Here is a 72,089-nt window from a genome sequence, read left to right as displayed (position 1 = left end):
GTTATTCCTGCAAGTAATTCTGGAGGAATTTCCGAAATAATTTCTGGAGAAATTGTTGAATAAATTTATGGAGGAAAACATATTAATTTTTCTGGAAGAACTCCCGGAGGCATTCCTGAATTTCTGGTGGATTTTTTTGAAGAATTTCTGAAAAAAATCTTGGAGGAATCTTTGGATACTTGGAATACTTGGAGCTATTCTTTGAGAAATGGAGCTATTTCTTTTATCAAACCAGGATCGAGATAATGTCTTCATATTGGAGTTTCGCATTGCCTTGAAAGCATCACCATCCGCACTGAGAACCTCAATATGTAGTACTTGGCGCTGTTAGCACCACAGTATGACGAAATCCTTTCTTGGGAATTCATATTGCATGTGATATCATGATTCTATTTTTCATCGTGATCATATCTTGCACCATCATTGCAGTGCCCCCCCTAAGCAAGATCCCTGCGCACGATAGTGATAGACCATGCGTTTCCATTTTTTAGTTTGATTCAGAGCAAACGTTTAGTGATCGTTGCCGCGTTATGCATCCATTCGCTACGGTTCTCCATATAAGCAGTTTCCTTTTACGTTATAAAGCCTTTATCCGCAATAATCGAGACACAGGAGCACGGCTGTAGCTCTGTAATGAATCGGTAAAATTAGCCAAATAATTGACTGAGAACTCTTTGGTGTATGTATATTATTTGTGCCAAAGTTCATGGAAACCGATGCATTACATTTAACTGTGGATGAAAAACAAGCAGACGTGGTTTTAAGCACTTTGTACAATTATGACCAATTTTCAATCGCATAATAGATGGTTCTTTCACGCTACACTTCAAAATTCTGTGATGATAATTATGAAATTTCGTTAGCAGTTATGATACTTTTAGAGGCATTTTCTTGCAAAATTTTATCAACTTTGATCAATTGGTTTGAAAGCTACTGGTGTTGATAGGGGTGAGTGTTAATGAATATTTTTCGTGTTTTTCATGTGTGATGTTTGCCTAATCATAACTTTTGAATTTCTCTGCCTGTTTTCATGAAATTTTCACAGAAGGTAGTTGATTATGTGTATATTATGCCTGCAAAATTTGATGAATATTGGTATTGTATTTTGGTGGTGTTAAAACCACGTTCAGTCCCAATACTTGTTTCGACTATAAAGTTGTTGATAGTGCATCGATTTTTTGCCTATGCAACAAATGTAGATTGAGAGTGTGTTTAATTTCAGCCATTTCCTTTGCCAAATTCAAAAGTTACAGCGCTGACAAGCAAAACTAGGGGCTGTACAAAACTCAATGGCTTTGTAGGAGCGGATCTGGTTGGATGGTTAGAACACTTGACTATCACGCTGAGGAACTGGGATCGAATCCCACTCCCGACAAACTCACAAAATGTAAGTTCTTCCTTCGGAAGGGAAGTAAAGCGTGGGTCCCAAGATGAACTAGCCCAAGGCTTAAAATCTCGTTAATACAGATAAAAAAAAAAATTAAAAAAAATAAAAAATAAAATTAAAAAAAATTCAATGGCGCACATTCTACTCTTTTATTGCTACAACAAAAAGTACTGCAGTGATTCACATGAAGTTTTGTAGGTAAAATGAACACATCTAAAAATGTTATTGGGTTATTAGGTCAAATTTGAGCAATTTTAGTGTATCTATTGCAGAGTTACAGCTGTATTTCTTTGTCCCGATTATTGCGAATACAGGCTTTACCGATGAACATCTCAAATTGCTGCATATATTTTCAAACTTCCAGTACATACAACTCTACGCTTCGGAACCATTTAAACCTTAAATCCACGCCACCGCAATCAATTAACGCTAACCGATCGGGAGATTCCATCACGCAGCACCACCCTTCAGGCCAAACCCGAGGAACCGCTCAACAACCGGTAATGGAATTATTAACCTATCCGGCTAATTAATTTTCGCCATCATTCTTCCCTGGGGGAGACTTTGATCATTGCTGGCTGGCTGCAGCCGTAAACATTCAACTCATCAGAGCCAGCTACCTACCAAACTGCTGCTAGCTGGTTCGGTGCTCTGCTTCTCGTTTGCCTTGATGATGGAAATGGTGGCCGTTCGGCCACCAGGGCAAATTATCAGACTGGACCTTCAGGTGAACTCTGAAATACGGAGAAGAATCATTCATGTTTACGACGATGCACGGCATCATCCTCGTCCGTCCGATGGTGCGTGGTGTGTGGATTTATCGGAATTCAAAGCATAAATCAATGTCGTTTGAAATGGAGCGAAGATATGGGTGCTTGCGGTTTTCAGACTGCCATCGGAATTCGAAGAATCAACTGATCCTACTATGCAAACAGATCAATTCAAATGATTCAGTTGCAATCCCTTCGAAACCGCAAGCGCCATCAACTTCAAGCCCACTGACTGCTGATCGTTCAATTTTGAGCAAAGTCCGCTCCCATGGTGAAAAACCGAAAAATGACCTTGTCACCTCTCGCTCGAAAAGCCAGCCAGCAGCATCCGGAGTTCGTTTACAGCATAGTCTGTAGCCTAGCATCAGGAAACGGGTAATTAAATCAATTTTATCATTCTGTTGCCGTCAGCAATTTTGCCACGATAAGTACCCTATTAAGTGCACTTTTCGGAGGAACGAACGGCGATGACGACGCGACGGATGCACTGTGCCATCCGTATAGCTGGCACATGGCGATGCCTATCTACTTCGGAATTGGCCTGGTCTGGTGATGTTCTCTGTTGGGCAAGGTTGCCAACTCAAGAAAAACAATTTGCTTTGGAAAGATCATTTTGATTTTGAACAAAGAATTGTCAATGAAATGAAATAATTCTCACGTTTGAGATATTTGACAAACTTTCTGCCAAAACAAAGTCGTACATGGGAATCTTGAAAAGGAATTTGGGGCGTACCAGGATTCTTGGAATGATTTCAAGCAGCATATGTAACCAAACGAACATCCGGCAAAACTTGTGTTCAAATAACTCTGCAAGAGTATCAATTTGAGATGAATTTTTGGGGAATTCCTTCTGTTATGCTATGGCTTGGAGGAATCATCTGAGGAACTTCTGGAAGAATTTCAGAAATGTTGCCATGAATAATCCCAGCAAGAATTCATAACGGAATCGCTCAAGAAAACTCTAGAAAAGCCCCTAGAAGAACTTATGAATGTATTATAGTAAAAAGATCTGGAGCACTTCTAGAAGGAATAGTAGAACAACAGTTGCAATTGCTTGAGGGATACCAGCTGGAATTTCTGGATTAAATCTCTGAAGCTTGTCTTGGATGATCCCTTCAAGAATTCTTGAGAAGTTCGTAGAATTGAAAGGTATCATATAAAGAATTTCTGGAGAAATCCTAGTAGGATTTTGCTGGACGAATCACTATAGGAATTATTAGAGAAACCCCATCAGGAATGCCGGAGGAATCCTACGAGAAGTTCCTTGAATAAATACCTGGAGGAATACCTACAGTTTTCCTCGGAAAAAATCGGTAGAGGTAGGACTCCATAGATATGTAGACTAGAGTCTCTTATGTAATCTCATGATGGAATCGCTGGATGAGAGTATTGCTGCAAGCAGGGCCCTATATTCGGATCACTTTGCGATCTTCGACAAAGTTGTTTGGAATATAGTCACCTACAATAGTACCAAAGGGTTTTATCATTTAACGCCTACAGTGCCACCTAACGGCAAAAATCGAAAAGGTTTTTCTATACAAACCTCAATCACTTTGAACGCCCCTTTGGACTAAATCGATTTTGCTTAAATTTTGAACGTGGCTTCTGGAAGTTCAAAACAATCGATTCAGAAGGTAAGATTTGGCATTTTTCAAAATTTTTATTTATCATTTAAGTATGGGCCACCCTACCCTACATTTTCAATTTCAACTGAAATTTTCAGATGAAGTGTGTAAGCAATGTTTTCAGTCGTCAATGGATACCGTCGTCGTCGCCCAGTCCGACTGTCAATCAGGAAATACCGCAGCTAGAATTTCTTGAGAGGTCTAAATAGGTATTGCTTGAGGACTAACACGGAAATAAACATTTAAAAAATTGCTGGGATACATCGAGGAGGACCAAGATGAGTTCCTGGAGAAATCCCGTGAGGAATTTCTGGAAAAACCCGCGGATGAGATCTCAGGAGGAGTCCTGGATAAATATTTGAAGAAATCATTGGAAGAATCAGCGATTGCCAGGAACAACCCAACAGGAATGCTTAAAGAAATTTCTAGATCAATCTCTAGTAGCATTTTTGAAAGAATCACAGTTAGAATTTCTGAAGGAGTTATAGGAGAAATTGCTGAAAAACCACAGCAATAGTTGCTCGAATTCCCAAAAGAACGGCCAATAGGAGGTCCTAAGAAAATCTCATGAGGAATTTCTCGATTTCTGCATAAAATCTCTGAAGGAATTCCTGGAAAAATCACCGGAAGAGCTGCTGGAAGAATCTCAGGAAAGTTGTCTTGAATAATCCCACTAGGACATCCTGAAGAAATCCCAATAACAATTTATAGAGAAATCCTAGGAGGGATTGCTGGAGTGATCTTAAGAAATCCCTGAAAGGTATTCCTAGAAAAATTCTTGCAGTATTCCCTGAATGCATCGCAGGAAAATATCAACCAGTAATGAACTTAAACTTCATATGAAACTGTTTTATTCATAAGAGAACATATCGTGAGGTCTATTTAGAAAAAGGTAAGTGCCCATCTATCGTTCTAACCCTGAGTTTGCCGTGAGAGTAGTTTCTAGCCGGGAATTGCATTGCTCAAGTAAGGTGAAGTTTAAAGGATTGTTACAAGCTGCCAACCTCCTAGTAAGTTGGCCTACGAATTCATTATCTTCGCTACAGCGATTCGATCCTAGCTTGGAGCTTTGATCAGGGATAAAGAATTATCCGTGGCTGCCCAAACACATTCAGCCTGTAGTGTTGTTTTTATATTGTCGTTGGAAAGTCTCTTTGGTAATCTAGTACTATTATATGAATGCATCCAATGTCCTTTGCTTTCAGTGTTTATGTCCTGTTAGAACAGATTTGAGCTCTTGAAAATTTGAAGTGGCCATCTTTTGGTTGTAACAACCGTGTCCTTAAATATAACACTTACTTTGTTTTGCGGATTTTTTCGACTGTGATTGGTGATTTTTGAAAGTTTTTAACACTTTCAGTATTTCAACGAATATTGCTTCGACATTCCGACAATATACGTTGAAATGTCGAAATCTTGAAGCATTAATCGTTTAAGCTTCTTAAAAGACTGAAAGAGCCGAAAACTTTCCAAAAATATACACATTTACAAACTATCAATCAATTTAACTTTAATCGTCTTTATTTTTATCGCTGATGAAGATCCAAACTGGGATCGAAACGTTGGAGTAATGAAAATAAATTCGTAGGCCAAACTGTAAAGACTGCAAGCCATACTAAAGTTAATCCAAAGTTATCTTCGCAGTCGACCTTCAGTGCTTACGGAATAGACGTGTGCGCCGAAGCAGCTTTCACCGGCGGCGGCGTTTATAGTAATGTAAGGCAGCGGCGGCGGCGGCGACATGAGGTTGTTTTTTTGTGAATTGCTCCTTGAAAACGTTAATATGTTCAGAATATTTGCTTTATGTACGCAAAGAACAATTTTCACTTACCTTGTGTTAAAGGTTTAAACGTATGAAAATCAGAGGGTTCAATAAAAACAATCCTCACAATAATTTTGCTATAGATTTTTGAGAGAATCCTAGAAGACGAGTTCCTGTAGATATAAATTCACAAAGTCGATCGTCTTTTCTAAGGGTATTCTTTTCTAAAACTTATTTTAGACCAGTGCTGCCATGGTAAAATCAGAGCTGGTTGCTCAAGGTTTCCAAATTCTATCGCATCATATACTAGTACACCCTAAGGAAATTGCTTTTTTACTCTGTATTAACGAGATTTTTAGGCCTGTGCTAGTTCATCTCGGGACCCACGCTTTACTAAGTAAAGTTTACTTCCCTTCCGAAGGAAGAACTCACACTTTGCGAGTTTGTCGGGAGTGAGATTCTATCCCAGGTCCTCGGCGTGATAGTCAAGTGTTCTAACCATCACACCAGGTCCGCTCCTCATATTGAACCTTATTCAAATTACATACATACATACATACATACATTTATTTGTTCAACATCATTAAGACAAGACATAATCAACAAAAGTACGCCACAATACTCGGTTTGTGGCTGCCGTTCTCCATCCTCGGTCGCGCCCAATGCTCGCCAAGTCACGCTCCACCTGGTCCGCCCATCGTGCTCTCTGCGCTCCACGCCTTCTTGTGCCAACCGGATCAGTTGCAAACACCAGCTTTGCAGGGTTGTTGTCCGGCATTCTTGCAACATGCCCTGCCAACGTATCCTTCCGGCTTTGGCCACCTTCTGGATGCTGGGTTCGCCGTAAAGTGCAGCGAGCTCGTGGTTCATCCTTCTCCGCCACACACCGTTCTCCTGCACACCGCCGAAGATCGTTCTTAGCACGCGTCGCTCGAAAACTCCGAGTGCTTGCAGGTCCTCCTCGAGCATGGTCCATGTCTCGTGCCCGTAGAGGATCACCGGTCTTATCAGCGTTTTGTACATGGTGCATTTGGTGCGTGGGTGAATCTTTTTCGACCGCAGTTTCTTCTGGAGCCCGTAGTAGGCCCGACTTCCGCTGATGATGCGCCTCCGAATTTCTCGGCTCACGTTGTTGTCAGCCGTCAGTAAGGATCCGAGGTAGACGAATTCCTCCACCACCTCGAAAGTATCCCCGTCTATCGTAACATTACTACCCAGACGAATCCGGTCGTTTTCGGTTCCGCCTACCAGCATGTACTTTGTTTTTGAGGCATTCACCACCAGTCCGACCTTTGCTGCTTCGCGTTTCAGGCGGGTGTACAGTTCTGCCACCGTTCCAAATGTTCTAGCGATAATGTCCATGTCGTCCGCAAAGCACACAAATTGACCGGATTTTGTGAAAATCGTTCCCCGGCTGTTGAGCCCGGCTCGTCGCATCACACCTTCCAGCGCGATGTTGAAGAGTAGACATGAGAGTCCGTCACCTTGTCGCCGGCGAGATACGAATGAACTGGATAGTTCACCCGAAACCCTTACGCAGTTTTGCACACCGTCCATCGTTGCTTTAATCAGTCTAGTCAGCTTCCCAGGAAAGCCGTTTTCGTCCATGATTCTCCATAGCTCTGCGCGGTCGATACTATCGTATGCCGCTTTGAAGTCGATGAACAGGTGGTGCGTTGGGACCTGGTATTCACGGCATTTCTGGAGGATTTGCCGTACGGTAAAGATCTGGTCCGTTGTCGACCGGCCGTCGATGAAGCCGGCTTGATAACTTCCCACGAACTCATTTGTTTTAGGTGAAAGACGACGGAAGATGATCTGGGATAGCACTTTGTAGGCAGCATTCAAAATAGTGATCGCCCTGAAGTTCTCACATTCCAAATGGTCGCCTTTCTTGTGAATGGGGCAGATTACCCCTTCCTTCCACTCCTCCGGTAGCTGTTCGGTTTCCCAGATCCTGACTATCAGCCGATGCAGACAGGTGGCCAACTTTTCTGGGCCCATCTTGATGAGTTCAGCTGCGATACCATCCTTACCAGCTGCTTTGTTGGTTTTGAGCTGGTGAATGGCATCCTTAACTTCCCTCAGCGTGGGAGTTGGTTCATTTCCGTCCTCCGCTGCACTGGCGTCGTCGTTCCTTCCGTTGCCGTGGGCTCCCGTGCCTACGTTCTCCACGCCGTTCAGGTGCTGATCGAAGTGCTGCTTCCACCTTTCGATCACCTCACGTCCGTCCGTCAAGAGGCCTCCGTCTTTATCCCTGCATATTTCGGCTCGCGGCACGAAGCCATTGCGGGATGCGTTGAGCTTCTGATAGAACTTCCGTGTTTCTTGGGAACGGCACAGCAGTTCCATTTCTTCACATTCCGCTTCTTCCAGGCGGCGCTTTTTCTCCCGAAAGAGGCGGGTCTGCTGTTTCCGCTTCTGTTTGTAACGTTCCACATTCTGTCGAGTCCCTTGCTGCAGCATTACCGCCCTCGCTGCGTTCTTCTCCTCCAAAACCGTTCTGCACTCTTCGTCGAACCATTCGTTACGTCGATTCCGTTCCACGTACCCGATGGTGCTCTCGGCTGCGTCGTTGATGGCTGCTTTCACTGTACTCCAGCAGTCCTCTAGAGGGGCCTCATCGAGCTCGCCCTCGTCTGGCAACGCGGCCTCGAGATTCTGCGCGTATGCTGAGGCGACATCCGGTTGCTTCAGTCGCTCTAGGTTGTACCGTGGCGGTCGCCGGTACCGTACATTGTTGATGACGGAGAGTTTTGGGCGCAGTTTGACCATCACCAGATAGTGGTCGGAGTCGATGTTGGCGCCACGATAGGTCCTGACGTCGATAATGTCGGAGAAGTGCCGTCCGTCAATCAGAACGTGGTCGATTTGAGATTCCGTCTGCTGTGGTGATCTCCAGGTGTAACGATAAGGGAGGCTGTGTTGGAAAAAGGTGCTACGTATGGTCATATTTTTGGAGGCGGCGAAATCAATGAGTCGTAGGCCGTTTTCGTTCGTCTGCTGGTGGGCGCTGAACTTACCAATCGTCGGTCTGAATTCCTCCTCCTGGCCTACCTGAGCGTTCAAATCACCTATGATGATCTTGACGTCGTGGCTTGGGCAGCGATCGTACTCGCGTTCGAGCTGCGCGTAAAATGCGTCCTTGTCATCATCAGTACTTCCGAAGTGTGGGCTGTGCACGTTTATTATGCTGAAGTTGAAGAATCGGCCTTTGATCCTCAACCTGCACATTCTTTCGTCGATCGGCCACCAACCGATCACGCGCCTCTGCATATCACCCATCACGATGAAAGCTGTTCCCAGCTCGCGTGTGTTGCCGCAGCTCTGGTAGATGGTATGATTACCTCTAAACGTTCGCACCATGGATCCGGTCCAACACACCTCCTGCAGCGCTACGATGCCGAACCCGCGGTCCTTCAGTAGATCGGCGAGTATGCGGGTGCTCCCAATGAAGTTGAGAGATCGGCAGTTCCACGTACCGAGTTTCCAATCGCAAGTCCTTTTTGTTCGCTGGGGTCGTTGCCGTTGGTCTCGGTTCGTATTATTCTGTTGCTGATTTTCCGTTACAATGGTTTTTTACGGCTGGCTCGTAGGGCCTGACACCAACCCCCTACTTTCCGGAGGACCATAGTGCACAGTTGAGCTTAGAGTCCTTCCCTGGCACTCGGACGTAGATCAGCCGCCCCTAACATGGGGATCAGACGCTGTTGTGAGCCGCTCCTCCTGGAGAACAGACGCTCAGGTTTGCCGAAGCAAACCCCCCCTTCCCTGTCAGCCTACGACCAAAGTTCCCACCGGGGTTGGTTACCCGATCTTCCCTAAGGTTGCTCATAGTTTCCGGCCGGTACCGCGTGGAGGTAGGGATAGGAGTTGCTGGGCAGAGGCTAGTGGATCACAATGGGATCTGAATTGCGCAGCATACCCAGCCTTTACCGTGCCATTCAAATTACATATTTGCATGATTTTTCCTAATCAGGGCGATAATTCTTTCGAATAGAATTTCTTCGATTCCTTGAGAAACTCAAATTTCGAAAATTGTTGGAGTTCCTCGAGAGGTTCCCTAATGCATTCCTCCAGGGATTCTCTCAGATTTTTTTTCAGGAATTCCTGCAAAAAAATTTCAAGAGATCTTTTGGAAGTTCCTCCAGGGGTGGGATCATATACTTCTCTTGGGATTAAAAGAAACCTTTCTCCATGTATTCTTTCAGAAACTTTTAGCGATTCTATCAGGAGCTCCTTCAGAAATAACTTCAGGATGTATTTCAAGGCATTTCTCCAGGAATCTTCCAGGAAATTCTTCTTAAAACTACTGCACAGCAGTATCCTTCAGAGATTACCCAAGGAACTCCTTCGCGAAGTCCTCCAGAAACTCCTTCGGCAATTCCTAAAAAAACCTCCGGGAAATCCTCCACAAATTCCTCCGGGAACTCCTTTAGAAATTCCTCCATTAAATCTTCCAGAAATTACTCAAGTTGTTCCTCCATAAATTCTTCTGGGAACTCATCCAGAATTTCCTCTGGGAATTCCTCCAGCTCAACAGTTTTCCAAAAATTGCTTCAGAGATTTCTTAAAACATTTTTTTGAAGAAATATATTTGGTGATTTTTTTGAATAATTTGCTCTGAAAATTTCTCAAGATTTTTATCCACTTATACCTTTCAGACATTGTACAAGCATTTTTTTCCAAGAATTCATCCAGAAGTATCTCCACAAGTTTTTCCAGGGTTTGTTTCAAATCGTCCTCTAGGAATCCTTCAAAAAAATTGTGAGGAGATTTATTCAAGAATTGCCCTAGTACATTTGTCTGCATTTTTTGTACGGACTCCCGTTGATTTTTTTTCAGAAACATTTTCGACATTTTATTTTGAAATACTTCAAGGGTATTCTTTGGAAATTCTTTCAATGAATTTCTCAGGAACTTCTTCAGGATTTTTTTCCTAAATTTTTCTCATAAATTTTCTCATATTTATTTTCTAAAAATTGCTCTCAATCCATCTTAAGGAGTTAAGTGTAGAATTAGCAAACTGTTAAAATACACATAAATAAAAAAAAGAAAAAAAAAGTCTTAAAAAATTCCTCCAGGCATTCCCAAGAAATTCCTCCAGGAACTACTCCAACGATTGTTTCTAAAACTGCTTAAACGAAATTTTTCTTCAGGAATTTTTAAACATTCCTTTGGACATTCGTTCAGGCTTCCCTTGAAGAACTACTTTAGTATTTTCTAAGTATTTTTATTAAACACTTCTGTTAAAATCTGAGAAGAAATATCTGAAAGAATTCCTAGAGGAATTTCTAAAGGTATCTCAGGAAATATTCCTGAAGGTATCGCAGGAAGAATTTTAAAAAGAAACCTTTTAGATATTTCTTCGGTAGCCCCTGGCGAAATTTTTCAAACGTTTCTGGAGGAAACCTTTAAAAGAATTTCCAATCGCTAAAATTTCTCTGAAAATTTCTCTGAATTAAAAAAAAAAGAAAAATATCTGAGGTTTGCTGACATTTATGAAGAATTCTTTACACTACTGAAGGAGTTTTAGTGATATTTCTAAAGGAATTTCTAAATAAGTTTAGAATGGAATGTCTGGAGGAATTTCTGAAAGAATCATTGAAAGAATTGTGGAATTAATTGTCTATCTAATTCCATCAGAAATCCCTGGATATATTCTCAAACGATTCCCGGAAAATATGTAAATGACTTCCAGGGAATCCCTGTAGGAATTCAAGAAAGAGCTAATAAAGAAATTTCTGGAAACTCTCCCTCAGAAACCGTTCGTGGAATACCTATAAAGATTTATCAATAAATATTTAGAAAAAAATCCTAGAGAAATCTTTTTTCAAAAACCATGGAGGATTTTCTGAAAGAAGTGCTGGAGGAATTCGTGAACGTATTTTTAAGGAATCTCTGAAAGAATATCTGGAGAAACTCTTGTACTTTTGTAAAGATTCCTTGGTAAATCTCAGAAAGTGTGATAACCCATACAAAAATTTCAGAGGAGGTTCCATACAACGTGTATGCGGCCTACCACGAAGCACAGACGGCCCTTTCGTAATTCCCTACTGAATTTGGGTTTAGCTTGTCGTTCCTCCGGCATACGAGCTACGTGCCCAGCCCACCGCAGACTGCCGTGTTTTTTCGCTGCACTATTTTCATCTATTCATATATTTGTTAAAATTTGTAGTTCATGCGACTCTGCCAGATGCCGTCCTAGTTTGCGCCAAATATAGTTCGCAGCACTTAACATTTAAAGACTTCAAAGGCTCTCTGATCAGCGAATGGTCATAATCAACAACGCAGTCAATACGAGATTTAGTCTCGATTTTCAAAAATCGGTATAAAATTTTAATACTGCATTTGCTAGGCACCAAATATCTTCAAGAGAGGATTCAACAACGAGTTAGTTCAGCTCGCGAAAATGTCAATTCAGCTTGCCTCAGCATTCTTGAGTTTATTTACTCTTTTTTTTTTTGAAAAATCATTGTGTTCCTCCTGCGTGATGGACCGTGATCGGTGGGCAGGAATTGTGCTGTGAGCAATTGCGAGAATTTCCGATCCTCCAGAAAAGCATCTGTGAATTACTCCAGAAAATTCTTCGGGAATCCCTCCAGAAATTCTTTCAGCAATTCTATTGGAAATTTCTCCAGAAGTTCCTCAGGGAATACCTCAAGAAATTCCTTCAGAATACCTCCAGAAATTTCTCTCGGAGTTCTACTAGAAATTCCTTTATAATTATATTTAGAAATTCCTTCAGAAATTCATCAAGAATGTACACCGGGGATTCTTCTAAACGTTCCTCAAGAAACTCCTCCGCGAAGTCCCTCAGAAACTGCTCCGAGCATTCCTTTTAAAATTCCTCCGTGAACTCCTTTAAAAATTCCTCTAGAAAATCTTCCAGAAGTTACTCGAGTAGTTCCTCGGGAATTTCTTTTGGGAACTCATCCAGGATTTCCTCTGTGAATTCCTAATTCTTCTGTGAACTCCTCCCGCAATTTCTTCGGAAATTCCTCCAAAACCTCTTCCCAAAATACATCCAGAAATTTCTCCGGAAATTCCTCCAGAAATTCCTCTGGGAGTTCCTCTAGAAGATCGTCCAAAGTTTCTCTGAAAATTGCTCTTGCAATTTTGCAGAAATTCCTCCGGGAATCGCTCTAGAAATTTCTTCAGGAATTCCTCTTGAATTTTCTTCGGGTATTTCTCCAGAAACTCCTCGAGAAATTTTTATGGGAATACATCTAGAAAATTTGTCGATATTACCTCCAGAGAGTCTTCTGGAAAGTCCCTTAGAAATTCCTCTTGGAATTCCTTTAGAAATTCCTCCGGGAATTCCTCCCTTTTTTTTCTCCACGAAGTCCTCAAGATTTTTTTCCAGGAATTAATTAAAAAAAATCCGCTTAAAATTCTTCAAGAAATTCCTCCGGAAATTTATCTTGAGATTCTTCTAGAAATTTCTTCAAAAAATTGGTTTAGAAATTCCTCGAGAAATACCTCCAGAAATTCCTACAGGAATTCGTCCAGAAAGTCCACAGGAAATTCCTCAAGAAATTCTTCAAAGAATTCTCCAGCGAAATTTATTCAGAGAAACCTCAAGAAATTCCTGCAGGGAATTCTCAATAATTTCCCTCAGGGATGACCCAATACATTGCCACACAAAATCCTCAAGAAATTTTCTCAGAGATCCCTTAATAAATTTTCCTAGAGAATTCTCAAGGAATTCCCACATAGATTACTCAAAGAATTTGCTCAGAAAATTCCCACCAAGTTTCTTTAGTGGATCCTCAAGATTGTTTTTTTCAGATAATCTTCGAAGAATTCCTCTACTGATGAAATCTGGACAGGGATGCTCTAAAAATTTTCTCAAAGAATCCTTAAGAAATGTCCACATGGATTACTTAAGGAATTCCCTCAGGGATTCTTCAAGAAATTACCTCAGATCATCTTTAAGGAATTCCTTCAGGGATTACCGTAAACCGGGGTCAAATTGATCAGCGGGGTGAAATTGATCATTTGGGTACTGCATTGTAATTGTATACCAGGAACTTCTAAGCGCCGCATTCATCTGAAACTTCTTACCTGACCCCGGATTACGGTACTCCAGAAATTTCGGCAGTGGTTACATAAGAAATTTCATCTGGGATTTCTTGAGAGTTTTCTCAGAGAGTTCTCAAGAAATTCCCTCAGGGATGGCTCCTGGAGGAATCTCCGAAAGAATCCTGAAGTATTAATGGAAAAAATTCTTGGAGATATCAATAAAGGATTTTATGTAGATATCCTCAATTTTCTTTCTAGAGAAGAATTTTGAAAATATGGAGTGAAGCTGAAAACGTATTTCTAATGGAAATTTGTTAAGCTTTCCATTCAAGAATGTCTAGTTGTCGCGGGTTTTTTGTTCGTTTCTGTATCGAATGCAGTGAAAGCATTGCGGAGGTTATTGAAAAGCTGAGTGGATCCAAGGTCACTGCAGAAGATCAAGGAATCGGCCAACGATCTAGAGAAGATCACGGACTGGAAGACGAATCTGCAAGCAGTAACGAAAACTATCGGAGACCTGAGGAAACAATCAAATGTGGCACTTTGGTGGAGAACAAACTGTCCTGCATTGACTAGGCCATCGAGGTAATGGTATCGCAGATCAATTAAACTGCTCAAGATTTGTCTGAAATTGATTGGTCTTCATCAAGATGATTGCCGTCGGAATAGAAAGAGAGGAATCTTCGAAGGAATTCCTGAAGGAATTCTCGGAGAAATCCCTGAAGGAATCCCTAGTGAAATCCCTGAAAGAAATCTTGGAAGAAACCTTGAAGCAATTCCTGAAGAAATCCCTGAAGGAGTTCCTGGAAGAATCCTCAAAGATATTTCTGAAGAAATCCTAGAAGGAATTCCTGCAAGACTCCCTGAAGGAATTCCTGGAAGAATACTCAAAGAAATTCCTTTAGAAATCCCTGAAGGAATTCCAGGAGAAATCCCTGAAGGAAGTCTTGGAAGAATCACTGAATGATTTTCTGGAAGGATCCCTGAAAGAATTATTGGAAGATTCCCTGAAGGAATTCCTGGAGGAATCCCCGAAAGAATTCCTGGAGAAAAGCCGAAGAAATTCCTGAAGAAACCCCTGAAGGAATTCGTGGAAGAATCCTCGATGAAATTCCCGAAGTAATCCTGAAGGAATTCCTGGAGAAATCCATGAAGGCACTCTTGGAAGAATCCCTGAAGGAATTCCTGAAAGAATCCTCGAAGGAATTCCTGGAGGAATCCCCGAAGGAATTCCGGGAGGAGTACCCGAAATCCGAAATGTATGTGGAGAAATCCCAGAAAAAAAAATATAGGAATTCTTAGAGACAGGTGGAATTCTTGAAGAAAATCCGAGAAAGAACTTCCGTAGGTCTTTCTGAAGAAAAAAAACTACGAAAAAATGGAGATTTCATAGTGGGAATTTTAAAAGGCATCATCGATGGAATTCCTGGTATAATCTCCAATGAAGTTTCTGGAGAAATTTATGAAAAAATTTCTGAATTTTCGAAGAAATGCCAGGAGGTACCCACGAAGTTATTGCTGGATGATTCTTGAAAGTGTTCTTGAAGGTTTCCTCGAAAGAATTAATGGAGGAATCTTCGAAGGGAGTACTAGAGGAAACCCTAAAAGAATGTACGACAAAATTTCTTAAGGAATCCGCGAAAGATTCCTTTGAAGTATCTCCGAATAAAAAAAATGGAGAAATGCTCGAAGCTTTGCCTGGAGATCTCCTTGGAAGTATTCTACGAAGAAATCTCGAAGAAATTCGCAGTTAAAAAAACGAAAACAAAACGCTGAGGTTGTTAATCCTTTGAAGCATCCACGAAGGAATTCCTGAAAAAAAAAAAATCCCGGAATAATAGTTACAGGAATCTGCCAAAGAATCCCGAAGAATTCCAATAAAAATCTTGGAGTATGTAATTCACAACGAAATTCCCGAAGGTGATATTGAAGAAAACCACGAGAAATTTTTTAGAGTTTCTGAGGGAATTCCTGGAAGAATCCTCGTAAAAACTCCTGCGGGAAGGCATTTCTGAAGACATTTCCGATACGAAGGAAATTTATAGAAATCCCAGGCATCTCCAAGAAAAATCTTTGATTGTTGGTTATTTTGTTACCAGACGAAGGTTTTGTCCCAGTGTGGACGTTACGCCAAATGCCTCTCCTTCGAGCCATGGATGGAGGTGTCCATGCTGATGTCCCTATTTTGCAGCCAAAAAGAATTTCTTGGTGATCCTCAAATAGAACCTCTCAAGTGAAAACTCGAAAGCTTCCCAAAGGGTTTCCCTAGGATCTGGAGCAGAATTTTCCAAAAAAAAAAAAAAAATCGAAGGGTATCACCAATAGAACTTCGAAGTAAATCTTCTAGGGTATTGTCAAGTTTTAAGGAAAGGAAATTTAAGAAACTTCCGGAGGGACTCTAAAGAAAACTTCAGAAGCGAATCCTCAAGATTATTCTGCGGCGAATCCTCAAAAGGTTTCGAAAGGGAGTTCTGAAAAAGCCTCAGTCGGTCAGAGTGCTATTTCTTATGGATCCAATGTTTAAAATTTATCCAGATACATGTGAGCTCCGCTTGCGAAAAGTTTATACATCTGGCAGCCCTGTTCCAATCGAGAGCTGACCTTTGATGTTGCAACACTTTGTTCTCCTCCACAGATAGATCTCGGTCGGTCGTTGCCGTATGCACTCTCGCCGATTCTCAAACATGTATTGGGAAGAGTTTGAAAATGACAATTACATTCGGTTTCTACTGACTCCTACTATTCAACTACCTTTTTTTTATGGAAAATACTAGTTACTGCAAATTACTCTAATGTATCGCTATCCAGGGCAAGCCCAGCGATTAGAAAGGCAATCATGTCATTGGGGTTATGTCATAGCATACAATGTAAGTCTGCAACCCTTGTAACATGTATAATTGCAATCTAACTGCTTCTTTTCCAGTTGAAATTAACTTCCGACTCCGTGAGACTTCATTAGTCCGTAGTGGAACAGATGGGTATTGCACGGTGTGTCTAAAACCGTTATTAACAAAATAAAATACCCATCTAAGCGGTACCCACCATTCGAAAGATATAGTATCCAGGTATCATCTCTGAAATTTTGAAAATGTTTCATGGAAGGAATTGATAGTTTGAGCGATTTGAAATTTTAGGGTGATTTTCAATGAAATTCTCTTTGAACTATTAATAATCAATCGCGGTTGTATCACGATCGTGGCCATCAACCTGTCCCTCAAAAATTTGGAATCCAATATTCGAAATGTATGGTATTCGAGTATTCTCACTGAAAATTTGAGAACATTTCATCTACGAAATCAAAAGTTATCGTGAATTAAATTTATAATCCAAATCCATAGGTTTTTACAGTATTTGTAGCAATTAAACAGTTACTATTTACTACAATTAACCGAAACCAATTCAAATGCCCGCTATTGTAGTCAATCACAGCATTCAACAGCTGGTTGAAATAGGATTTAGATGTCTTGAACGTACGATATCTCTCCCATGTTTCTGAAAAATTGCTGAGAACGCTCTCAGTAGCTTGCCCTCCGAACACACCAAGAAATTTCTCAGTGTATTCTCAGAACTGCTTAACGTGGAACCGCTGTATATGAAACTTTTAGGAAATTGATACAAACTTTACAATCAACGTGGTATATGAATGGTCAAAGGACGTCTAGCGGATCTGAAACAATTCTTACCAGAAATTGAGAAGGGAAATCAGCATTTTTTGTAATATGTAGAAGCGAGTCAGCAATTAAAGCAAATTGTTGGGCGGTTGTTATTGACCTCACGGCCTCACGGCATGGTGAAGTAGCGTTGTCATCATTCTTGCACGCGATCTAAGTTTGTAAGCGAAACTCTATGTTTGTTGTGTAAATGACTCCCCTAGTTAACGGTATGGATCACCAGTTGATATTGACTGCCACTCCCTAACCTGCTTTGCACATAACTCTTGCAACGCATTGTACAAAGCCGTCAAAAAAGCAAGTCCTGAAAAGGTACAGCTGTGGTCCATGATGGCTGTTGTAAGATATCAGCAACGAACGTATGGCTTCACAGGAAAAGTATGTCACAATTTAATGGACGCTTCGATGGTTCTTGGAGGAGGTCCTAAGCTACACGATCTTTTAAACGTAAGCGATTAATCTACTGTGGTGGTTTAAACATAATTATATTTCAGGCATTAAATGTCTACAAAGACATCTACAGAGCATGTTTTATAGATGAATTGGAGCCAGATTATACCACGTTAAAGGCTAGGTTTGGAACGATATGAGAGACCCTAAATTTGCCGAATTTCTCAAAGTTTCATATTTTGCAGTTTCATTTGATGATACATACGGTAAAATCTTTTGGTGTGTTCGGAGAGCAAGCTACTGAGAGCGTTCCCAGCAATTTTTCTGAAATTCGGGAGAGATATCGTACGCTCCAGACATCTAAATCCTATTTCAACCAGCTGTTGAATGCTGTGATTGACTACAATAGCGGGCATTTGAATTGGTTTTCGTTATTTGTAGTAAATAATAACTGTTTAATTGCTACAAATACTGTAAAAACCTATGGATTTGGATTATAAATTCAATTCACGATAACTTTTGATTTCTTAGATAAAATGTTCTCAAATTCTCAGTGAGAATACTCGAATACCATACATTTCGAATGTTGGATTCCAATTTTTTGAGGGACAGGTTGATGGCCACGATCGTGATACAAGCGCGATTGAATATTAATAGTTCAAAGAGAATTTCATTGAAAATCGCCCTAAAATTTCAAATCGCTCAAACTATCAATTCTCTCCATGGAACATTTTCAAAATTTCAGAGATGATACCTGGATACTATATCTTTCGAATGGTGGGTACCGCTTAGATGGGTATTTTATTTTGTTAATAACGGTTTTAGACACACCGTGTATTGTCATCGGTTCTCGGATTTCTTTTCTCTCGTCCACTGTATTGTTGCTTTCAGCACTAGGAGTATCATTACATTTAGCTTTCCAGTGGCAGTCCAACGGATAGAGTATAGACTTTACGCTACTTACTTCACAGGCTGGATATCTTCAGAGACCCTCTCTAGACGATGACAACGACGAGGATGGCGGAATAAAGTAGTATATCGATTTCCTCCTACTTCTGGGCAATATACTGACTGGAATGCACATAGGAAAACTTTGCCCCGGATAAAATTTCCCCGTGGTTTTACGTTTGTGTGGTTTGTTGATGGAGAAATTAATACGATTTTAATGCACTTCGTTGTGTACACTGATACTATTGCTATACAGCAGCACAAGTCTCCCTTTGCCTTTTGTTTGTACAGTTTGTTGTTGTACAACCCAATTGTGAACCAGTTGAAGTATATCTATCTAGCGCAAGGTGCAACCACAGGGGGCGTGACATTAAAACGCAGACAAACTGAACAACGAATGTGCTTCGGTGCGGTGGTAAACTAGCATCCGGCGCGCGGTTGGTGGTCAGTGTCGTATCGATTGCACTAGCACTACTCTTCTAGTCGACGACGACACCCAGACCGCAGTAGTGGTTAGGTCTTGCGGCGAGGAACAATCCGGTGTGGAAGCAAATGGACGTGCAATTGTGGGTTGATGCTGTGAAAGTTTTGTTGAGTTGAGTGTGGAAATTGGGCTAAATGAGTTGAATATTGTTTCAACTGTTTTATTAAAAACGAGATTTTTTTTTTGGAATCATTTGAGAGCTCCCCTCAGAATCCTTGTATTCCCTTGCGTATTTTCTAGAAAATTATTTTTGAAATTCTCTTCAACATCCTCTCACAAGATTTTGTTTGATATTGCATTGAAAATTCTCTTAAAATCCTCTTGAAAACATTTTTTAAAACCTCTGGGGATCTCCTTTCAGATTCCACATGGGGATTCCCTTGTAAACTCTCTTGGGAATTGCCTTCGGAATCCTGTGAGGATTTCCTTTGGAATCCTGTAGGGATTCCCTCCGCAATCCTGTTAGAAATTCCCTTCGCAATCCTCTTGGGGATTCTCTTCGGAATCGTCTTGGAGATTCCCTTCGGAATCCTCTTGGGGATTCCTTTCGAAATCCTCTTGGGGATTTCCTTCGAAATCCTCTTGGGAATTTCCTTCGGAATCCTCTTGGGGATTCCCTTCGGGATCCTCTTGGGGATTCCCTTTGGAATCCTCTTGAGGATTCATTTCGAAATCCTCTTGGGGATTCCCTTCGGAATTCTCTTGGGGATTCCCTTCAGAATTGTCTTGGGTATTCCTTTCGGAATCGTCTTGGAAATTCCCTTCGGATTCCTCTTGGAGATTCCCTTCGGAATCCCCTTGGGCATTGCCATAGAAATCCTCTTGGGGATTCCCTTCGGAATCCTCTTGGGGATCCTCTTGGAGATTCCCGTCGGAATCCTCTTAAGGGAGAATCCTCTTGGCTTGGGGATTTCTTTCGGAATCCTCTTAGGCATTCCACTTGGAATTCCTCTTGGGGATTCCCTTCGGAATCCTCTTGGGGATTCCCTTCGGAATCCTCTTGGGGATTCCCTTCGGAATCCTCTTGGGGATTCCCTTCGGAATCCTCTTGGGGATTCCCTTCGGAATCCTCTTGGGGATTCCCTTCGGAATCCTCTTGGGGATTCCCTTCGGAATCCTCTTGGGGATTCCTTTCGGAATCCTCTTGGGGATTCCCTTCGGAATCCTCTTGGGGATTCCCTTCGGAATCCTCTTGGGGATTCCCTTCGGAATCCTCTTGGGGATTCCCTTCGGAATCCTCTTGGGGATTCCCTTCGGAATCCTCTTGGGGATTCCCTTCGGAATCCTCTTGGGGATTCCCTTCGGAATCCTCTTGGGGATTCCCTTCGGAATCCTCTTGGGGATTCCCTTCGGAATCCTCTTGGGGATTCCCTTCGGAATCCTCTTGGGGATTCCCTTCGGAATCCTCTTGGGGATTCCCTTCGGAATCCTCTTGGGGATTCCCTTCGGAATCCTCTTGGGGATTCCCTTCGGAATCCTCTTGGGGATTCCCTTCGGAATCCTCTTGGGGATTCCCTTCGGAATCCTCTTGGGGATTCCCTTCGGAATCCTCTTGGGGATTCCCTTCGGAATCCTCTTGGGGATTCCCTTCGGAATCCTCTTGGGGATTCCCTTCGGAATCCTCTTGGGGATTCCCTTCGGAATCCTCTTGGGGATTCCCTTCGGAATCCTCTTGGGGATTCCCTTCGGAATCCTCTTGGGGATTCCCTTCGGAATCCTCTTGGGGATTCCCTTCGGAATCCTCTTGGGGATTCCCTTCGGAATCCTCTTGGGGATTCCCTTCGGAATCCTCTTGGGGATTCCCTTCGGAATCCTCTTGGGGATTCCCTTCGGAATCCTCTTGGGGATTCCCTTCGGAATCCTCTTGGGGATTCCCTTCGGAATCCTCTTGGGGATTCCCTTCGGAATCCTCTTGGGGATTCCCTTCGGAATCCTCTTGGGGATTCCCTTCGGAATCCTCTTGGGGATTCCCTTCGGAATCCTCTTGGGGATTCCCTTCGGAATCCTCTTGGGGATTCCCTGCGGAATCCTCTTGGGGATTCCCTTCGGAATCCTCTTGGGGATTCCCTTCGGAATCCTCTTGGGGATTCCCTTCGGAATCCTCTTGGGGATTCCCTTCGGAATCCTCTTGGGGATTCCCTTCGGAATCCTCTTGGGGATTCCCTTCGGAATCCTCTTGGGGATTCCCTTCGGAATCCTCTTGGGGATTCCCTTCGGAATCCTCTTGGGGATTCCCTTCGGAATCCTCTTGGGGATTCCCTTCGGAATCCTCTTGGGGATTCCCTTCGGAATCCTCTTGGGGATTCCCTTCGGAATCCTCTTGGGGATTCCCTTCGGAATCCTCTTGGGGATTCCCTTCGGAATCCTCTTGGGGATTCCCTTTGGAATCCTCTTGGGGATTCCCTTCGGAATCCTCTTGGGGATTCCCTTCGGAATCCTCTTGGGGATTCCCTTCGGAATCCTCTTGGGGATTCCCTTCGGAATCCTCTTGGGGATTCCCTTCGGAATCCTCTTGGGGATTCCCTTCGGAATCCTCTTGGGGATTCCCTTCGGAATCCTCTTGGGGATTCCCTTCGGAATCCTCTTGGGGATTCCCTTCGGAATCCTCTTGGGGATTCCCTTCGGAATCCTCTTGGGGATTCCCACCAGAATTCTCTTGGGGATTCCCTTCGGAATCCTCTTGGGGATTCCCTTCGGAATCCTCTTGGGGATTCCCTTCGGAATCCTCTTGGGGATTCCCTTCGGAATCCTCTTGGGGATTCCCTTCGGAATCCTCTTGGGGATTCCCTTCGGAATCCTCTTGGGGATTCCCTTCGGAATCGTCTTGGAAATTCCCTTCGGATTCCTCTTGGAGATTCCCTTCGGAATCCCCTTGGGCATTGCCATAGAAATCCTCTTGGGGATTCCCTTCGGAATCCTCTTGGGGATCCTCTTGGAGATTCCCGTCGGAATCCTCTTAAGGGAGAATCCTCTTGGCTTGGGGATTTCTTTCGGAATCCTCTTAGGCATTCCACTTGGAATTCCTCTTGGGGATTCCCTTCGGAATCCTCTTGGGGATTCCCTTCGGAATCCTCTTGGGGATTTCCTTCGGAATCCTCTTGGGGATTCCCTTCGGAATCCTCTTGGGGATTCCCTTCGGAATCCTCTTGGGGATTCCCTTCGGAATCCTCTTGGGGATTCCCTTCGGAATCCTCTTGGGGATTCCCTTCGGAATCCTCTTGGGGATTTCCTTCGGAATCCTCTTGGGGATTCCCTTCGGAATCCTCTTGGGGATTCCCTTCGGAATCCTCTTGGGGATTCCCTTCGGAATCCTCTTGGGGATTCCCTTCGGAATCCTCTTGGGGATTCCCTTCGGAATCCTCTTGGGGATTCCCTTCGGAATCCTCTTGGGGATTCCCTTCGGAATCCTCTTGGGGATTCCCTTCGGAATCCTCTTGGGGATTCCCTTCGGAATCCTCTTGGGGATTCCCTTCGGAATCCTCTTGGGGATTCCCTTCGGAATCCTCTTGGGGATTCCCTTCGGAATCCTCTTGGGGATTCCCTTCGGAATCCTCTTGGGGATTCCCTTCGGAATCCTCTTGGGGATTCCCTTCGGAATCCTCTTGGGGATTCCCTTCGGAATCCTCTTGGGGATTCCCTTCGGAATCCTCTTGGGGATTCCCTTCGGAATCCTCTTGGGGATTCCCTTCGGAATCCTCTTGGGGATTCCCTTCGGAATCCTCTTGGGGATTCCCTTCGGAATCCTCTTGGGGATTCCCTTCGGAATCCTCTTGGGGATTCCCTTCGGAATCCTCTTGGGGATTCCCTTCGGAATCCTCTTGGGGATTCCCTTCGGAATCCTCTTGGGGATTCCCTTCGGAATCCTCTTGGGGATTCCCTTCGGAATCCTCTTGGGGATTCCCTTCGGAATCCTCTTGGGGATTTCCTTCGGAATCCTCTTGGGGATTCCCTTCGGAATCCTCTTGGGGATTCCCTTCGGAATCCTCTTGGGGATTCCCTTCGGAATCCTCTTGGGGATTCCCTTCGGAATCCTCTTGGGGATTCCCTTCGGAATCCTCTTGGGGATTCCCTTCGGAATCCTCTTGGGGATTCCCTTCGGAATCCTCTTGGGGATTCCCTTCGGAATCCTCTTGGGGATTCCCTCCAGAATTCTCTTGGGAATTCCCTTCGGAATCCTCTTGGGGATTCCCTTCGGAATCCTCTTGGGGATTCCCTTCGGAATCCTCTTGGGGATTCCCTTCGGAATCCTCTTGTAAATTCCCTTCGGAATTCTCTTGTGGATTCCCTTCGGCACCCTCTATAGATTTCCTTCGAAATCATTAAAATTGGACTGTGGCTTTTAACCTAAATTCACTTCCACTACGAGATCCATCTGCTACTCAAACTTTCAGCTTTTCTCCTCTGCATTCCCCGCCCATTCCGCTCACCCAAACCCCGCAGCAAAGTGCATTCAACCAGACAGGAATCACATGATTAAAAGAGTCTCCTCTTCCCGTGGGAGACAGGAGTTATTTGCTTGGTACTTGGTACCAACCAACTCAGCACCAAGCGAGTGTGTGTTTTTGTTTGTATGGGGGGTGGTTTGTGTGCAGTCTTCTTTGGAATTCGGTTTCCTGCTTGACTTGCTTCCGTTCCAAGTTTTATGCAGTGCTGCGCTGGGGAGCACCGGAACGGGAGTGAAAATATGGTTTTTGTCGTGATTTTCGTTAGAATGGTTCAGAACTCTGAGAATAACTCTTTTAAAAATTTCTTTTGTTTTGTAAATCATTTCTCGTTTTTATTCTCGTTTATCTAATATTCGGGAACTTATTTCACCAGTTTGTCCACCAGCGTAGTTTTACTGCAGAGAATTGCTTATATTAAGTATTGTTTATTTATAAGAATTCAAAAATACTTTCTTTTGCTATGAACTACTGTAGGTCATCTTCAGATGGTCGAGCTCCAGGAGGTCGTTCTGAAAATGTTCCAGTAGTTCTTTCAGTAATTCTTCCAGATTTTTCTTTTGGGGTTCGTACAGAAGTTTCTTTTCATATCTCTCACAGTTTCTTATGGGATTTATTAAAGAAATTCCTTCAGAAATTTATCCTGAAGATCCTTCTGGAATTCCTCTTATAGTTCTTGCTTGGATTTGATTTTCAGGTAGTTCTTCTGGGATTTTTCAAGGCAATTTCAATTTTTCTTTTTTTCAAAAAAAAAAACTGAATCAGATGAGAGTGAATCCGGTGGTTTTTCCGACCATAAGCTAAAACCAACCACCACTGGGGCAAAAGTTCGAATTTTACGAAACTTTGCACATTTTTTTTAACTTTGTTATAGGATTCTCTGAAACTAGTTAACATTTTGATGCTGGATTTGAAATAAACTTTAAAGAGCGAGATGGAAAACAGAGTTAAATTTAGCACACCTAAAATTATGAGTTTTTTTTTGTCAAATTTAGATGGAACGGAAAATTTCTAGAACTTCGATCGCATGATCTGACTAGTTTTCTCGATGTTCCAACATCGTAATTCAACATGGTAATTCAATCATTTGGAAATTCCTTTGTCATTTTTTTAATTCCCTTAGATACGCCTTTGGAAATTTAACTGGCAATGATTTTGGGAATTTCTTGGACATTTCCCTTCGATCCCCTTCGGATTTTTTTTTTCCGAAATTCCTCCAAAGAATTTGGGATTGGGAAACTACTCGGACACCTTTCGGAGTACACTTGGCAATTTGTTTTAAGCAATTTCATCAGCAAACCCCTTGGAAGTTTTCACGAAAGTTTATTGCCAATCATTTCGGCCATTTATTATGTTTTTTTTTGTAAGGTACACCGGGGCAAGTTGAAACGGGTGGGGCAAGATGAAACAGCGGGTTAACTTGATGTTTTCTAGTGATTGTAAACAATGTACCTGCCATAACACATACAGTTTTATTCAAGCAATCTTTTAATGAAGGATAAATTTCCAAATTGTATTGGAATCTATTTCAGAACTTCGCGTTTCATCTTGCCCCACCCGTTCCAACTTGCCCCGGTGTACCTTAATTGTTTCCGCAGCTCTGTTGGTAATTATCTTTGAAATTTTTCTTGCCATTTTTTTTTTCTAGAATTAACCAAGCAATCTCTCCACTAATCCTTTTTAAAGTTCTTTAGGTAACGTCTGCAATAATAAATTCGACAATGCTTTTGAAAAAAAAAACGAAAAATTTTGCGAAACGATCAAATTAGTTTTTTTTTCGGCGATTCCTTTGGAATTTGAATAGTAGTTTTTTCCGGGCATATTTTCGGTAAATAACACTAGTTTACAAAATAAAACGAAAGTCGTGAACTTCTGTCTACGACCAAAATTTTTGAAGCACAATTTAGCGCTGATTTCGAAACCGACCTTCAACAAATTTTAAGTAGAACAGTTTTTGAGTTTTAGCTCAATATCGAGTTTTACAACTTTTCAAAATATGTAATTTACTAAAATTCAAATATATTGCGTTTTGTTCAACCAATTTTAAATCTTTTTCCATAAATTAAAAGCTGAATACAATACCATTCGATCATCTGAATACAGGTTTTGCGTCAGATTGATGAAATTCAAGATATTGGCGTGTTTTAGGGACGATCTCCTTAAATTTTAGCAAAATTCCCAAAAAATTTTGAAGAAATGTATTTTTTTCAGTAAGAAAAAAACAATTTAAAAATTCTTTCTCGACGTTTATTTGACATATCATATGTAGGCGAATTACAGTAAAAATTTCAGTTCAATCGGAGCATTAATTACGGAGAATGAGATGTTTGAAGTGAGCGACTTTGCTTAAAAATAGAACAAAAATCGATTGCAAATCATCAACCTTGTATGGAAAGTCGAAAAAATTTCCGCTCTACTGTAATTTTTTTCCTTCGCGTTTTCGAACTCAGGGCATGATTCTATACCAAAAATGATCATCAGCTTACCGAGTTCAAAAATGCTGTAAACTAGTGTAATCTAGGAGTTTCTGCACCATGTGTTTCGGAATTCCATCGGAAATTTGTTTAAGGAATCTTTCGGTAATATCTTGGGTAATTCCTTGAAGATGGAATTTACTTGAAAAAGTCTTCAGTTATTCCTTTGAGAAGCCCTTCAGCAATTTCTTTAGCTGACAAGCCTGCCTCACAACTTAGTATTCTATGGGCACTTCCTCAGATATTCACTGAGAGCTTCCTTTACCAATGACCATTATGCATGTATATGTCGTTTGACAGGCTCGAAGATTTGTAGTACGAGAATTTGAAGTTCACCTACCGCCCCGGCTATATGTGTCCTTCAGACATTGTCTATAAAGAACCGTGCGAAAATTACTTTGAAAATCCTCGAGCAATTATTTTGGAAATTCTTCCCAAAACTTTCCACAGTTTATTTTTAAAAGGTACAGGTATTTCTTTGATAAATCCTCTTGGTTTTTTTTTCTGGTTTTCTTCAGACATTCTTTTGAAAATCTTATAGGTATTTCTTCGACAATTTCTTTGAACATTTTATCGGCAACATCTAGGAAAACTTTCTCGACAATTTCTTTGAGAATTTCTCAGGTAAGCTTTTGGAAATTTCTGTGGATTTTCTCTTGGACAGTTCCTATAAAAGCAGCTTTGGAAATATAATTGCCAGATTTGCAGATTTGTTCGGCTATTATTGTGAAAAAAATGCAGTTTCTTTGTAAATTCCTTCTTAATTGAGTTAATATAAAAACTCCTTCAGTAATTTCAGTTTGAAATTTTTAAATTTACTAAGGAATTGTATAACAAATATCCAATGGAATAACCGAAGGAATTCACAAAGTAAGATTCGATGCAGCTTCCAAAGAATATTGGAAAAGAATGGTTAAAAAATTCTTAACATAATTGTCTTGGAAATTTCAAAATAGATGGTGGATGAATTTAGTGTTGAATTGTCGTGGTAGTTGCTTATGAAATTTTAGAGAAAAAATCCCTATTCAAATTCTGCTTGAATTAACAATGGAATTATAAAAAAAAGAAGGATCCGTTGAAAATTGCGAATTTTAACGTTGGTAATTTTTAGTTGCTTACTGCAAAAAATCAATGTTTGAAAAGTCAACAGAACAACATATTTGAAGCACTCTTGTAGAACATTTCGGTATTCTAAAAAAAGCATTTTGATTTTTGAAAAATTACCCTTTATTATAAAAATTCCCAAAAAAATATTTTTTTCGTATTTTTTTTCCTTTTCTGAATATTTTCAATATATTTATATTTTCCTATGGATCTCTAGGCATTCTTTAAGGGTATTTGTTTTTGAAATATGGTGTTTTTATTGACGGTAGATCCGTTTTGTGCTTATAAAAGAACTATATTTTGAGAATTTTTCATCAAAAATTACTAAAACATGTGTTTAGTACATTTTTTCTTATTTTCAACCATCAATGTTTTATCTGTTAGTACTATTTATATGTGTCATTTGTCTGAAAAACTTATAGAAAATATCGCGTTTGGAAGCTGAGATATTATGCTTTAAGTGAATGGATAATATTTCAAATGTTTTCAAAACTTTGTTTATTTGGAATATTAAAAGATCTTTGTGACACTCTTTTGATTTTTTTTTATTCTGTTGGCAGTAGATTCATAGACAACATTTATCTTTTGTTGAACTATGCAAATTTCAGGCTCTATAACGTTGATTCAATGCCTGGGGGTCCATAGAAAAATACAAAAAATATTTAAAAAAAAAACAAAAGATGGAAAACCCAAAAATGCTTTAAATATGCATATCTTTCAAATATTTTTCATTTAAGGGTTGAACACCTTCACTTTTCAAACATCGATTTTTTTTTTGGAACAGCCTATTACTTACTAATTCCACAGAAATGAACTAAAACAGAAATTGCAAAGGAAAATGTTGGACTAATTCCAATCAAACTATCGAGGTAATTCCTATTTTTGCCTATGGGATTTTCAAAGAATTCTCCGCAACAATATCCAAAGGAATTACCCTTGAAATTTCCTTAGAAAATTGAAGATAAAGTTTCTTAATATCTTTTTTTGGAAAATCAAACATTAAATGCATCACCGTAGAAATTCAAAAAGGGATTGTCAAAACGATTATTGAAATAAATACCGAAGAAATCGCCAAAGTAATCGTCAAGGGAATTTTGATGAGAATTACCGAAACAGTTCATTAATAAAGTGCCTTTAAATTTTGAAATGTCTATAGAATAGAATTTTATATTAGAAGCACTATTGATTTTATTTTTCAATTTCATATCAAAATATCAAAATATACCAAAACATATAAAAACTGCGTAAAAACTGAGTTTTCAATAAAAGGCTCGGAATTTTTGGCATATTTTTGTAATTCTCGCGAAATAACGAATAAGCCACTAGGGAGCATCCATTTAGTACGTCACGCTAAAATTAGAATTTTTGACCCCCTCTCCCCCCTTCGTACGGGTTTTTCCTATACTTTAATACATTGCTTGTCACACTTTCACAAACCCCCCTCCCCCCCCTTCCCCCCTCTAAGCGTGACGTACTGTATGGATCATGCCCTATTTCACTAATTCGATCGAAATCTTGTGTCTCTGAAAATATGTACGGTTGATTCAAAAACCAATACTTTAACCCTTTCAGGACGGTTGGGTCATTTGCACCTCGCTGACGCGTTCTACAGCGGCGAGGTTGGTGAAAAAAGTCGTCCCGAAGGGGTTCAGATTTTCATTCTGGGATTCCTTTGAAAATGTCTCCGAGGATTGACGCTGGAGTTCCTTAACGAATTGGTTACGATTTTGGTGCTTTATTTCTTGGGTTTCGGCTTGCAGTCTGAAAAAAAAAAATGCTTTGACTGATTTCAGATCATCGTCGACGTTTCGGTCCAGGTATGGGACCATCCTCAGGGCTCGATACACCAATCAACCTGTTACATTCCCTTCTAGCACGGAGAAATACCTGCCGGGATTGACCATTCCTTTAAAGACCCTATACGAACCATCATTTTTTGCTCTCTAAAAAGTTCTGTGACATGTTGATTGTTGTATCGAGCCCTGAGGAAGGTTCCATACCTGGACCGAAACGTCGGCGATGATCTGAAACTCAAGAAAAAAACTTAACGAATTGCTTCAAACATTTTGTTTTACGAATTGCTTCAGAAATTCATCTAGGGATCCCTTCTGAAATTCCCCAAGAGTAACTTAGATATTCGTGACAAGCACTTGATAGAACGTGATTACTGGTTGTGCTGTATTTGCCGAACCATCTTTCTGCAGTGTAGGTTTTTATCGCTATCTGCTCGGTCGCCTTTTTAGAAATTTCTCCTATTCTACAATTTCCACAAATAAATCTTCCAAAGTATCCAGCATGATTCCTCCATTTTTATCGATAAATTTGAGCAGAAATTCCTCCAGGGATTCTTTCAAAAATTCGTTCATAGACATTTTTTTTAGAAATTTCTACAAAAAAAAAACGTTTAGTAAAACTATCGTTGGAACTTTCAGAAACCATTCCAGAAAATGTTTTTTCAAGAGTTTGTGCTGGGGTTACTTAAGAAATTCTTCCAAGAAGTTCACCAGAAATTCCCACAGAATTTCCTCCAGAAGTTTACCAACTTCTGTCAGAAAATGTTCCTGGACTTTGTTTTAGAAATTCCTCCAGGGACTCTTAGAAAAAAACAATTGTAAGATCTTTACGGGAATTTTCCGCAGAAATTCCTGTTTAAACTGCCCTAGGGGTTCCTTCACAATCTTTTCGACGGATTCTCTCAGAAAACCTCGAATGGTTTTTATTTTACATTCGATTAATATATTCTTCAGAAATATCTCCAGATTTTCCTCCAGAGATTTCTTTACAAAATTCTCCAATGATTACTTAAAAAAAAACTTCCATTAATCCCAGTTCCTTTCGAGTATTTTTTCATGGACCCTTGTTGAAATCCACCCTAGGATTCGATTAAAAAATCTTTCACGAGCTCCTGAAATAATCTCTCAGGGATTCTTAATGAAATCCAGGAATCATTCAAAAAATGGTAAAGAAATTCAGTCAGAAATTCTTTCACAATATCCTTCAGGAATTTCCTTACACACTTAAATTAAATCACCGACCTCAGCAAACGGACTGCCGAGAACCCAACAGCCGAGAATCCGGTAATAATTTTCACTGAATCTCGGTAAAAGTTTTACCGAGATGTCGTTAAAACTTTGCCGAGATGTCGGTTATCCAATTTTCCAAAGTTCATCGAGAATCGGTAATGATTTGCCGAATTCTCGGTTAAAATTTTACCGAGAATCAGTAAATATTTTACCGAGATATCAGCTGTTGGATTCTCGGTAAACCGTTTACCGAGATAAATTTCTGAATTTAAGTGTGTAGACTTTAAAATGTCTGCCAGATTTTCTTAAAAAAAATCTCCTAAAAAAGTATTGCATGGATAGCTCCAAGGAGGTATCAGAAATTTTTCAAAGATTTTGAAAAAAATTTGAAAACCTAAAAAATTCTAAAAAAAGAGTTTTTTTTGAGAAAGTTTATGGAAGATTTTCTAGACGAATAACCTTCCATGAACTTTTTCAAACATGCTCTTTTTTTTTTGATTTTTTTTAGTTTGTTTAGGAAATGATTCACGAATACATTGATAATCAGAAATTCAAAACTCCTTAAAAATTTTCTCAGAAGCTTTTTAAAGAAATTTCTCCAAGGAATACTTTACAAATTCGGCTAAGGATTATTAAGAAAATTCTCAAGATTTTTTCACATTGCTTCAAGATATTCCTCTTCCAGAAGTTTCTGCAAGGATTTCTTAAGAAAGTATTAGAAAATCCTTCAAGAAGTAATCTTACGGAAAGACTGGTAGACATTCTTGTAGAAATTCCTGCAGAAATTCATACAGGGATTTCATCAGAAATTCTGCCGGTTATTCTTCTATGTATTTTCTCAGAAATTCCTCCAGAATTTCCTTCAACCGTACCTCTGGGAATTTCTCCAGGATTTTTCCAAAACTACTTCATGAGGTTTTATTTGGTATTCCGCAAGGAGTTTTCAGGCATTTCTTCAGCTATTCCTCCTGGAATTTCTTCAGAAAATTTATCGAAGGATTCTTTAAACATTCCTGTTTTTTCAAAAATTCTTTCAGGAAATCATTGAGAATTTTCTTCAGTTTTTTTTTTAATTCCTTCTGAAATTTCTTCAGCGATACTTCGGAAATATCTTTAGAAACATTCTCAAATTTGTTTGAATCAGCTTGAGAACGTTCTATACAAAACTATACCGGAACCAGTGCGAAAAGCTAACTCCGTTTTGCATTCGTACAAATTCAGAAAGTGCCAGCACCGACCACCCACCTACCCATTTCCACCTGCATTTCCATTAGGTGGTGTGTGACTGACTGTCTGTGCGACTCTGTGGTTGATTTGCCGCAGGTAATCACATTTTCCAAATGACGATGATGATGTGGCAGCAAACGCCATTCAACGTGAGCTGCACCACCCTCTTCCCCGCCACTTTGACCCTCCAGTGCAGTCAGTGTTATCAGTCGTTCCCATTAATGTGGGTCATAATACCTGCAGCAGCAGTCGGGTTGGGTTGGCACGTTATGTTACGGCGCGTTCATTACGTAACAATATGCTCCTGTCGAGAAGTTATGTGAGCTGCAGTCAACCCAAGCTCCAGATTTCGAGCTTACCTACCGTTCAGCACCAACCATACCGGTGAAGCGAGTGCCACTTTCTTCTGCGGTTGGGAATTATTAGATTTGCTCCCACCGGGTAACTTACTTTGAGGGAAGTCCTTGCTTCACGTAAGGTAGGGGGAGTGGGTATGAAGTGTGTCGGTAGGATAAACAGATTGACTCACATAAGCTTCCATGATTATCAAGAAATTGTCAGTTAACGATTGTAGAAATGCTACTAAAACATAAAGCTTTAGAAATCATGCCATTAAGAAGAAAATTTGCAAGGCTTAAATATAAACAATATTGAAACCATTGCGAAGAAACAGTTTACTCCACTCTCCCGCAGCAGGTCCTGCCTGACCCACACTGAGTCTTGTCTGCTTTAAACGAACCGGAAACGGGCTGCATCCGGATGGGTGGTACTTTTGTTTCCAGTTATGTCTGTTGTCTTCGTCGTCGTCGGGCTGGTGCTGGTGCAGACCTCGACGTAATAAAGCTTAATTTTATGAAACGGTTTTATGATGAATTTTAGCGGGCGGTAAAGAGGAAAAAGGGATGAACTGCTGGCGGTAGGCTTGTTTGGTCCTCTATTGTTTGGTGGAGGTATGTTATCACACCCAGCACAGGCACACCAGCCAGCCGCCACGAGGCAGGAGGTGGTGGCCCTTTGAACCACAACAACATTGCTGCCGGTCGGTCGTTGGGGGCCTGGTCTGGGTCCGTGTCTATCGGAATGAGTTTGTTGTTTTAGTCCGATGATGATGAAGTGTGTACGCAGCGAGGTGGCTACTTGTGTGTTGTGTGCCAACTGAACCAACTGAATTAGACAATGGCGGTGGTTGTGTGTGACCTTCGTCAGATAGGTCGAATGCGAATAGAGGGGATCAGTGCAGCGTTGTTTGTGATTCAAATGACGAATTTCGCACCAACTCGTCTTCGGGGTTGGCAGCACCCCCTCAGAATGTTATGAAATTTTGTAGGTTTCAAGACTTTACCTTTTCAAGCAACTTTGCGTATTTTGTTTTTTCAAAATTAACCTAGACTAACATTTAAAAAGAGTCAAAGTTCTTTAACCGTTTTTTTTTTCACAAAAAATAACTCGAATATGATAAGATGTACAAAAAAGTGATGTATGGGTGACATTTAGAGAATTGTCCAAGCTTTCATGAAAAAATATTTTAAAAATTCTAAATACATTTTTACACGCTAAAAAATATATTTTTAAAATTGAAAGTCAATTTACAGAAAATGCCCACCTTTTTATGTTTTGAAATTTTTTTCCGAGAAAGTCAATATTGTTGCCTAACTTTCCTCCATACATCACAAGATGGGCACTTTTAAGGAAAAAAAGTTTTTCTAACAAAAACTTTTTCATGTTAGTTTTTTTAGCGTGTTGCGCATTAGCCGTTTTTTTCACAAAAAATATAACTCGAATATGATAAGTTGTACAAAAAAGTGATGTATGGGGGACTTTTAGGGAATTGTCCAAGCTTTCAAGAAAACATATTTAAAAAATATAAAAAAATGTTTTACACGCTAAAAAATATCTTTTCAAAATTAAAAGTAAATTTACAGAAAAAGCCCACTTTTTTATGTTTTGAATTTTTTTTTCCAAGAAAGACAATATAGTTGCCTAACTTTCCTCCATACATCACAAGATGGGCACTTTTAAGGAAAAAAAAATTTTCTAAAAAAAACTTTTTCATTTTATTTTTTTTAGCGTGTTGTGCATTAACTCGTACAGTAATGTATCCAGAATCCTAATGACAATCCATTAAAACTTAATGGGCTCAACTACTTTTTTTAATATCTTAACGTGCTTGACATTGAAAACGTGCTTGATATTGGAAAGGGCTCAAGACAAATTTGCTTTTAGGGTTTTATATCAATGAAAACGCTTGTGTATTGATGAAATATGTACATATGTATATGTGTATTCAATTATTTTCTTTTCTACAATATATACATCCTTCTTTTATACATTCTATTGTAACGTTTTTTGAATATTAGATCTTTAGTCTATTTGAAACAAAGTAAACTTTTTTGGATTATCTTTTGAATTCGAAAACTTCTTCGCTTCAATTTGATTTTCAGAAATTGCCACAAATGAATGAAATTTTTGTGTACCAGGTATTGTTTTTACGTGACTGTATGTGTATAGTTCTTCAAGTTCATCCGTCATTTTTGCATATTGTTCATTTGAAATAAAGCAGAAATTCAATTTTGTTATATGTATATCTGACTGTTTAACTGCCCAATCATACAGTTCTCGAGGAGTTGTGATTGTGTTTCCATAATCTCGAGCAAGACTTGCTCGTTTTGCCATTCGCTTGAGAGTACCTCCAACAGCGTCACATGGACCTTTGCCATGTGAAGTTGCGAAGAATTGCCATTCTGCTTCCAATCCATAATTGGACCGAAAACTGCACAAACTGACAAATTTTTTTTGTTCTTATAATGAGCTGCTGCTCCATCTGACATGAAAGTAATTTTTGAGAAATCAATCGATTGTTTAATGAAATCCAGCAGTATTGATATAAATAACTGAACTGCTGTTGTATCGTGTGTAAATATTATTATAAAGCTCAAGTTTTCCAACTTATTTTCTTTTCTGTAGTACACTTCAAAGGGGTGAATGGTAGCTTGAGAATTATTCCAATGGTAACCTTGAGCTCGTCTATAGTCTTAGTAATAGTTTCCAAATTGCATCGATCAGTGGTTAGCCATTGTTGAAATAAAACCGATTCTTTATCATTCGCTTCTAATAATGATGTTAGTTCACTGGTTCTAGGCACACAATAATACAATTTCAGCAAACAGAATGCTGTTTTAAGCATTCAGATATCAAAACAGCTGAGAAACAGGTTCTATTCCAGTTGGGATGTAACGCCAAGAAAAAGAAGGCACCCAATCAAACAAAGTTGTAATGCCCATTGAGTGTTATTAAATGGGTATAAGGATTCTTGATACATCCTGTACGAGTTAATGCGCAACACGCTAAAAAAATAACATGAAAAAGTTTTTGTTAGAAAAACTTTTTTTCCTTAAAAGTGCCCATCTTGTGATGTATGGAGGAAAGTTAGGCAACAATATTGACTTTCTTGGGAAAAAAATTTCAAAACATAAAAAAGTGGGCATTTTCTGTAAATTGACTTTTAATTTTAAAAATATATTTTTTAGCGTGTAAAAATGTATTTAGAATTTTTAAAATATTTTTTCATGAAAGCTTGGACAATTCTCTAAAAGTCCCCCATACAACACTTTTCTATAGGTCTTGTCATTTATGAGTTACATCGATTTTAAAAAATTCTTCGAAAAAAAGTTAGGCCCTCTTCAAATGTTACTCTTGAAAATTTTCGAAAATTTAAGTATGCAAAGTTGCTTATAAAAACCTAGTCTTTATGCCCACCAAGTTTCATTCGATTCTGAGAGGGTGTTGCCAACCACTGGTCGAGTTGGCGCGAAATTCGTCAAATGCTTTGTTTAGGCTGCCTAATGAGTTATGGGCTTGAATCGTTCGAGGGGCTCACATATTCCTTTGTATCCTTCAGCATGCTACGGGCTCTTATCATTACTTAGAGATGATAATCGATTAGCTTTAAAGCACGATTCAGACATATTCCTCTTCATCTTGTTATTGTTGGCATAACGTCCGAACTGAGACAAAACCTGCATCTGAGCAAGAGTTCTGTGAGCACTTCTACAGTTCATAACAGAGAGCCTCCTCTGCAAATGATGCATGTGCATAGCATGTTGGTGTGGGATTGATTGTAACGATGAAAGAGCTTACAGTAACGGCCAAAACATTTGTTACTTCTTCAAATTTTCTCACAAAAAATCAAATTATGACTTATTGAGGTCAATTAATGATTGAATAACTTGTATTAACGAGATTTGTAGCCCTAGTCTAGTTCATCTCGGGACTTACCGAGGGCTGCATCGGGCCTTTTCATGACCAGATTATGCTAAAAATTTGATACATCTTCAACTATGTCTTAAATATTGTATAAGTGTATAAGTGGAGCCTCGTGGTCATAGGGTAAGCGTCCCCAATCGCTCCAAGTGATGAAACTTTTCGCAAGAAATGTTTCTTCCTCGTATACACTGTTGCTCGTAATATGTGTCATGTCCAAGTCATGTTTGTTATCTAGTGTTAAGTTTCGTTCAGTTTGTACAGCCTCTGGCTGCAGACGGTGTCCGTGTCCTTTTTTTATAACGAATTTTACTTAATATGGAGTCTTTTCTTTCACGTATTGAAAAGCAGTACAGAATGCTTTTTGAGGCAAGTTTTAAGTAGTGATATCTTGAAAATTTATCTCAATTTATCTTAAACAAATCGATAAATTTCAACAAGATATAAACTCTAAGTTCTCTGGAGGCTGTTCGGTCAATGAAACCGATGAAGCACTCAGCGTACTTCCTGAATGGAATACGCCAGGTCTTGAGTGCTTTGTCCAAACGCTCATACACCATCACCATAGTTTGGGTCCCTTCACATTGCTTGATTCCGGGCAATGAGAAAGCGGACTCACTGGCTAAGGTGGGCGCTAGCGAAGGCGATATTTACGAGCGTCAAATCGCCTTCGACGAATTTTTTGCATTGGCCCGACAGGAGACCTTGATCAGCTGGCAACACAAATGGAGAGATGGGTAGATGGTTGCACTCCATCTTTCCACAGGTGTCGAAGAAGCCATGGTTCAAAGGGTTGGATTTAGGCCGTGATTTCATTCGTGTGATGTGACGGCTGATGTCCAACCACTATTTGTTGAACGCACACACCTTCCGTATTGGGCTCTCAGAAAGCAATCTCTGTGTCTGCGGCAACGCTTACCAAGATATCGAACATGTCGTGTGGGGATGCGAAGAGCATCGTGAGGTCAGATCTGAGCTGCATGAAATTCTCCGGGTCCGAGGAAAACAACATCAATGTTTTTAGTATAAGTTAGAAAATAATTTAGTTTAAGACCTCTTAATCCCTCCTTCCCAATTTGTTATTTTTTTTATCTCTAACTTTGAAACAGCCGCGAGTACTTTGGCTAACCAAACTAACATAGCATTAAGGCAGTAAGTATTGTAAAATGTAAAAATATTGTAAAAAAAACAACAACAACAAATGATTTCGGCTCAGTTATGCCCATGAGGCACCAGAGCCTTCCAAATAAACGCATAAGTAAAAAAAAAACTAGATATGTATAAACAATGCTAAGTTTTTAAGACTAAAATAAATTGTAAACCATCTAAGCCATGAAATTCGGCTTTTCAGGACTGTATTACTTACTTGAATGCTAGATGGGTTACAATTCGTTTCGTTGAATCTTCGACGAATAAAGCATCCTTCTCCACTGGACTCGGTGCTGAGCTAATCGTTTTCAGTTCCCCTAGACTTTGAGTACTTTTAGGTTCTCTTCAACCGCGAAGAACCATATTGTGCGCGGCCGGCCGCTCTTTGGTTCTTTACTAAATATGATTTTCGCTTGTCGTAAGTCCGGCATCCTTGCTACGTAACCAGCACAACTCAGCTTGCCGTGTTTTACTTAATAGCTTGACAATAGTGTATAGCAGTATTGTATGCTTTGTAATTCAATCATCTATCATTTCTTTGAAGGTTGTAGATTCAAGCTTTCTTTAGCTTGATTGGTAAACATCTAGTAATTGATGTTTCCAAATCATATGCTTCATGTTTCTGATAAACAATCGATATTAGATCATCTTACAGAGCTACTAATTTCGGCACTGCAGTCTTGGCGAGTTAAACGAAAGTTTTAGATATTTCCCAACGTTTCGACTCGTATTATAGTCTTCTTCAGGGGATAATTCTGGCAATGGATCACTAAACTAACTAAAACGGCCGCTATGAAAAGAACAGATAGCGCCACCGTAGTCTTGTTTGTTTGACGTAACTCGACTGCTGTCACCGTGTTACAGTCCATATACGGTGGCGCTTTTGTTTTGATGCGGTGAGTAGCTAAAAAGTTGGCTACAATGATCCATTTTTTCGTTTGGGATTACATAGAACCAGGCTCCCCCCTACAGTCTTGCATAGAATTCTCGGTGTCTGAACTATTATACATTGGTACGTAGCGTTTATTCTAAATTTCACCTAATGAAGCAATTGATTTCTTTGAACTACACATCTAGTAGAGGTAACGGTTGGTATGAAGATTGTGGCTTATTGTAGTTCGAGTATCTTATAGCATTATCACAATGTTGCAACGCATTAGTGTGATCATAAGTCATTGGAGTAATTTTATTCGGTTATTTGTGTAAATTTTGAAATGTTCAATATGTGTTGCTAAAAATTAAAAAAAAATCTGAGATCATTTGGGCACTTTGCGCTCTAACTCAGTCAATTTTAAACCAAATGACTTGATTTTTTTACGCAGTGAGATGTACAAAACTCCAAGTATATTGCTACAATATTGGCTGACTTACAGCTCAAAGTGGTTAAAATCGGTTCAGGGCCCATCCTTGTTACGCAAAGTTGGGTACTTAACTGAAATGTTTAGACATATCAAATTATATTTGAACACCCCTAGTCATTCATTCTGCATAAGATGCATGCGAATAGGAATTCAATTGTTAGTTTTGTGAGGAGGTGTTTCCTAAAATCTAATTTTAGATCACCGAATTTGTGAAAGTTCTATTTTTCATCTTTATGTTTGTTCTAATAAATGTATTATTTTAACATTTTAGCTTACCGAAGACAAATCCAATGTCGGGTTTGATGTGAGAAACGGTAGAAAAACGGCAGCCCCAGCAACAAACCTCTAAATGGAACTGTAGCACATAAAGTCTTGAAGATGAGACTAAACGGAAACACCGCCACGCCACCGCTAGAAAAAAATTCAAACATGTGACATCCATTTCCTGATCAATTTGATATAACTGCAAAATTCCGCGGAACTTTTTTGAAATGTTCGTTTCGTTTCGAAAAATATCGAGTGAGTTCGGATTTCGTATCGATCTCACGAAACATTTTTGAATTTCGTTTCGTTTCGTACCGCATTGCATAAAAAATTTCACATATCCTTTCGTTTCGTTTCGCTTTGAAAAAATCCCATACCGCATGCCCTTAATTATAATCCGTGGTTGACATCCATAATCCAATGCTGAGGCCTTAACTATTGACTTTAGCGGTATTGCTTGTTTTGGAGAATTTATTCTGTATATTTGACTCTGCGTTCTTGAATTTTCTGCTCAATAATTAAAACACCTAAAAGTTTAACAAAAAATCCCTTTTTTCATAAATGAAGATAGAGTATTATTGTATTCTGAAAAAATAAAGAGAAATGTATTCTTGGAATGTTGCTGAACATTATTTTTTCAATTATATAAGTAATGTGTTATATTTTTATGGATGACCGCTTAAATAGTTTCATATACAGCCATTCCATAGAAAAACGATATAGTGCATCTCCGATTGTCGTGAAACTTGGTGGGCTTGTAGTTCTTCGGAAATAATAAGACCCGTATTTTTTATTTCGTCATTAGGGTGACCAATTTTTATATTTTGATTCCTTATGATATTATGGATACCAAAACCACCAGGAATCACTTTAAAAAGCAATACTATGCATAGTTTTATGAGAATTTGCAATTTCAAGCAATTATAGAGTAGCTAGTCCTAAAATATATGACTCTCTATATTCAAAAAATCAATCTCAAAAACTAAAAAGCATACATCTCTGATTTTTGATATTGATATGTTACGCTAAATTTCCTGAATTTTCTGATGGAAATAATAAAACCAGGGTACCTCTTTGGTCCCAAGACCATGAAAACGTAAAAAACTAATATATTTGCAAATTTTTTAGTACTTTTTACATTTTAGCCCCCCTAACGTATTTTTCCTGAATACCACAATTCAATAGCTTTCAAACAAAAAAAAAAAAAGTTCAAAATCAGTCAACTGGTTCAAAAGTTACGATTTTTTGAAAATTTTTAGTTTTGAAAAACCTTAATTTTTTGGACCACCCTATATGAAAAATAGTCACCCTAATGACGAAATAAAAAAAATACGGGTCTAATTATTTCCGAAGAACTACAGGCCCACCAAGTATCACGACAATCGGAGATGCTTAAATATATATTTATATTTTTTCCTAGCGATTTTGAATGTTCTACAAAGTTGTTCTTTGTGATGAAATTCACTTCCAGATTTTGCTTCTTACTGGAATAACGCCTAAAGTGCAACAGAGCTTGCATAGGTAATCCCAAAAAGATTTCCTAGTGGAGTCCTTGGCGAAATAGCTGGAGGAATCGTGGGAGCAATTTTAGTGGAATTTCTGGACTGATTCTAAAACTCTTCTAGAATCCATTGCAGAAGTGTTTTATGCAGTTACAGCTTAGATTCCTACAAAAACTCCTGCTGTGATACCTCCTAATATTTTCTTAAAACTTTGTTGGATTTCTACAAGGAATTCTTCAGAAATTTTTCTTAGGATTGTCAAAGTAATTCCTGCTAGAAATTCAAGCTCCAAGAATGCTGCTTTTTCAGGGATTTTTGATGGAATCTACCAGGTAGTCTTGCTATGATTCCTCAGGAAATTTTTGCTGGTGATCCTCAAGGATTACTGGGGGGACAGTTATTGAAGAAATCCTTGCTGAAATAGTTTGAGAAATCCCAGCAAAAACTCCTGAAGAAATTTTAATAGGAATATCTGAAGGAATCCTCGCAGGAATAGCTGATGGTATTTTAAAAGATTTTCCCAAGGGAATCTTTGTAGAAATCGCTGGAGAAATCACAAGCGAGATTCCCATGGGAATACTTGGAGGAATTTCAGGACGGATTTGTGTAGGAATCCTTAAAGAAACCTCTTCGCATTTCTTTGCAGATTTCTTCAAGAGTTTCTTCTGGAATTCCTCTCGGAAATTATCTGGGAACACCCACTGGGATTTCTGCAGGGATTTTCAAAAGATTGATCAACAAATTTATCCTGGAATTACTCCAAGATTGCTGCAGGATTTCTTCTAGGAATTCTTAACGTGATTTTTCCAAAGATGGCTCCAGGAATTTATCCAGCTCCTCTAAGATTATCTCTATAATGTTTTGCTGAGATTCCACCAATTATGCTTGATGAGATTAATCCGGCAACCTCTGCTGTAACCACCAATAGATTTTTCTTCACCAATCCTCTGGCAATTCTTCCATGGATCGGTTTTTGTATTCTTACTGGATATCCTCTTCAGAATTCTTTGAGAATTTATATTTTAAATGTTTCTGGTATTCTGCTAAGATTTTTCCAGAAATTCGTGGTAGATTTCCTCCAAAAGTTTTTCGGGATTCCTCAAGCAATACTGGAAATATTTCAGGAGATTCTGAAAGACTCCTGAGAACAATAGCTGAATGCAGAAGCCCTATCTGGAAATGCTTGAGATATTCCTGCAAAAATGCTTGGAGAAATCCTGGTAAGAGTTCCTGATGGAATCCCTGGAGTTATTCGAGGAGAAATCCGCAGAAGAATGCTTGCAAAATCCTAAAAAGAATCATCGGGTCGAGTTCTGGTGGAATCTTTGGAGAAATTTCTACTTGAAACAGTAGTTGAAATGTATAACTTAAAAAACCCAGATTAATCCACCTAGTGGTGATAGTGCCTTTCTCGTCGAATATGTACTCATAAACTTTTCTTCGACGTTAGCCAAAATGTTCCTGAATCCTGAAAACACTTTACACTAGCAAAAATGTTAACAAAGCCATCATCGATTTTCGAGGCTTATTGATGATACATATTCCGATGTTATGTTCAACAACAAAACAGAGCAGAAAAAGATCAGACCTCTCAGTTGACTGCTTGACCACCTTAACCCTAATCGTGTATTGGGGTCATTGTGACCCTATTCCATCCACTACGGCAGCGTGGTGAACGTCAGCTAATGCTTGAAGAAGGTTTACTTTATTCACAATCACAGATCACTTTGTGAACTTCGCCAATGTTTATTTCAGCACACTTTAGGCTATATTTTATTATCACTGGTAACACGATTCATGTAAAATTTGATCTTCCTACGAGGAAAATGCAGAAAATGTAAATTTTCCCAAATTGTGAGCAGTAATTTTAGAAGCATAAGGAGATTTTAGATTGAAAAACTGTATAGGGTTGACGCGATTAAATTATATTTTTATATAAAACGTTGATCCATCCTACTATACATTTACACCGCAGGAATCTGAAATGGTGTGGTTTGAAGAGATCGCTTTGGTCACGATTTCGTTCTCTCGCATATATGAAGACTTTGATCATTTCTTCATTTATAATCTTACCCAACGTTTACATGCTATCAAAAAAGCCACAATTTGATTTATCGCTTTGACATTTATTTTGTTAACCTTTATTATTCCGCTATTTGATGTGCAGCTTGCATGGGTTTGGTTAAATTTTACGTTTGACTACTTCCGGCGGGACACCTGGAACTGATTCCGGTTGTCTCAAATATGGTCTTAGACTATGTTTTTGTCAACTGTTCATCACGTGACCTGAAAAGCCGGAAATTGATGTGATTTGAGGCTATTTTCTTGCTAACCGTTCGGCAAATTTTAGAAAATGCCGCGATTTTATGTATCGCATGCATGGTTTTGGTTCACTTCTATCAAATCACACCTGTAACCGATTCCGAACTACTGTGGCCTAAGACTATTTTCTTGTTGACTGTTCATCAGATTATCAAAAACGCCGCTATGGTTTAGTTCCTTTCTATATTTTACCACTTCCGACGCGTTACTCGTCTTGTCACCAGTTCTGGAACACTACCGGTTCTCCCAAATATGGTCTGAGATTATTTGTTGGTTAACCGTTAATCTTGTTACTGAATAAGTCATCGATATGTCGCATGTATTGGTTCTCTTTTACATTTGATCATTTCTGGCGGGACACCCGTAATCAGTTCCGTAACACACTGATAGGGCTTGCGTCTATTTTCTTGCAACTTTTCATCATGTTACCTAAAAAGCCGTGATTTGAGGTATCGCATGCATGGGTTTGGAGTCACTTCCGGCCTGGAACCGGTTGCGATACAGTACCGATAGTCTCTAAAATAGTCTGAGCCTATTTGCTTGCTAAAGTTTATTAGGTTATCAAAAAAGCCATGGCTTTGGTTCAATTTTATATTTAGCCGCTTTCGGAGGGAACTAGTTTCGGCACTACTGACAGTCCATAATGTGGTCTTAGCCTACTTCCTCAATAACCGGTCATCAAGTTGTCGAAAAAGCCGTGATTTGATTTGCCGCATGCAAGAGTTTTGTCACCTTTTAAATACGGCCACTTCCAGCGGAACACCCGGAATCGGTTTTGAAACACTACCGGTTCATATAAGGTCTGAGACTTTTTCTTGCTAACTGTTCATCAGGTTATCGAAAATGCCGTAGTTTGATGTGCCGCATGCATGGGTTTGGATCACTTTTATATATGACCACTTCCAGCGGGACATCCGGAACCGGTTCTGATACACTGCCGGTTCAGATATGGTCTGAGTCTTTTTTATGCCAACCTTTCATTGGGTTATCTAAAATGCCGCAATTTGATGTGTCGCATGCATGGATTTGGTTCACTTTTATATTTGGCCACTTCCGGCGGGACTCCCGGAACCGGTTCCGGAACACTACCGGTTCAGATATGGCTGAGACTGTTTTCTTGCTGACTGTTCATCAGGTTATCCAAAATGCCGAAATTGAATGTGTCGCATGCATGGATTTGGTTCACTTCTATATTTGGCCACTTCCGGCGGGACTCCCGGAACCGGTTCCGGAACACTACCGGTTCAGATATGGTCTGAGACTGTTTTCTTGCTGACTGTTCATCAGGTTATCCAAAATGCCGCAATTTGATGTGTCGCATGCATGGATTTGGTTAACTTTTATATTTGGCCAATTCCGGCGGGACTTCCGGAACCGGTTCCGGAACACTACCGGTTCAGATATGGTCTGAGACTGTTTTCCTGCTGATTGTTCATCAGGTTATCCAAAATGCCGCAATTTGATGTGTCGCATGCATGGATTTGGTTCACTTTCATATTTGGCCACTTCCGGTGGAACTCCGGGAACCGGTTCCGGAACACTACCGGTTCAGATATGGCCTGAGACTGTTTTCTTGCTGACTGTTCATCAGGTTATCCAAAATGCCGCAGTTTGATGTGTCGCATGCATGTGTTTGTTACATTTTTATGTATGGCCCCTTCCAAGGGTACTGGTCCGGAACACCTAAATGGCCATATCTCCGGAACGGCTGAACCGATCCGAACCATTTTCAATAGGAAACAATGGGACCAGATTCCGCGTCGAATGAACCGTCGGTCATTGAAATCGGATGAGGTTTACTGCCAAAAAGTGATGTGAGTTTTTTTGTACACACACATACAGACACACACACACACGCACACACATACACACACACATACACACACACAGACATCACCTCAATTCGTCGAGCTGAGTCGATTGTTATATGTGATTTGACCCTCCGGGCCTTCTATCAAAAAGTCATTTTTGGAGTGAACATATAGCCTTTCCAGTACACTTAGTGTACGAGAAAGGCAAAAATAAAAATTAATAACTTTTAACCATCCTAAGATGTTGGGATTTTTTGAACCACGTAGCGTACTGCACGTTCAACGTGCCTGTCTGCGTCATATTGACCCCAACATCCTTCTAGAGTTAAAGAAAATCTAAAAATTAGTTAGTTTTTCTTCAAAGGTTATTCATTTTCAATTATCTGTTTTCAAAAGTAAAGTAATAGGTAGAAAAGTTCTATTACAAGCTTCAAAGTGATAGTGAAGAGAACTTTTTCGCATCAGAAATTCTTGAAGAAGTTCCAAAAGCATTTATGAAACGAATTCTGCTGCCACTTCTCTTGGAATTCCTCACAAAATGCTTGCTGAGATTTTTCCGAAATTTTTTCCAATGATTCTTTTAGGATTTCCTCCTCAAGAGAGTCCTAGCTCTTCCAAAAATTTCTGCTACTATTCATTCAGAGATTTCTTCGAAAATTCCTCTGGGAATTTCTCTCGGAATTCATCCATCTGTTACTGCTGGAGTCCCTTCAGAAATCCCTTCAGAAACCCCTTCAGGAATTCCTACTAGAATTTATTTGGGAATTCTTGCTGGGATTTCTCAAGCATTTTCGGCAGGAATATTTCCAATTTTTGCTGTTGAGAGTCCACCAGGAATTTCTGAAAGTATTTCCTGCAGGTATAACATTAGAAACCTAGAAAACAAATCCTGGAGGATTCCTACCAGGAATGTTTGATAGAATCCCCGTAGCAGTGCTGGAGAAATTCCAACAGCAGTTCCTAAAGTATTCTCAAGATGATCCCCAGTAGGAATACCATAAACAAATCACTGTTGGAAATGCGGTTAGGGTCCTAGCAAAAATGTCTAATGGTGGTACAAGAAGCTTCTTGGGCAAACTCTTGCAGAAATTTCTAGAGGAATTCCTGAAGGAATCCTTTGAAAAATCTCTAAAGGAACCACAGGAGAAATTTCTGGAGGAATTCATGGGGAACCCTTGAGGTGTCTCAAGCAGAATTTCTGGGGCAACCCCAGCAGGCATTCCTAGAGGCATTTGGAAAGTATCCTTCGAGAAAACATTAGAGCAACTATTGCGGGAATCTTCAGCAAAATCCCTGGAGGAGCTCATGAATAAATTCTCGGAGAAATCCCTGGACGAATCATAGTGGGGACTCCTAGAGGCACCTCCATGCCTAAGGGAGGGTTTTTTGGGGGTAAACCCCCTCATATTACGGGAGTTTTATATACTAGGTACCCCTGCATATTTTTTCTGTTCACGGGCCTGCATGAACGAACTTGTGGACTCCCTTGATGAATCTTAGGAGAAATTCCTGGAGGAATCCTTGAATGTATTTTTCCGCAATCCCAAGAATACCTAGTGAAACCCATCAGGCATTTGTAGAGAAATCTTTGCAGAAACCCTCTGAGAACTCATCCACAAATGCCTGATGAAATTATTCTAAAAATCTTGCTGGTAACTTTATAAAAACTCAATATCCCAAACAAACACAAGAAAAAGTTATATGAGAGGGGGGGGGGGGGCACTTGTCCCCTATAGTTTTATTGAGATAAAATATCCATAGTTCTTGAATAAAAGTGTAAACGAATCCGAGTCTGATCTACCATAAGACTACTCAGCCACCCAGTTAAAGCTCGAACAGTCTTGTAAGGATAAACACTAAAGTTGTCGCTGAAACTGGATCTACAGTAGAATAAGGATGAGCAAACAATTCTCGTAGAGTTGAAATCCACCGAGCTGGACCCCTCCTGATCCTCCTCATCACTCTTTGCTGGCTCTGATTCCGCTCCGCACTGTTATAATTGCTGCAAACTTTTTTCTCTGTTTGCGGCACTACTGCTGAATGATGTGCGGTGGCATTCGCTATAATAAATTATATTTGTGTTTTTTGAGCTTATCACACATACACTTACGCACACATACACAACACATCTATCGCTACAAGCAGCACCCGAAGCTCCGTCGACGTATATTTTATGTCTGCTGCCATAATATCACATTCGCTTCCGCCCGTGCGCTGGCTTCCTTCACAACCTTTGGAATGGCGGTCCTTCGACCTACGGTAAACTTCGAATCATTCGCATTATTGTACGAGTATTTGCGGGGGTATGTGTGCTTGGGATGCTACGCGTGCACATTTTTTCATTCTCCGATAAATAATTAATTTTGTCTCGTATGTCGCCCTGGCCACGGACAATTTGTGTGCGAAAATGATACCATTTACTTTTTGGGGTGAACCTCTGCACCATAGTATTTTTTTACCAAAAAAAAAAAAAGCATTAAGCGGGAGCTCATAAAAAAGCATGAAACAGTGAACGAACGCAAGGTACTTACCGTTGTTAAGTAGTGAAGCCACGAATCGACCAACCGTCAGGATTAACATCGTCATCAACGTAAAACCACACCACCACCATCAACCACGGCTACTTTGAGCGAGTGACCCATCCATGCGGGTGGAACAGTGATTGATGCTGGGAAAATTAAATTTCCCAGGCAGGACGAAAGCCAAGCGGAAGGGTCACCCACCGTAGTTAATTGAAATTCTTGACCTTTTCCTACTTTCAGAAGAATGCCTATGCAGTGTTTTTTTTTTGATCAGTGGTTCTAAATGGGAATGAAAATAGTGCTGGAAAAGTGAAGAAGAAGGAGAAGAAGAAGCAGAAGTGAAATAACCGAAAGGAAAAAGTGTAAAGTGCTTGAAAATTTGTTGGATACCTTGCGACCGAGACTGGCGGTTACAGCTAGCAGCGCCTATGACACGCTGGTGGTGGTTCCGGGCATGTAACAATCCCAGCTCCCACTCCAGCGAGAATGGTGGCCTCTCCGGGGTGGTCAACGGCGGTGGCGCATTCGCCGGGCGCAGCTGCATCAACTGCAAGTGTTACTATTTCTACAAAGTAGCAAATGATTTTAGCTTTTGTAAGGATGATTACAGCAAACTATGCAAGGAGATTCACGGTAGAAGGTTCCATTTCTGAATGCTTGTCTGAACTTCATAGTACTCAATATCCGTGATACTCCAAAACATCCTGAAACACCCTGAAATGCTTCGAAATGTCCTGAAACTCACCTGGAAACTCCTTATAAGATCCCCTAAAACACCCCGACAATCCCTGAAGTCTTCCAAGGCTCCCTGAAACCTCCAGAAACACATGAAAATGCCCGTGAAACTTATCTGAAGTACGTCTGAAACTTTTTGAAAACTCCAGAAGTCCCTTGGAACTTCCTAAGAACCGCTGAATCGCCCCCAAAACCCCCATCTTACGCATTTTTCCTATACTTCGGACGTGCTTAATGTATGGCTCCACAGACCTTTTGCTATCTAACGCATTCGAACCCATTAAAACCTTCTAAGACGCCTTGAAACGCCCTTGAAACTTCCTTGAATAAAGTTGAATCTTTCTAAAACTCTCTGAAATGCTTTGACACAGACCTGAATCCTTTAAAACATCCTCGAGCGCTCAACGATTCCCCTTTAATCTCATTGAGATCTCGTTAATATTCTTAAAACCTTCTGAAATCCCTGAAGCTTATTGAAACTTCTTTGACGAACCCCAGACACACCCCCCCTCCCCCCGGAATGCCATGAAACCACTTGAAACTAGAGAATGTAAGTGGAATTTGTCAATTTGCAACATTTCGTGCCTTCTTATTATAAGTTTTTCCAGTATGGGGGCATCCATTTAGTACGTCACGCTAGAAATGGGAATTTTTGACCCCCGCTCCCAACAAACATTTTTGCTGTACAAAAGTGGAATAAAACAGCTCTTCGGCAACTTTAGCTTGAGAAACTGCTGTTCAGCTAGATTTGTTACATGGGCAGTTGGTCGTCTGAGCGTCCGACCGCGCCGAGCTCGCGACGCACACTAATCAGACACCAGCAAAACAAACTGCGGAGTGCGAGAGTAAGTCTCGGCTTCATAAAAATGATTCGCTCCCACTTGTAGTTAGTGGGCACAAACGGTAGTGTGTTGTGGATTGGCTTCTAAGCGGAAAGAGAGATAAGTTTGTGAAATAGGAGTGTTTATTTATTTATTTATTTATTTATTTATTTGATAATTCAACTGATCTTATATGATCTTATTGAATAACTTATTCTAAAGTACAATACAATCATATCAATTTTACATATAACAATCAAAAATTAATCATCAACAACGCGCACGAGATACAATCAATGCAACATATATCACAGAAGCCATCCATATTCGTACAAAGAATCACTTATCACTTAACAAATAACAGTAGAAAATAGCGGGACATAAATATCAATTAGCTTTTATCCTTAATCTCGTTAAACACTCATTGGTTTCCATGTGTCATTAAGCCTATTTACAAATTCACGAAATTTTACATTTCTAGGCCATGTTTTAGCATTCAAAACTGTTTCTTTCCACCGCTTATCAATTACGATTTTAAAGGAAATATAATCCATATCGTCGCAATTCTTCCATTTCGGCACTAATTTTGCTACCTTCAGGCACTCGGGTTCAGAGACGCAAAGAGAATGAGTTACTAAACGAGTGATATCGGTTTCAGTAGCACTACAATCTATATTGGACAAAACAAACGAGAAAGATTCATCATCACAATGTTTTATCGTGCGAGTAGATACATTTTTTGATGGACTCGATGATGATACTGGTGTAGAATGCCGCTGTGTTGGAACGGTTGGAACAGATGGAGATATTTGATCGGCTATTTTGGAAATCGCATCGGTAATCTTCGCTACTTGGCATCTCAACTCGTTCAGCTCTGCTGCAACTGGAGATGTCGAACTCAAATGTGCTCTCGGCGAATCAGGAACAGTGTCTCTGGCCTTACAAAATTCAAGCATGCATTCATCGCAAATCCAAATGATGTTGTTGGATAGCGCGCAAAGATCTGACTCACTAAGACCAACACATGATGCATGAAATCTCCTGGCACATCTGCCTTCACAAACGGTGTACAGTCCTTTCATTGTATCGATGTGAGTGATACATTGTTTGCATGTGTTATCCATAGCAGAAACGTTTGAAACACTACGGATCCAAATAGAAATTCACTTCAAAAGTAGCGAGATCGAAATTGACTAATTTCAGCTTCTATATAGCAAAAACGATGAACTAACGAATTGCAAGTGTAGAACGGATTAATCACTCGTATTTTTAAACAGCAATACGATTTTTAACAAACTTTTTCACGAAATTATCAGCAAAACATACGGACGAATGAATGGAAGCGTTCAACCGAATTAGAAGTGACTCTTGAGATGATGTGTTCACGGTGTGGCTTCGGAGTCAGTTTGGCTTTCTATTCCGCAGAATCATTACTTGTTTTGTGGCATTGTTGGTTAAATCGCCGGTCTTGCGAATACGGAGTCATGGGTTCAAATCCCACCAGAACGTGATTTTTTTTCACAAATTTTATTTCTCAATTTGTCAATAAGCAACATTTCGTGCCTTCTAATTACAAGTTTTTCCAGCATGAAATGAAACCTGCCGAAATCTCTTTGAAACCCTTCTAGAGTATCCTCCAAGAACATGTTCGGAAAATCCCCCACAATTTCCTTAAGGAATTCTTCCAGAATTCTTTAAAAATCCTTCAGTAATTTCTTTAGAATTTCCTTCAGAAATTCTTACAGTGATTTCTCCCATTATTCCTTCAGAAACCCTTTCAAAAAATTTCAAAGTAATTCATAAATGAATTCCTTTAGAAAATCTTCCAGGGTCTCGTTTAGGCATCCCTTCACAGATTCCTTTGGAAACTCTTTCAAAATTTCCTTCAAAAAGTGCTACAATGCGATTCCATCAGAAAAATCTAACTGGGAACTTTTATAGAAATCCCAGCTGAAATTCCTATAAACATTTATCAGAAATTTTATATTTTTTAACATTTTGCTCCCGATATTGCTGCATGGATCTCCAAAAAGAATCCCACAGCGATTTATTTTTCACGAAATCTTCCACGTATTGCTTCAAACATTTAGGAATGATTTTTTTTTCTGAAATTTCTCCTGAATTTCTTCCAGAAGCTTCTTCAGAGATTTCTTCATAAAATTTTCAAAATACTCTTGTTCAGTCTACACATACACAGCCATTCATTGAAAGAATCCTGGAAAATTATAAAATCGACTACTTCTATCATTTGTCTTGTCATTATCAATGCTTGCAGCACATCGGAGATGTAGTACAAGAATTGAAGCGGCCAGGCCTACTGTGCAGCGTCCTGATGTGAACATTGATGCCACAATAAAGCTATAGAACGGGGACAGCTCGTACCAACCGCTCAGCATAAATAGTATGAATGTTAAATTAATTCGTTGGGAGTGACTTTGCTAAGGAGGTTAATGTCACTCCGTCGGGGCTCTCCTTCCGGGGATGGGACATAGGAATTTGAGCCTCATGTCCGAGCTCGAAAGCCTAGGCTTAAGCGCCATTACTCGCTCTCTGAAACGAGAAAAAGTATGATGACCCACTCCCCAATTATGGTACAGTCATAAAATTTTCAAAATACTCTGTTTAAAAACTATTGGTAGACTTTTCCAGAAACTTCATGGATTTATTTTTCAGAAATAGCTCCAGTAATCCATATGAAAATCTCTACTGATAGAAAAGTAATGCCTCCAAAGATTTCTGCAGAAAATCACATTTCCTTCAGAAATCTTCTTCATTTGTTCCTTGAGAAATTCCTCCAGGGATTCTTTCAGGAAATCTTCAAAAAAAAAAAAAAAATCCTTCAGAAATTATTACAGGAATTTCTTTATTAAATACTTCAACCCAAGTAACACACTTGTCACAGAAGAGTCACGACGGCGCAGGTTTTTGTTGCGCAGAAATCACTGTGACTTACTTCTAACAAATAAATGCTTACTTGCTAGAAGTAAGTCACAGTGACTTCTGCGCAACAAAAACCTGCGCCGCCGTGACTCTTCTGTGACAAGTGTGTTACTTGGGAAAAATAAAAACCAGTTTAAATCCTTTCGGGCAATCCAAACAGGATTTTCGTGAATGTATTCATATGCTTCCTGAGAACTTTTATGAAAAAAAAACAAGTAAAATTTCACACAGTATTTCTAAAATATTATCTCTATGAAGTTTTTACATTTTCTCCAGGAATCCATATATTTCCTATAAATCACAAGAAGATATCTTTCAGAAAATGTTCCAGTTTTGTTAGAAATCACAAAACAATCTCAAAGAGAAAAAAAAACGTCGTTTATTATTACATGGAATTTCTACAAAGCGGCGAACACTTTCCATAAAATTTATGAAATTGAGCTCCAGGTATTTTGGAACAATCGCCACCAAAAACTGCAAGAAATGTTTAAAAGTTTTGATTTTTTTTATTCATGGATCTAAGATTTTCTATTGAAACATTTTTGCTATGCCTTGTTCTTACATGTGCGACATATATATATATATACAGGGTGTTAGGTTCCTGAGTGCAAACTTTTTAAAGGGTGATAGAGGACCATAAATGGAGAAAAAAATTGTTCTACGCATATGGTCAAATCTTAACCGTTACGTAGTTATTGAACTTCCCATGTTTTTGACTCTTATTGCCTTAACTGGCTATAACTTGAAAATGGTCAAACTAGTCGAAGTTTTTTGACCCTTATTCGAAAGATTATTGAATTTTCTATCAAATGGCTTCTTTGAATCGATTGGTTTAGTTAAATAACTAAGTTATCTTCAGCAAAAAGCTCAAAAGTAGTGTGTTTTAATTTAGTTTTGCCAATTATCTTTGAAAAATGCGTAATAATTCAAAATTCTTTATTAGGCAGAGTTGTGGCCCCTGTTCCACTCTACAGTTCGTTCTTTGACATCAAACTTCTATCTATTATCATTTTGTTGCAATTTCGATTTTAACATCGCATTTCAGATCATAAATTTGCAACTGTCATGGAAAGCACTTTTTTGCGCATTGTGCCGCACATTTGAATCAAAATTGCAAGAAAACGATAAGAGCTAGTAGTTTAGTGTCAAAGAACGAATTGTAGAGTGTAACCGGGCCCACAACTTTGCCTAAGAAAGAATTTTAATTTATTACGCATGTTTCAAAGATAATTGACAAAAACTAATAAAAATACGCTATTTTTTTGCTATTTTGCTCTAGAAAACTTAGTTATTTAACTAAACCAATCGATTCAAAGACGCCATTTGATGGAAAATTCAATAATCTTTCAAATAAGGGTAAAAAAACTTCGAAAAGTTTGGCCATTTTTAAGTTATTGCCAGTTAAGGCAATAAGAGTCAAAAACATGGGAAGTTCAATAACTACGTAACGGTTGAGATTTGACCATATGCGTAGAACAATTTTTTTCTCCATTCATGGTCCTCCATCACCCTTTAAAAAGTTTGCACTCAGGAACCTAACACCTTGTATATATTTTTTGAAAACAACTGGACAACATATGCACAGATAACTAAAACATTTGTTGGGCTGGTTTTTTTTAGCTTCCTGATCTTGTTTAGCATGAAAATAAAACTATAAGTTAAGTACAGGACGAAGCACTGATTTTTTACTAGAGAGGAATGAGACTGAAAATCTTCCTAATAAAGGTACTTATAATATGTGAATCACAATCATTCGCATTTACAGATGGTGTTTTGTTCCAGTGCAGCAGACGAACAGGTAAGTTCCAATACCCCAGCCGCTCATTTTGAATACATAGTCGAATGTATCGAGAGAAAGTTTTGTCCGATAAGTCTGCGCTGCGGGAAAGGGGGACTGCTGGTCAATATACACTAGAGTGGCCCACATTTATATAAGAAACATAAAATTTAAAAAAATGCCAAGTCTTACCTCCTGAGTTAGTTGTTTTGGACTCCCAGATGCTACGGTCAAGAGGAGTGGACCTGGTGTGATTGTTAGAACACTTGACTATCACACCGAGGACCTGGGATCGAATCCCACTCCTGACAAACTCGCAAAAATGTGAGTTCTTCCTTTGGAAGGGAAGTAAAGTGTGGGTCCCGAGATGAACTAGCCTAGGGCTAGAAATCTCGTTAAAACAGATTAAAAAAAAGCTACGTTCAAAATTTGAGCGAAAGTCTAAAGGGGCGCTCAACGGGCTTGAAGTTTGTTTGGGAAAATTTTGCCGAATGTAAGCAGAAATCTTAGGTTTACGATTTTCGCTGCTAGGTAGCGATGTATGCGTTCAATTCATCAAACCTATTCTTGTAGTTGTCTATACGCCAAACAACTTTGTCGAAGACCGCAAAGTGATCCGACGCCTGTTAAAAAAGTTAGTGAGGCGAAACATTATTATTGTTTTACCAGCACATGTAAAAGAATAATAATAATCGCCTATATTCGGTATACATTTCAATAACATGTTTTGTTGTAGCATAAGTTCAGTTTTTATTGTGTTATTGAGACTGATGAGTAAATATTCTTCCTTCCTCTTCTTTTTGACATTACATTCTATCAGTAACAGAAGCATTTTGATAAGTATACTTTTTTTAAGTTCCAGTTGGGTACGAGTGCGTATATAGAAAGTGCAATAGAGTGTTAGCTATCTTATGTTTTGGATCAACTAGATCCAGGATGAACAATACATTTCGGACAAAAATGTCAAAAAAGAGGTTACTTTCAATGCATCGAGGCCACTTTGATTTTGATATTATATTATAACTTAGTTTGTTTTTTGATTGTTATCAATAACTAATTCATTTCAAAATTTCTTATTGAAATATTTTACAAACTCGCTATTATCAAGTTGTTATTGAAACCAACAAAAGGTGTTATTTAACTGGTCTTCCAGGAACATTTTTTTGTTATGATTTTTGTTATTTGCCGCTTATGACAGTCAAGTTTATAACTTAACATGTTATGCAAATAGGGCCCATATAGCCGAGGCGGTAAACGCACGGGCATTTAGCATGACCATGCTGAGGGTGACGGGTTCGATTCCCGGTCGGTCCAGGATCTTTTCGTAAAGGAAATTTCCTTGACTTCCTTGGGCATAGAGTATCTTCGTGCCTGCCACACGATATACACATGCAAAATGGTCATTGGCAGAGGAAGCTCTCAGTTGAAAACTGTGGAAGTGCTCATAGAACACTAAGCTGAGAAGCAGGCTTTGTCCCAGTGAGGACGTTACGCCAAGAAGAGAGAGAGAGATGTTATGCAAATAACATGAAAATAACTCTTTACGTTGCTCAGTTATTTTGCCAAAACACAGAAAAAATATGTTATTAAAATTCAGCAAGAAATCATGCACATAAAGGAAATGCTAGATTTAAAAGTGCACTAACTGAGATGAGATATAATGTAAAATTACAATACCATCGTGTAAATTTCCGCCAACCATCGCGTAAACCATCATGGACTCCAACCGGTTACGCGACTATTAGCGGAAATTTACACGAACGTAATGTAATTTTACATGATATCTCATGTAAATGTGCACTAACTCTAGCATTCCCTTTATGTGCATGATTTTTCGGTGAATTTTACATGAATATTTTTTTCTGTGAATAACATATTTTATTATGCTGTTGCTATTCCCTTCTGCTCGGGGGTGGTCTAAGAACGCTAAATTGAAGAGAGGCAGGCCAGTTTCCAATGCGGACGTCGAGGCATAAAGAAGAAAAAGAAGAAAAATAAGAAAGTACTCCCGGCAAGAAACCCGAGCAGAATAAAAAATCAACAGCATAATAAAATATGTTATTTTGGCCTAATAACTGTATAATGGAATCAGTAATTTTTATGTTATTAGCATAACATATTGTGTTATAAACTTGTCTGTCATAAGCGGCGAAATAACAAATATCATAACAAAAAATGTTCCTAAAAGAATAATTCAATAACATGTTTTGTTAGATCAATTACAACTTAATAACAGGAAATTTGTGAACTTGTTACTGTTGTTTTATTCTTCATCACATATTTGTACATTCTCTATAGCAGAATAATAACTCAACATGTTCTACAACATAATATATTATTGAAATGTTATCTTGTGGATATATCCCAAAAACTTGAACATAAAAAAAAGTTTGCCCAACAAAACATGTTATTAAAAGGATATATTTTGATAAGTTAACAATAACAAATTATGATATAAAAACAGGCTATGTGATTCTGTTGTTAGCAATTTGCTATTCTCCTCTGCTCGGGAATCTTTTCAATCGAGTCATATCAAATTATTGGACTTTCCCAAATTGTATAAAGAAAATATTCTTAATATTTAGCTTTGGGGTTGATTCCGAACTAAATAACAAATTGGACATATTGTATGGAACCTTTTTCGCCATAAAAATATGTCTAACGTGACATTTTGAACCACTTTCTCTAGCTGAAATATGTGACGATGACGGTGACTACACTGATGCCATGCAGGAGTGGTTTCATATGCTGTCAGTACATATATCGAATGGGAGCAAGGTGGTGTTGATGATGATGATGATGATCATGCTGATGAGGCTGATGATGACGTTGGCACTGCCTTGGGGGACACAGGGTTATAGTTATGAGGTTATAACTTTTCATAACCTGGAGAGCACGCTCCATCGCATCAGTGGTGCAAGGTTAAATCGATTTTGATGGGAACGTTGGGTGGGAAGTAGTTGTAAAACTGATCCACGGCAGTGCTCTGTCACCCTGCAGGGTAATGGAGGTGTTTGATGAGTGAAGCATTGATTGATTCTTTCATTTGTATTGAATTTAAAGCGATAACTGAACAGTACAACCATGCATGGAGCTCATAAAGCTGAACCAGTAAGCGTTCATGGAACGATGACTAATATCAAATCAGGAAAAAAAATAACAATAAAACTTTTTTTGGTTTTAATGAAAATTTTCCTAAAGCAAGAGTCTTCGCCCAGAAAAAATCAAAGTCAAATGACGAGAGTCAACCAAGGAGCCAACCCTGCCTTGTGCAAAACTCAACCGGCAACGCAAATGAGACGAGACAAGGCCCGACAAGCGTCCAACTATCGTTTTCCGTAAAAGATCTCATAATTAAAGTACACGAGGGGTGCGCAAAATGAAGTCTGTGCTGGACCGCAGCCCAGACGAGGGGTTCTTTAAATTTGCATAACTGCATACGTGAGAACGATGCATGAATATTTAAATAATCCCTTTTTTTTCCTTTGCTCACAAAAAGTCCTCCCTCATGCGGGTTGGTTTGAAAGCGAAGCTCTGCTCTGCAGCGTCGAGCACCGAGTGGGATGAACGACGAGCAGCGAGATTTTCCGGGCAGGATAAGGGCTTGTACGAGATCCATCTCGCCCTCCACTCCTTTTGGGATTAATGCAAGCTAGCTTCTTCCCAGTTGCAAAGCCCTATTTGGCGAAGGGTGTTTTGCGGGTAGGGAAATTAATTTTATTTAATCACCCAAAACGGGCAAATTGGAGCATTTGGGGAATGATTTTGAGTGTGGGGTTGGAGTTTTTAAGTTTGTTTTTTTTTTACATTACATATGGAGCAGTGGTGCTGGCGTAAACGAACAAATGGCGTTTTGGTACGGTTCCGGTGGATTATCGGTAGGCGTGATAAGGCATACATTCGAAACTTCTGGTTACATATGTTACGAAGGGGTTTACGGATTACATTTGTAATGAGACGAGAGAGATTTTCGCTACTTATTATAAATTAGTACGATAGCAAGCTACGCTAAGATTCGTTATTCTTTTAAAAATCTTTTGAGAGTAGAATAATTTATTGCACCTGAGTTCATGGAATACAGATACATAAGCAAGGGTGAATAATTACACAGAGAATTTTGTTTTGTATCAAAAGCAAACTTATATGTCTCTGCCTTCTGCCAGTTTTTGGGTCGCTGCCTTAACCCAAATCCGTGCTCAAGCACGTCACAGTTTTAAGCTATGTCTCAATTTGCATAGCATAAATAATGCGATCTTGTACTTTTTTGACTGCAAGCCATGAAGCATGGAAATGATTTATTGGCAGTAATCCGGGTAAGTTTGTTGAAAGACGGGCTTGGTGATCTTGAGGCTACCGCTTCTGATTCGTATGCAGAAGGTCCTGAGCTAGATCCCTGGCCCGTCCCTTTCCTCCTACTTTCTATATATTTGTTTCAGAAATTATAAAAACACTTTATAACTTTGTTTATTAAATAAAATGGACTATTTTGATGATTTCAACCAACTTTTTTTCAGAATACAGCATATTATGACCCATATTTTTGTATTTCATTTCAATTGTCATAATATTTTGCAGAACATTCGAGGTCTCTAAAAATGTACTTCATTCTTAAAATTTGCATTTACACAGAGGTGTTTTTTTAATGATTTCAACATTATTTATCACTAAAAACCAAATTAAATCTAACTTTTTATCATATTCTCTTACTCAACAAGAAATCCCTTCATCAAAACTTGAGAAAAATCGATAAAGGCATTCGTACATATTTTTTCTGATATCATGTTTCTTATTTTTTAAGGTTGTCTACGGAACATAAAAACTACCGCACTGTTTCTTAGCTTTTCCGAACACATTTAATTTAAAATAATTATTGTTTTCAGCTCATTCGATCCATCAGATGGCAAAGCTTGTTATGCCGTAAAAACGAATGCAGTAAGCGGTAATTAAATTATTCATTTGCTTAACGTTTGTTACTGCATGTGTTGTTGAGAAATTTGAACCAAAAATTTTTGCATTGAGAAAGCCCGTAATGGTGGTTCTTGATCAAATATTCCAGTGAAAATTACTATAAATTACCGAGAAATTTAATATTTGATTTGAGAGACATTTTTCATCTCTACTATGCTTCATTTTTTGACCACTTTGTGCAACTTCCAAAATTTAATCATCTAGAAGAAACTTTTTTAGACATTGTGCTCAAATTGAAATGGCAATCAATCGTTAGTGTATTTATAATTTCTAAAACAGTTTATACTTCCTCTCTACATGTACAACTCATGTATATTCAGATGTTCATAAAAATCGCTAGAACAGAAATGGATTGAAAAAGCCCACAGCACAGAACAGTGTCAATCTATCATATAACGCCCAAGAGTTATGCAATCATATGCGAACTGTGCCGCACAGCTTCAGAATAATAAAACACGCAATTCTATCATCTCACGCCTGGTATCCACGCACCAATGTGTGAACCCTCTGCCTATCATATCCCACCAACACTCTGACATCCTCATGAGTTTGGGCAGACGCAGAGGTAGGTCTGATGTAGTATACAAGGATACAAACGATTGCAATCATCACTTCCTTCCCTTCACCACGTTGACCTGCAACCTTACATGGCAGGCGCCATTGTCGCCCTAAAATGGAAGATTACCAACACACACTTAAGATGCCCGAAATCGAAGATTCCTGAATTTTGTCGACGCGTATCCTCCAGAGATTCGTTCAGAAATTTCTCGAAATTTCTTCAATCATTTCTTCACAATTTCTTGCGAAGAATCGTTCCGAAATTCCTCCACAGTGTTTTCTTCAGATGTTTCTCCAAGGTTTCCTTCAGAAGTACGACCATAAAATCATATAATTCAAAAACTTCTCTATGGTTTCTTAAACAAAAAAAGTTTCTTTAGAAAATTAATCAAGGAATTTCTTAGGACAAATCTCCAGAGACTCATAAAGAAATTTATCCAAAGATTCCTTTAGAAAATCTACCAGAAATCTCTTGGAAATACTCCCAGGAATGTCAGGACGTAATTCCCCCGGGAATTTATCTGTGGTTTCATTTAGAATCCATCCAACGCTGATTCATTGTTTTCCTCCATTGATGAATGGCAAAGCTTCGAAAATCTCACTCAGACAATTTTCCTACAATTCCTTCATAAAGGATTATTTCCCAAACTGTTCCAGGCTTTCATCCAGGAAGTATTATGTCTATTTTTTTTCAAATTTCATCATGGATTACTTTAGCAAATCTGCTAGTGTTTCCTTTTAAAAATCCATCGGGAATTCTTTCAGATTTTTTTTCCAGTGCAGCCTTTAAGGCATTTTCTTTGTATTTTTCAGAAATAAATCTTTGAATTCCTCCAGGTATTCTTTTAAAAAAAAAACTCTTTAAGAAATTTATTCGGACGTTTCCTCATATTCCGCGAGGCTTTTTTTAATCTTTCATGAATTGTATCAGAAATTCAACCATGCATTTCTCAAGAAATTTCAACTGAAAGTTCTCCAGGGATTATTTTGAAAACTCTTCCACAAAAAACCCCAGCAGCAATTCCTGAAGAAAATGTTCCAGAAATTCTTTCAGAGATTTCTTTAGAAATATTTTTAGTAATTGACAAAAAAAATTGCAGAGTTCCTCCAGAACTATTTCATTGCTGTCTTCGAAAACTCCATAGATCTTCCTTTAATGTTTTTTTTTTCGAAATCACCTCTTTGTTTTCTTAAAAAATTTCTCCAAGGATTATTTCAGCAAACATTCCGTAAACTTCTTTATTAAATCTGTCAACGATCTCTTTAGATAATTCTACATGATTTTCTACAGAAGTATCTCCTGAAATTCATTCACCCAGAACCATATTTTTTTTTAAATCAGAATTTCTTCCAATAAATCTTTCAAAAATTCTTCCAGGGATTTGTAAAAATAAGTTTCACAGTTTAAATTTGGTGAAATCTTTCACAGAATTCTGCGATTTATTCTTAGTGTGTGTAAATCTCATGAAATATCATGTAAACTTCCATTATATGTCATGTAATTCAGCATGACTCAGAGTTTTAAGCTGGAACTTTACTTGACTAAAATGCAGTTTACATGACGTGTAATCCTCATTATTTTCATCTATGTGGATGTGAGTGGGCCTATGCAAGTTATTGTAGATAGAATTCTTGGCAGCGTTTTCGAAATCATGCAATAAAATTGAGACAGATATTGTGGCCTCGGCCATCGAACGTCATGGGTGCATATTGACCAACAGTCCCCCTTTTCCCCTAGCACAGACTTATCAGAGAAAACTTTCTCTCGATTCATTCGATTATGTATTCTAAATGAGCGACTGAGGTACCGGAACTTACCTGTCTGCTGCACTGCAACGAACCATCATTTGTAAATGCAAATGATTATGATTCGCGAATCATAAGCTTCATTAGGGAGATTTTTAGCACGGATTCGACGCATCTCCAATGACAATCAGTGTTTCGTCATTTACTTAACTGCATTGTATTATTTTTTTTTCAACTTTCAAATCTCATTTACTACACAAACATAAGGAGAGTTTTTCATGTTATGTCAACGCAACTTTCCAAAACATGTTTCTGTTCAGAGCTTTAATTGAAGATCTCCCGTTTAGTTAAAAAGACGTTTGTGCAAGACCTGTGTCACACACGCTCTGTTTCAACGCTCAATATGCATTGTGTAACCTCGTATGTTGATACAATATGAGCAACCATGCGTCTCCATGTATTTGCCCCTAAGCTGGGTAGACGAGTCATCTTCCATATGTTTCGTAAAAATGATTTTTAGAAAATTGTTGACGAAAAATTCTATTACACAATTTTGATGTGGAGCGCATTTGGTATGATGGTTAGAAAACGTGACTATCGTGCCGAGGACCTGGGATCGAGTCTCACTCCCGATAAACTCACAAAATGTGAGTTCTTCCTTCGGAAGGGAAGCAAAGCGTGGGTCCCGAGATAAAAAAAAACTATTTTGGTAGAGTCATCTTTTGATGAAGTCATCATACAGTGGATAGACAAAATGATCGAGACAAGAAAAATTTTCTATTTTGAAAAAAAAAATGTAATCTTGCTGTAACTTTTCGAAAACTGCATCATCAACTTTCACTGTAAATTGTCTATTAGTGGTCCAAATTTGGAATGATCGAGCTAATCTGCACCTAACTTCAAAAGGCATAATTATCCGATAACCAGTTTTGAGCTGGTATATCTCCTAGTTGATCAGCTTACAGTGAAAATTTGAGAATTTTTGATATTTTTTTCCAAAAGTTCCCAGGTATGTTCCGATCATTTTGTCTATCATCTGTATTACTAAACACTGAAAGCTCCATTTAGGTAACGTTACCTAAATGGAATTTAATGGTGTTCTGAGCAGTTGGAGTACTCAAGATTACAGATAAAGCTGGTTAACGAAAAAAGCAGAATTAAGAGTCTAGGAACGCTTACGGAGTGTTTAAGGGTTAAAAGTTTAAGAGTATCCGAGAACTCCCTGGAGTTTAGTCCATCTGATCTATGTGCGTAATTATTGGAGCATTATGTATGAAATTTATGCTTACACAGCCTCATGTTGCTATATGTTGTCAAGTGGTGAGATCGTTGTCAGTTTGAGGATCCAAGAACTTCCTTGCGTATTGGTCATCGAATCTACAAGGACTATTATTTGTATCTAAGACCATTAAGAATGAGGTTTGTGCCCACACAGCCTCAGGCGTTTATATTCTATCAAGTGGTGGGTTCTATAACTGGAGGATAATCAATTATGGAATAGTTAAATGGGCTTATATATTCCCCTGACACCGCTCTGAAGCCCAATGAAATGCCTTAAAACGCTTTGAAACGCTTAGAACCTCCATGAAATATGCGTGAAATTTACCTGAGAGCCTCTGAAACCTCCTGATACGTCCTGAAACGCGTTGAAACGCCTCCAAAGCCCCCATGAAACCCCATGAGCCCCATTAGCCCTCTTAAAACGCTTTGAAAGGCCTTGAAGTGTATTGAAACGCCTCTAAAACTCCTATGAAACCTACGGGAAATTCACCTGCAAGCCTCTGAAGCCCCCCTAAAATCTCCGGGGATACACTGAAACGCATTAGGGGTTGTTCATAAACCACGTAGACCAAAATTTGGCAATCTCAGACCCCCCCCCTTCCCCCTCGTAGACTGTTGACCATACAAAAATGATGAAATTTGTATGGAGCGTAGACTTTGGCCAGACCCCCCCTCCCCCCAAAAAGTCTACGTGGTTTATGAATGGCCCCTTAAAAACCCTGAAAACTCTAAACCTCCATGAAATTCACCTGAGAGCCTCTGAGACCCCAAACCCCATGTGAAACGCTTTGAAACACCTCTGAAACCGCTATAAAACCTCCTAAATTTACCTAAGATCCTCTGAAGCCCCATACGCCTGTAAAATCTCCTGAAACGCAATAAAACGCCTTGAAACGCTTTGAAACGCCTCTGAAACCCTCAAGAAACCTCTGTGAAATTCACCTGCGAGCCTCTTGAGCCCTTCTTAAATTCACCGGAAACCTCCTGAAATGCCCTGAAACGCATTGAAATGCCTTGAAACGCCTCGTAAATCCCTATAAAACCTCTGTGAAATATACCTGAGATCCTCTAAAGCCCCCTCAAGCCCCCCCCTTAAAACGCATTAAAACGTCCTGAAACGCCTTAAAATGCTATGAAACGCCTCCTAAACTTCTATAAAACTTCTGTGAAATAAACCTGAGAGTCTCTGAAGCCCCTAAAACCCCCTGTGAAACCTCCTGAAATACCCTGAAACGCATTGAAACGCCTTTAAAAATCTCACATGAAATCACCGTGAAATTCACCTGAAATGCTCTCGAACGCCCTAAAATGCTTTGAAATGCCTTGAAACGCCTTAAAACGCTTTGCAACACTTCGAAATGCCTTTTAAAACCCCTACCAAACTTCCGTTAAATTTGCCTGAGAGCCTCTGAACCCCAATAAAACTCCTATGTTACCTCCTGAACCGCCCTGAAACGCATTGAAACGCCTTTGCAATCACTACAAAACCTCCGTCAAATTTACCGGAGATCCTCTGAAGTCCCCTGAAACGCTCTGAATCGCATTGAAACATTAGTGAAAACCGCATGAAACCAGCGTAAAATTCATCTGCGAGCCTGTGAAGCCCCATTAAACCTCATGAAACGCCTTTTAAACCTTTGAAACGTCATTAAAATCCCTATGAAACCTGAGTCAAAATATCTTGAAACGCTTCGAAACGCATCTGAAACCCCCATGAAATCTCCGTGAAACTCACCTGAGAGTTTCTGAAGCCCATAAAATCTTTCTGAAACCTTCTGGAACGCCTGTGAAACACAAATGAAATCCATGTGAAACGCACATGAAAGCCTTCGGTAGCACTCTAAATTACTTCTGAAACCTCCTGAAACGCCTTAAAACGCTTTGGAACGCTTCTGAAACTTCCGTGAAGTTCACCTGAGAGCATATGAAACCCCCTGAAAGTCCTCTGAAACCTCCTGAAACGCCTGGAAACGCCCCGACCCCTCCTGGAAACCCCCTTGAAATCGCTTTGACTGTCCCCCCCTTTACATCTGAAAGTCTTGACTCCCTTCCCTTTGCATCTGCAAGCCACTTGCCCTTCTCAAACTTCTTTGCAACCTTGAACTCCATATAGGTAATGAACTGAATCCATTTAGGTAATGGATCCATTCAGGTTAACATTCTATTAAGACAGTCCCGACTAGTTACCTTAATGTAAGTTCGAGTATAATAAGCTTTATGTAACACACCTTGACATGGAAAACAAGGTTTTACCAGAAATATGTTCTGAACTTTTGAAACTAATTGTTTTATTTCTATTTTCTTGGTATATCATCCTAACCTGAGCAGCTTTGTAAGGGTTTTTTTGGCACTTCCACCGTTTTATACTGAGGGCGTTCTGCGCCAATTTACTATTTTTACATCATCTGAATGCCTGTCGATGTTTTGTTACAGTGTTCACCATGCCAGGAGAAGGACGCCAAAAATGGGAAGAGACTGGGTGGCGACACCTTCCAGCGCGGAGCTGAGACTTTATGTAAACGTAAAGTTTTACCGGTTGACGGAAGTTCAGCAGACGTTGCAGCCTGCAATCTGATAGAGATGCGGAACAATATTCCAAGTTTCCAGGTGGAATAATATTGAGCACGAAAAGGGATTGCGGCGTAGCCTTAAGAGTGTAGGTAACTTATAATGCAGAGCTAGAGGTAGGACCAGGAGGCAAATAGTGTCTACGAGCATTTTTACAGAACAAGAATATAAAAGAACTAATTGATATAACATTGGTATCTACTCATAAAATTTTCCGGAAAGTAAGATAAACTCGAAAACCTAGCAGGAATTTCTTGATAAATGTCAAAAGAAATCCCAACACATAATTCTGTCCAAAATCATGTTAAATGCCTAATATAAAATGATTTCTTTGACTTGTTTAAAAAAAACCCCTCCCAGATACTTCCATGTTTCGAAAACTCCGAAAGTTTGGTTTTATTTATGGCCATAGTTCCATCCAAATACTTCGAAAAGAACGTAGTGTAGAATTTTCAGCAAATATGATAGGTATATCTTAAATTATCAAGCTCCATCAACGGAATGTTCGAACTAAATTCTTCCCAAAATTTTAGTTATTCATCAATCCATATCTACATTCCACTCAAAATTGTCTGAAAGCCACCGGTAAAGTGCATATCAACCGCTGCTGCTGGAATGTAACAATCAAACCAAATGTGGCAATTTTCCCCAAACAGGAAAAAGAACTTGAAGCAGAGTGATATACGTGAGTGAAAGCGTGATGATGAGACATGCATTTTCCATCCAGTCCATCGACCAACGACAACGACGACAACGACGACGCCATCACCGGCGTCATGTCATGGATGGTGGAGATATGTGGTGATGTTTACTCAGCGCCCGTCCGAGAGAAGGGAAAATCGATATCAGGATTCAGGATGCACCGGTGTGTCGAGGAGCACCGACCGGCACACGGCATACCTATCTCAAATCACAACAAACCGTGTCAGTCAGTCAGTGTGCGAAACTAGCAGCATCCTTCCCGTCGTCAGTCGGAAAGTCTGCTTGCGGGACGGACAGATTTTGTGGGAGGATGTGGAGTGCATCCCTGCAAGGTGTGCAAACCAATGTAACCGGTTTCGGTGGGAGGTTCTATGCAAATCACGACACGGTTCAGGACGGGATCTAAATAGAGGAGGAGTGCAGGTCCTGAATTATTGAAAAGAGCGACGGCGGCGGCGATGGGTTGGGAAAAGTAAATTTTCAGCTTTGATGGGTTTAATCGGAGCAGCTCATTCAGCATTCAAAAGGTACTGAACTGTGGAGCTGGAGCCGTTGCAAACTTTGTTGAATTTAGGGGGAAAATCAATAGGGACAGAGGGTGGAAAATGGGGTAATTGCTTGGTAAGATAACATCTCATGGCTTTGAAGAACAGCCTCAGGAAAAGAGTTACGACTTGTTTGATTTGGAAAACCTAAACTGACAAACGTTATTTATTTAAGCTTTCTCTGATTCGATCAATATCCAAAAGAAATTAAAATGGATTATATACTCGAGTTGCAAAACAATTTACCGCTTCCCTAATGCAACATGTTAAGTTTGTTTCAACGCTCAACCTACAAGTAAAATTGATCCAACTAGCATTCCATAGAAAATCGATTAAATGGATCTCCAAATGTCAGGATACATAGTTTGTTTGTGCTCCATCGAAAAACGTAATAGGGATTTGACGTTTCGTGGCCTTGTTGTTTGCGTATAGGATATATTAAAATTTTACCAGCTTTTCATGAGTGGTATGTTTCATTTTAACAGGGATTCCATCCAAAATTCCTCCAGGAAACCCTTCGCGGATTCTCCACAAATTTGTTTCAGGACGTTTCAGGAAGTTCTTGATGTGCTTTTTCCGGGGTTTATTTCGTATTCCTTTAAAAGTACCCTCTGGGAACCTACCAGGAGTTTTTTTCTGCGACTCCTAAAAGGTTCTATCTGAGATTCCTTCAGGAACACCTTCCAGATTTCCTTCTAAGATTTCTTCTGGGACTCCATCCGAGATTTCTCATGGAGCTCCGGAAATTCTCCAGTAATTCCATACGAGATTCTCCTATTCTTCCAGAAAGTATTCCTGGAAAAATTTAATCCTCGAAGGAACTATTGGAAGAAACCCTGAAGGTACTTGAAGGAATATTTCCTCAAGAAAATCCTACATGAACTCAATGAGGAATTCGATAAACAAAAACTGCAGGAGGAATTCCTTAAAATACTCTCTAATTAACTACTGGAGGATTACTATCAGAAATATCTGATAGAATAGGACACAATCGGTGAAGTACAAGATTTGCAGTAATGAGCTGAATTTTTGTATGGTGAGAAGCTGAATTTTCCGTTTCTGCAATGAAATTGTACAAAAAGCATGGGTAATATGACTCCGTACCTAATTTGATGCTGTTTGAGAAAAACTTTGAATAACTGTGTTGTTTAAGTATGTTGCAAGAAATGGAGAAAACAAAAACAGCTACTCATAGTTTTGCTCAAATAGTATCAAATTAGGCAAGGATTTATAATACCCACACTTTTTGTACCATGTTATTGCAGAAATGGAGAATTCACCTTCTCACCATACAATAATTCAGCTCATTACTACAATTCTAGTATAGAATGAATTTCCGGAGCAATTCCAGAAGGATATGCTGGAATTCCAAACGGAAATCTTGAATGAAATCAGAAAAGAGTTTCTAGATGAATCCTGGAAAGAGTTCCTTAAGAGATCCCAGAAGAACTTTCTGGAAAAATTCTTAAAGAAGTTCCAAAAGGAATCCTTGAAGAAGGAATACCTAAAAGAGTTCCTAAAAGAATCCGTGAATTAGTTCCTGAAGAACCCCGAAGGAAGTTCTTGGAGGAATCCCGGAAGGAGTATCCGGTGGAATTACCAGGAGTTTGAATCGTAGAAGAAATTCTTGAAGCAATCCCAGAAGTTCTTCCTGAAAGAATTCCGGAAGTGGCACCTGGAAGAATCCTGAAGAAGGTTTTGGAGGAAAACTGAAAGAATTTTTTCCTAGCATTTCTGGAACGATCTTAGAAAGAACTGCTGAAGAAATCCCAGAAGGAACTCAGGGAGGAATGTCGCATGGAATTTCAGCAAGATTTCCGGAACTTCTTGAGAAATTACTTGAAGTCCCAGAAGGAATTTCTCAAGGAACCCTGCACTGCTGAAGACATTCCTGGAGGAATCTTGAAAAAAAAAATGCTGGAGTAGTCTTGGAGGGAATCTCGGAATTAATTTTCAAGGTATTCCCTAAGAAATCCCAGAAAAACTCTATGGTTGTGGTGGGAGCGTTGTTGTTGCGCATTTAGTGGCACCAAAAGTGGCACCGTAGAAGAAGATTGGAATTCACAACGTTGTTGAAATCTATACGTCGCTAATTAAGTCATCTTGTGTAGAGTAATGCGGGGCAAAAGTTCGCACGGGGCAAAAGTTCGCAGTGGGTCTTTTTCTGAGCACGAGTTAAGAACCCAAACAAATCTGTATGGGTTCGACACATAATCAGGTCAGCAACTCGTCAATAAAAATGGGAACGATTACGTTATGGTTTGGCAGAGTAATGCGAAAAAATGTGTTTCTCGGTGTTTTGATAAAATTTTTGGACCTTTTGGAATAAGAATTTATAGTAACAGGAAGAAGAAGAATCTCATAACCTCTTGATGTCAGAGAACTGTTATTCCATAGTAGTTCGCGAGGTGCACTCGAATGAACAATAAACTACTAGTGCTTCTTGCAGAAAGGGACTTTGTTAAAACCTCGACAGTGGGGCAAAAGTTCGCAGTAGCTGTGGGGCAAAAGTTCGCACTAGATTTCTGAGTCTAGTACACCAATATTTATAATTGCAGAATCTTTGTAGCAATGATAATTTCGTATAGAAACTACTATATATGCATAATGTGTGTAGTATGCACTCTGAAATCGTTCCGGCAGATGGTTTGAACTTAGTTTTGTGAGAAGTTTCTTTGTAAGGCAAACTTTATATTCACCCATTTAAATCAAGAAATGAAAAATGGCTTAAAAACATTTTAAAACATTTTCTTCGTCATCCTCGTCGAGTCTTTTCGTATGTTTTCGAAAGTCCAATGTTCATCTACTTTACCGGGGTCTTACATAGCTTAGTTTGTAAATTCACAGTTATAATTCATCACCATACTGACGGGAATAAGATTCGATTACGGTCCCGTTCAACAGTTTTGCTGCATATTTGATTTTTTTTTCATGTATTTTGTGCAACACGTATCTCTATGATTACCCCAAAATGTACTTTGACAACTTCAGTAACGCTGTAAAGGACAGCTCTTAGTTAATAGTTGGGGAAATCTTCAGAAAACACACTCTACACTAAAGCTGAACACCAGGTCGTATTCCAGTTGAGCCGTAAAGCCAAGAACAGTAAGAAACAGATTTCATGGCTAGAGTGAAAAGACGAACATGAATTAACATGAAATAAATGAACATCACACCAATAAACTACCCTGTACAAGGTGCGAACTTTTGCCCCGCATAATGCGAACTTTTGCCCCCACTATGGGGCAAAAGTTCGCATTGGAGTACTTGTTTTAAAAATTGTATAACTAAAACTACAAAAGGAACGCGAAAAAATCTAGTACTACGTTTTGAAGGCAACATGATAGGGACCCGTTTAACGAAGGCAATGTTTAACGAAGGCAATGTCCGTTGAAAGTTATAACAAGCAAAATAAGTCATGTACCAACAAATTAATGACAGGACAGTTACAGTTAGACGAAACACAAGACCAAAAACGACCAAATTAGTTTCCCCCTGAAGAAGACACTAACCCCGTGTCGAAACGTTGGGCAAGTAATAAACATCGTTTGCTAATTTCGAGACTGCGTAGCCGTTTTTAATGATAGTTCTTATTAATAAATGGCATTTAGTCTACCTTTCTATGAAACCCACAGTCCAGCTTCTATTGAAGAAATGCAGTTTCACACACTGTTAGTATCCAGTCCCACTTGCTGTTATAAGTTATACAGCTACTCTAAGCTACAGCGGTCTAAAGTCTGAGACAACAAACAAATTAAAATCGCTTTGAAGGGTTCCAAAAACATACCCATTGGAGCTAAATACAACGGTACCACGTTGTATTTAGTGGAATATGGGGTGTCTGTTAGGTGGAGAGTAGAATAACGCAATATGCCATTCAGCATCCAAACATGACTGCAAGGAGTTGGGGTAGTAACTATGTGTGGAGATGATTTTTTTTCACAAGTTATTAATCCCCTGATTTCATATTGGGGTATGCTGAATACCAAACGATATTTCAAAACTCTATCTATTTTCTAGGATAAACACTTTGATGAGAACTTTCGTTAAAATGGTGATAAATGGTATTTCCAGCAAGACAATGCTTCATATCACAAGGTGAAATATCAATTCATTGGTTTCAAAGCCATGAAAGTCCTATCCTAGCTTGATCGATAACTAGCATAGACAACAGAGAACATTTGAAGAATATTGATCATCAGTTGTAAAATTATACTAAAAATCGCCAGGTATTCGTTGTAGCTTTCGTGGATATTTATTCAAAATACACCAAACGCCAATGGCATAAACTTATGATACCGATTCCAAACCATAATAAAAGAATATTGAAGGCTCGTGGAAGCAATATAACTTCGATGATAAGGAGTTTCTTAGATAGGACATCACACTATCTTTAGTAGGTCAACATAGTGCCTATAATTTTGGGGCTAAAATATAAACGACTCATAAAAAAGTGATCATTTTCCGTAACAAAATCAGAAATTGCCAATAAAGAAGTAGGGGTGGGAGCAATAATAAACTATAAAATTTCCATAAACAATTCAAAAAGTGCATAAATAAATCAAAATTTCCCATAAATAATTGATTTTCGAGCAATAAAAAACGTCGGAATTTCCACGAATAATTCAATAATTGCAATAAATAACTACATTTTTTCCACCAAAACAGTTAAAATTTTCCGTAAATAAATCTGATTTTTCCATAAAAAATTTACAAATTCCCAATTGAAAAACATCAAAAAAGCAATTGAAAATTTAGCAATAAATAGGAACTGATGAGCAAGGTAAAAGTACCGGCTGAGCCATGCAGCGAAGCCACATAGAGGATTTAGGAACTGAGGCGGCAGAAGGCCGCCGATGTTTCCGAAATCCGATGCGCCGTAACTGCGTCGATTCGGTTCTAGGCAATCCACAGATCCAAGAATTTGCCCGGTATAATGCGAACAGAGATGTTATCCCTTTTTTAAGTCCGACGAGCGTTAGCGAGTTCGGACAGCAAGCGATTGTCTGTTAAATTGCACAATAGTTTCAGCCTTTCTATCATAGTTCTATAATGTAGTATGTTCGAAAATTTTTGTTGGAAAAAATATAGTTTTTTATTGCAATTGTTGATTTATTTGTGGAAATTCTTACATTTTTTATTGCTAGAAAATCAATTATTTATGGGAAGTTTCGATTTATTTATGCGCTTTTTGAATTGTTTATGGAACTTTTCTAGTTTATTATTGCTTCCACCCCTAATTATTTATTGGTAATTTTCGAATTATTTATGGAAACTTTTTAATTTATTATGGGACGATTAATTGGCTGCCATTATTTTGGCCAGACAGTTTTTGATCAATTTCAAGATTTTAATTAGTTTCTCTATGTTGATAATCGTTTGAAGTAAGATACGTTGTATTGTTAATATGTTGTCAATAGACAAATTAAATTATTGCATTTGAATTAAGCTATCTTAAAGGGAGATTTATCAACCTGAACATCGTATCATGAGCATTGCCTATAATTTTGTCCAGTACTGTATTTGGTTGACATTATTGCTATCATAGTTGGCATGTCCCAACAAAAAAAAAAACAAATTTATGATTAATACAAACTTTTCTTTTCCTGCTTTATACAAATCCTTCACGATTTCAGAGATTAAGATTCGACTATTGAAAGTGCAGAACTAATCATATGCAACTGTAAAAATGAATAGAACACGATTTCTATGATTACGTTCGCTTTGTTTATGACGCAAACGATCAATATATAGCATTCCTATAGTTGTCTACGATTGCACCGATTTTGATCATACCTCAAGGAGTGCAGAATATTGATTGTTTCTCGCGTACAAGGGGTCAAAAGAGGTGAAAAGGACATCTCCTGGTATAGGAGAGTTTCAAAATTTGAACCGGAAAGTTTCGGAATTGGGCATTTAAACCAAACCCAACATCTTGATCCACGAATCTGGGTCCAAATGAATTCCGTCCATCGTCTAAATCGCCTGATCGGTAGGTCTTTCTTAACATTGATTTGTCGTTGGAAGGAAATTTCCGCAGTCGTCATCGTCCATATAAAAATTTTCTGTGACGGCCTTGGCCGCCATCGGTACTTCCTTTGCTTCACCAGTACTCTGGTGGCGAGAAAAAGGAACAGATATCGTACCATAGGTTACGGTGGATAGTACAGATGTAGCTTAGGGAGCATCCATAAATGACGTAGCATTTTTGGACGACTAGTGCCGCCTTCCTCCCCGAGCAGGAATGAATAACTGACACATAACTGGAGGATACCAAAATCAGGTATCATACCAAGACAAGGTATTGGTCGGTTATCCAGGTATTGAAAATAACTTATTTTGGTATTTTGTAGGAATTGATAAAATACCTCAACGAGTTAATGATTTGGTGTTGAGGACTGCTTGAGGTATTATTGAGTTATGGAAAAATCGCTATTTGTATTGAAAAATCGTCGATTATTCTTTCGGTATTACCATACATGATGTCATTATTCACGAGTCATGTACAGAATACACACCAGTTATTATTTTAGGTATTTTACCTCTTATGCAGGGCTACTTAATACCTCATTCAGGTTGTAGGTATTCGGGTTTCCATACCTGAGTTAGGTATTCTTCTGCTATTTTCTCCTGCTCGGGTCCCCCTCGTAGCCTGTTTTCTCATACTTTATACATGGATCGAAGCAAAACTGAAGGCTCCCCCTCCCCCCTAAAATAAAAAAAAAAATCAAAGACAAACTGACGTTACTCTTAGAGGAAGAAATTCATTAAAAATTTTGCCCGATGTCTTTTGGTAGAACCGCCCGAGACACTATCGGTTATGATGGATTGCGGTTTGACGGTTGTCTAACACGCACACCACTACACAAATCGCAGGTAGCACCAACCTTCTCTCGTTTCTGTGGCCCCAACCAATCACATACAG

The sequence above is a fragment of the Aedes albopictus genome, chromosome 3, assembly GCF_035046485.1.
Source record: "Aedes albopictus strain Foshan chromosome 3, AalbF5, whole genome shotgun sequence".
Classification (NCBI taxonomy): Eukaryota; Metazoa; Arthropoda; class Insecta; order Diptera; family Culicidae; genus Aedes; species Aedes albopictus.
This window is presented reverse-complemented; position numbering follows the sequence as displayed.